Genomic DNA, 70374 nt, shown 5'->3' with positions numbered 1-70374 from the left:
CTTTTGTTTTCACATCCGCATGATGACCAAGTTACGGTCTGTTCATTGCTGGCAAGACTTCAAAGTGTTTGGTTTGGTTTTAGGTTCAAAGTCCTGTTATCTGCTAAGAAAATAGGATGGAAGAACAGAACCTCCCCATGACCCTGGAGAAATGTTTTGTCTCCGGCAAACAGCCTCGAAAGTGGTGGTCCATCTACAAAATCATGAATTTTGCAGCGTTGACTCAGTCAGTTACAATAGGTACATACACCAGCCTGTGCACACAGGAAGACATGTCTACAAAACAACCAGTGTCCCTGAAAGCTGAAGCACCCTCGCTCCCCACCCCCACAGAGATAGGCAGAGCTCATCAGACACAGAACCCAGAGAAGGTCAAATGTGGCTTGAGAGAGGGAGAGGAGGGTGACGTAGGAGGTAGGCAGGGCTAGCTCGGGCCATGGCAAGCAATGCATTTTTATTCTCAGTGTGCAAGGGGAACTGTGGACACATTCTGACTGCAAGCAGAATGGGGGTGAGGCCATGTGTATCTTTAAAAGCTTACTTTCCATCCTGTATGGAAAGTGGGTGGTAGGAGGCAGAAAGGAGATCAGAGAGGGGCAGGAGAACACAGCTGTGGTCCATACAGAAGGTGACGGCCACATCATCTAGAAGTCTGATGATGGGGATGGGGAGGAGAGGATAGGGCTCCAACGTGGCCTCACCAGGGCTGGCTTCTGGGGATGAACGAAAGAGCAATCAGGAGTGACTTTCAGTTTGAGGATTGAAGAACTTTGTAGACAGGGTTGTACTATGCACTCAAATTTCCTTTGGAGGAGCCATGCAGGGCCAGGGGGTACATAGCTCTGCGGTGGCACATTCACCTAATGTGCAAGGCTGTGGGTCTGGATCCCCATTACCACCATAAATAGGACAAGGTGGAGGCATTTAGAGGGAGTAGAATGAAGCAGGCTGGAAACTAGAAGTTTATTTTTAGCTAATTAAGTGTCCAAATTGCTTGTTTAGTACCCCGCCCCTAAAGTGAAGATGGCTAATAGGTAGTTGCATAAGAACCTGGTGCTCAGTGGGGGGGCAGGAAGCCATTGGTAAATAGATGCTATCTAAGAGCCTGGGGAATGTACAAGATGGCCTAGGGAGAAAATGCAGGGGAAGGGAATTGGGGGTGGGGGTTTAGTTTGCTTTATATTGCTGTGGGGAAACACTGACCAAAACCAGCTCAGGGAGGAAAGGGATCATTCCATTTTACACCTTATAGTCCATCGTGAAGAGAAGTCTGGGTGGGAGCTCAAGGCAGGAACCTGGAGGCAGGAACTGCAGCAAAGACCACGGAGGAGTGCTGCTTACTGGCTTGCTCCCTGTGGCTTGCTCTGCCAGTTTTCTCATGCAACTCAGGACCATCTGTCCAGGCTGGCACCACTCACATCAATCATTAATTAAGAAAATGTCTCACAGACTTGCTTAAAGGCTAATATTATGGAGATATTTTATCAAATACGATTCCCTCTTCCAAGACATGTCTACATTTGCATCACATTGACAAAATTAGCTAGCACATCGGGGCTTGCTGGGAATTTGCTCATGGTGGGAACAGTCAACAAGGAGCAGTCTGAGGAGAGGGGGAGTCTCGAGGGCAGACCCACTTCGACCAGGGTCCAGTGGAGAAGACAGAAGTGCGAAAGCAGTATCAGAGAGTGATGAGCCTGTAGGAATCTCAGAAGGCCCTGTGAAAGGCAATCAAGAGAGGCCTGTTCCCCAGGATCTTGCAGGTTGGGGGCTGGAAGGGCTGCTGCTAATACATTACAGGGAAGTGTGCTCAGCTCGCAGGAAAACCAGGGGGCTCTGGATCACACCCTTCTTCCACTCCCATGTCTGCCCCACCTGTCACAAGCTCCCTGAGGATTCTTTCCTCCTCCTTTGCCTTTGTGCCCACTGTGTTGCACAGAATCGGTGCGATCTGGATGAGGGCTTGGAGCAGATGCCTACAGACTTTGTAGACTGCCCCAAAGGAGACCAGCTGTATAATGAAACTTGCAAGACCAGAGGAAAGGGGACTCTGAGGAACCTGGACCAAGTAACTCCAGAGAACTCTGTTTGCTGGCCTTTGGCATGATGAAAGACTCGTGTTTGCTTCTCCCCCTAAAACTATGTAGAACCCCATCACCCCCAGGAAGAACATCCCAGTAAGCTCACCATATAGACAGAGAACAGGTAGAGAGGGATTTTCCAGAAGGTTCTAAGAAAGGAGGATGGCAGTGGTCCTCTCTCTTCACCCAAGCACCTACAGTGGATCCCTGGAGTGGCATGGGCTGGGAGAAGGGCATCAGAACCTGCTTCTAGAAGAGGCAAATCTCAAGCAGGTGTTCTGGGTGGGGATAGGTGGATGGGCTCTAAGTGGGACCAGAATGGGGAGGGGCAGGGCTTTTACACCCTCCATATCCAACCTTGGGGTTGAGTTCAGCCTGCTGTCCTCTGGGGAGTGGTGACCACTGGCACCATGAGGCAGAGAAGCAGAGGTGGCTGGTCAGGAAAGCAAAGTCGGAGCTGGAAGATGAGGTGCAGAGGGAAAGAGACTAGGAGCAGCTATTGATGCTACCGGAGTTGTTAGGGTCAAAGTCTGGTCTGCTTGTCCTTAACAGGTCAATGAAATAAAGCACTAGTGAAATGTAGAAAAGTGAGATGTATTCAGTATACCACATTTAATTAATTAATTAATTTTTGGTTTTTTTGAGACAGGGTTTCTCTGTATTGTTTTGATGCCTGTCCTGGATCTCGCTGTAGCCCAGGCTGGCCTCGAACTCACAGAGATCTGCCTGGCTCTGCCTCTCAAGTGCTGGGATTAAAGGCGTGTGCCACCATGCCAGGCTTATTTTATTTTCAATTGGGTGTGTATGTGTGTGTTTGTGCACATGAGTGTATGTGCTCACAGAAGCCAGAAGAGGGCATCGTAAACCCCGGGGCTGGAGTTACAGGCAGGAGTGAGTCTCCTGATATGGATGCTGACAATCAAACCCAGGTCTTCTGCAAGTGCCACAGCTGTTCTGAACTGCTGAGTCATCTCTTCAGCCTGAAATGTGGCCACATTAAGGAAAAGAACAAATAAAGAGGTCCAGTACCCCCACAAGTTCAGCTCTAAGGTCCTGACATGAGGCTTAGGTTTAAAGAGAGGGCAAGAGATGGGCATATAACTCAGCAGACCTGGTCAAAGCGTGGCCCCGTCCATCACTGAATTCAGCATTATTTCAGTTTTACTCTGCCTTTCAAGGATGGTCTGCCAAGTTCCCAGAACTATGTAAAATCTCTTCCTGAGGTTCGGGGCGTTTACCCACCAACCCCACAGTTCCCCAGAGTTTTCTTGAGTACGAGCAGCAGGAAATATTAGACAGAAGGATTTAGATTGCGGAGATAAACAGATAGAAAATAAAGGATAACCTCGAGAAAGCCTGGAACCTTTTCCAATGAGCCCTGACTGTCTCCGCCCCAGAGTATTTATAGAGACACCAAGGGGTGGAGCAAAAGACCTTCCCCCCAGCACAGCCAAGTGCAGACCATCTCAGACACCTGCACTCAGGCCCGTGGTCCTAATCATCCTCTCTATGAGGACCTGCTAGGTAAAGCCACAAGGAACCTGAAAACGGGCTCCCATACTGAGGGATGAACTTCAGCCTTTCCACTCTCCCAGCTTGAGATCCCAGTGGAAATTTCAGTTCCCTGGGGGGGACGGTGAGGTCCCTTGTGTCAAGAGTCTAAAGCTGAAGGAAGGCACAAGTGTCTCTAGAGACCTTTTCCTACCAACTCACTTACTCTGCTGTCTAGCCCATAGTTCCATATCTGGTTCCCCCTACTCCAGGTACCTTCCCCCAGCTGATTTAAACTTCTATGAAATAGTTTCACTTCCCCCCAGTGAATACTGCTAGTGCAATCATAATTTATTTGTTTCTAGACAAAACAAACAAAAACAAAAAACCCTATTCAGAAATGCTTAGCCGGGGCTCCTTTGCTTCCTCACAACGCCCGGAGACGCTCCTGCCTCCCACTTCTCTGCGGAGATCTCTGCTCTGGAGTCCTAGTCTCTGGAGGGCATTTCCTGAGTTCTGCAGATCAGTGGAAATACCTCTCCCTGCTCGATGACACTTGTCTGGACTCCTCTGTCTATCCTGGTGATGTCTAAACTATCAGGAAGCAAGAATGCCTCTTTCTCTGGGATGTTTAAGAATTTGCCAGTGAAGACACCAGAGCATGAAGTCGGAAACAAGAAGGGATCCATCGTCCAATTCCCGTGCCCTGGGAGCGAGAATGGGGAAGTGATAAACAAGGCTTTCTGACCTTCTGCAGAGAAAGAAACTGTCTTGGGGACTGTGGAGATCACTGAACTTCCTTAGGCAGCAGGTCTTCATCTGAAGGCTGGGAGGGGGAGGAGCTTACAGAAACTGGATCTTGAGGCTTAGGAGAACAGAACTCTGGCTCAGTGGCGCAGCACTTGCCTGGCACAAAGTCCTCATTTTGATCCCCAACTCCATGGGTGGGTGGGGTAGGTAGGGAGGGAGGGCATACAATATATTCTCAACAAATGCTAGTTATGTCTATGAATGATAGGAACTCTGGCTAGTTAGAAAGGGGGATTCTGGAATATAAACACTTCTGGCTGTGTTATTCAAAAGGCTTATCAGGATGTCTGATAACAGCCAGTCTATATGTCTCTGGAATTTCTTTCTTTCTTTCTTTCTTTCTTTCTTTCTTTCTTTCTTTTTTTTTTTTTTTTTTTTTTTTCTTCTTCCTTCCTTCCTTCCTTCCTTCCTTCCTTCCTTTCTTTCTTTTCTCTTCTCTCTTCTCTTCTTCTCTCTCTCTCTCTTTCTCTCTTTCTTTCTTTCTTTCTTTCTTTTCTTTGTCCCGAGACAGGACCTTACTGTATAGCTATGGCTGTCCTGGAACCCACTCAGTAGACCACGCTGACCTCAAACTAACAGAGATCCGCCTGCCTTTGTGCTGGGATTAAAGGTGTGCGCCACACTGCAGGCTTAGTCCCTAAGATCTTTGAAGAGATCTCTGGGGGAAAGAAAGAGTCCTCATCAGGAGTCGCAGAGAATTTCCCATCAAACTCAGTCTTCCCCTGCCCCGTTCCTCCCTGCACTTGGGAAACAGGATAAACAAAATTCATCTCCCATCTCCCACAACAGAGGGTAACTTAGGCAATCTCATTTTGGTATTTCCTTCCTTTCTATGTGGCTGCAAAGTCCAGTCTTTTCAGTTTTAGTAAGTAGGCAGAAGAGGTGAGGGAGGAGGCTCCTGGGCTCTAAGAGTGTAATTTTCTGCAGTTAGAGGCAAAAGACTGCTTATTGTCACCAGTGGACTGTCCCCGTCTGACCTGTCCATTGACTAGATTCTGGTCTCAGTTCTTTTTTTTTTTTCTTCTTTTTTTTTTTTTTTTTTCTTCTTCTTCTTTTTTTTTAAACTATTACCAGAAAGGTAAAGGGCTACAGTTACAGTTTTGAGTTCTTTAATTTTTTTTTTTAGATTTATTTTATTTTATTTTATGTGTATGAGTGTTTGGCCAGCAAGTACCTACATGCACCACATGTGTGCCTGGTGCTCTCGGAGGTCAGAAGAGGGTATTGGATCCCGTGGAACTGCAGTTTCTGATGGTTGTGAGCCACCATTGCTGGGAACTGAACACACAGGACCTCTGCAAGAATAGCATGTGCTCTTGGCTGCCGAGCCATCTCTCCAGCCTCAGTTTTGAATTCTTTATGTCAATGAATGCTCTGCATTCTATCATAGGAAGGGCACTCAAACATGAACCTCTATTATAATAATCTCTTACACCCTCTCTCCCACTAGGCTGTGGTCTGCACAGGGGCAAAGGCTGTGGTACATTTAGCTGTGTGATGTTAGTAAAGTGAGAGGTCGAGGTGGCTCCTCTCCCATCCACAACTGGTTGGGCTACGCATCAGATGCTGACACTGAACCCAGTGACTTGAGCCACAGACATATAAGCTTCCCGCCAGTGAAGCCAGAATTAGTTTTATCCATTGGCTGAAGAAAGTGAAGGGGATTTGTTGTTTTTTTCCACTTGCAATTCATTCTCAACAAAGCCAGAACACGGAGTAGCAGGTTAAGGTGTATACTCCCACAAGGAAAGGAAAGAGGAAGGCAGAGGGGCACACCCACTGTTCCCTCAAACTCATCAGTAACATCAGTGCCACTTCCTCCCTGAAAAAGGAAGGAGAAGGCAAGCCAGGAGGGTCATACTGAAGGTGGTTCCTTTATACATGGAAGGAAACATCCAGTGTGTAGAAGAACATTCTCTCTAACCATGTGCTCCAGACAAGGACCCTGAGTTCAGTATAGTTCACACAGGCTAGTAGATATCAACAATCCATCTCTCTGGCACTCCAGCATCCCAGTTTTCTTTCTGCTTCCTTTTATAGGGGAGGACTCCCCCACCCTCTAGGGAGGTGGGGAGGTCGGGGTTGATCATTTCTAGAATAGAGGAAAGTCACAGGGTCCTGCCTTCTTCATCCCTCTTGAGCTGTAGTGAGTATCATGGACTAGTATTTGGCAACCAGGGATGTTTTGCACTCTGAACTGTAAGGCAAGACTCTTAACAGCAGACTCTGACTTTGGTAATTGGTTTGAGCAATTGGCAAAAGGCAGCTCTGTCTGGCTTCTCTTCTGGCTGCAGCCCCGCCACCCCCACCATATCTAATGTCTGGGAGACTGGGAAAGTCACTAACCACTGCAGCAGCAGCAGAAGTGGTATCCCCAGGGGACTGGTTCTGGTGTGTGGCCCCTGAATCTGGTTCTCGTTGTCCCCAAAGATCCCACAAGTTAACCAGAATCCATTTTCCCCAAGTTTCTTTTCTGCTTTAATCAGCTGGAGTCAGAGTCTGCAGACTGTACACGGAACGGTTGTTGTTGACAACAGCCCAGGAAATGGGGGCACGGTGCACAAGCAGAGCAAGGCAGAGATGAGACTGTACACAGAATGGCTGTTGTCAACAACCAGGGAATGGGGGTGAGTCTGAGAACTGACTCTCAGGACCCGATGGGACCAAAGACAGTGGAAACCCAGCTTTCGGCTCTGTGCTGTAGCGGATTAAGAATATTTTGGTGATGTTTAGAAGTTCTAAACATCTCATTAGAACTTCTAGTCACTAAGAGTGAAGTGCCCATTGCCAGCAAGGCTCTGAGGCACAGGGGTCTCAGAGCAATATATATACAATGCTATATAGCAGCGTGAACGTCATGGAGACCTGAGGAACAGGAGGCAGCATGGATACTTCTAATCATCCTGTACAAACTCATATTCGAACTCATGAGTTCAAGTGTCCTCCTTCAGTGTCTGTGATTGAAGACTCGTCTATTGTATGCAGAGACAAGGACCAACGGAAGCGCTGGCGTGGCTGCAGTTCAAAGTTCAGAGCTGGGGAAGCTGGCTCTAAGACAGATCCGTCCTGTGGGATTTAGAGCCATGAAGAGTTTCAGATATAGCTATAGGAATTTCTATTTCACCAAAGCAGAACAGGCGGGGAAGACACACTCCAGTGACTTCCCTCTCTTTCGGTCTCGTACTTGGAAGCTAGAAGATACAACCTGCAGGCACCAGTCTGCTTGGGATGTGGAGTAGAGGGAGGGATCTGAGGCAGAGGAAGAGGAGGAGTGAGAGGAGAAGGGAGAGGAAGAGGAGGAGGGAGAGGAGGAGGAGGACGAAGAAGAGGAGGAGGAGGAAGGATCTGAGAAGATGAGGTGGAGGAAGGGACAGGGAGTGGAGAGGGAGAGAAGGGAGAGAAGAAAACATTTTCGGAGACCAGAGATAGAATTAGAGATACATCATTCAGTACTCAGAAAGCAGTTACTACAAAGTCAAACCCAGCAAGAAAGGCAACAGGGGATAAAAATAAATACAGTGATTTATTGGCAAAATGTAGACACTTAGGGAAACAGACTCTGAGAGTGCCAGAGCAAGGATGTGATCATGTAATTTTGGATTGGACTGAACTTATTAAAGATCAAACCCCTTATTTTGGTAAGTGATTTTGAGCAGCCAGAAGGTTCTGTTTGCTTGCTTGGTTGGCTGAATCTTGGCTGAAATAGTGACCTACAGAACAAAGCGATAGGATGCCACCAGTTCCTGGTTTAAAATGGAGGAGAGGGCGGAGAACTGAGCATGTTTCTATGTGTGATGTGTCTCCCACCCTCCCACCCTCTCCTGTATTTCCACAGTGGACCTGAGGCAGGATGGAGAAACGGGACATTTGGGGGATTTGAGGAAGGAGAGGAGCCCCTCACACTGGGATCCAGTGGAAACCTTTGCCAGCAGGAAAGCAAGAATAGAAGCAACATTTCCAGCTGCTCCAGGCCTTCCTCCCTGCCCTGCTGGAGTCTTCTAGGAATTCACCAGAAACTCACTTACAGGAAGTGGACACGGACTAAACCCTTTGTAGAAACTTAGTGACTCCTGGTTTTTACCTTTTCTGACATCCAAGACATCGCTGGAGCCACTTCACTTATCTCTGTCATCAAAAGGGACAGAGGGAGAAGAGAAAGAATAAGGTACTTTGGTAGCCTGTTGTGGTATTGTGTTCTCCAAAATATTGTGCACCCTAATAAACTTATCTGGGGTCAGAGACAGAACAGCCACTAGATACAAAGGCTAGAAAATGGTGGCACTCACACCTTTAATCCTAGCATTCCAGAGGCAGAAATCCATGTGTTCAAGGGTACAGCCAAGCATGGTAACTCATGCATTTAATCCCAGAAAGCGAGCCTTTAATCCCAGGGAGTGATGGCAGAAAGCATAAAGATATATAAGGCGTGAGGGCCAGAAACTAAAAGCATTTGGCTGGTTGAGCTTTCAGACTTTCGAGCAGCAGTTCAGCTGAGAACCATTGGGATGAGGACACAGAAGCTTCCAGTCTGAGGAAACAGAATCAGCTGAGGAACTGACGAGGTGAGGTAGCTGTGGCTTGTTCTGCTTCTCTGATCTTCCAGCATTCACCCCAATAACTGGCTTCAGGTTTGATTTTTATTAATAAGACCTTCTAACAATTCCTACTACAGCCTGTAGAAATAGAACTTTGATAGTTACAAAAAGTGGTGGATATGGCCAATGCTAAGACAATTAATTGCAGCCCTTCCTTGAGGATCCCTGGTTACTCTTGGGTATGTTTTATGCTCTGTAATTCTCTCTTGAGAAGCCCTCACCCACTCTGTGAGTGTCTTACTTTTCCCACTCTCTCTCGGGAAGCAATGCACACGTGGCTGTCTTTCTTTCTGGCGTGTCTTTTCTCCTTATCCCTCATACTTAAGCCTATATTAAAATGGCTCCTTTAAAACCACGGGTAGTGGTTGTCCGGGCTGGTGATTCATTTCTTGGTTTAGTAAGACAGGTGTGGTCAGCCTGGCTTCTCTCTTGCTGCCTGTGCTGGCGTTTAGCAGATGGCAACAGGTATTTGCCAACAGTCCTGGTAACTGTAGAGCTTGCCTCTCTTGTTCCCTTCTCTGGGGGATGATCATCCTCCACTGCCATCACCATGGTTTCCACACGTCCCCTTCAGAATTCAGATGTTGACAATGTGTTATTAGGTAGGGTTTTAAAGGTGATTAGAACCCTAAAGGCTCCGCCTTTGTGGATGGGATTAAGACTTTTATAAACGAAGGTTTTTGTGGTCCAGCCAGCTTGCCCTTCCACCTGCTGTCACGTGTCTGCTTTGGAGCAGAATGCAGAGGCAGGTACCATTTTGAAAGGAGAAAGCAGCCTTCACCAGTCTGCTGATGTCTTGTCCGGGGCTCCCCAGCCTTTGGACTGTATGAGAGAAATTGCTTTTGTTTTTTTAACACAGAAAACTATTTTAAATAACCATTCTAGATAATTACTAGATACTGCTTTCTTTCTTTTTTTTATTTGACAATGTAATTGTTCCAGTTTGCCTCTCTGTTTCTGTAATAAACACCATGACCAGGTCACAATCCCTCGTTGAGAGAAGTCAGGACAGGAACTCAAGCAGGAGCAGAGGCAGGAACCATGGAGGAAGGCTGCTTGCTGGCTTGCTCCCTGGCTCGTGTTTGGCTACCTTTTTTATACAACTCAGGACCATCTGCCTAGGGATGGTACCAACCACAGTGGGCCTTCCTAAGTCAATTAGCAACCAAGAAAATGCCTCACAGACATGCCCACAGGCCAATCCAATGGAAACAATCTCAATTGAGGTTCCTTCCCTCTTCTCAGGCTTTTCAAGTCAATAACCAAGATTAGTAATCACTGTAATCTTGAAGAATAGCGTTTCTACTGTTTTGTTAGCGTACAGAATAGTGAGTTTATTATATATGCACACGTGTATGTCACTGCATTCTGCTGACATCCTCTCATTGCTTTTCTTCCTTCCTCCCACATCCTGCTGGTCCCAAATTCCTGTTCTTTTTAAAGTCCCCGGTCTGTGGTATTCTGCTGTAGCAACACAGACACCCTTGAGACAGGGTCCATGATCTGGAGGCAGCTGTTTGATGTCTCCAGTAGTTTGACAGGTGTCCATGGTGAGGGTGTGTTACTACAGCACAAGGGGGAAGTGGGAGTCTTCTTTCTTTGTAATTGTTCCCTTTCTAACTTCTGAGGTTGTTGCCTCGATCATGACTTCTCAAAATGTGATGCTGGTTTCTAGATGAGCCTGGGCCTGTCTGGGTGGCGAGGCTGTAGACTTGGTGTCGATTTTCAAACACATTTAAGGGTGGGTGTTTTCCCTGGGGATACTACTTTAGCTTTAGCCAATAGATTTCGCTACGTAGTGTTTTTGTTATTATTCAATCGATTCTGATTTTTCAGTATGGTTCCCTCTTTGATGCATGGGTTTTTAAGTTATAATATTCTGCAGGTATGCGTCCTTACACACACACACACACACACACACACACACACACACACACACACACACACACACATGTTACAAGTACCTCTTAGTGTTTTACCATGGCCTGAGGCTGAAGATGCCAGGAAGGGGGTCTCTGTTTCTCTCCCCACCAAAAGAGTACCCTTTCTTGGAAACCATATTGAGGCTGTGACCCAAACTGCAAGGATCCTGACACCTGTAATGAAAACTGGATTGACCAGCTCTTCCTCCATCCACTAAAGTCCCATTAAGTCTCAGGGAAGTTCAGTGGGACCCCACTCCATCTTTAGGACCCTCCCACTGCCCTGGAGCTCAGCCTTCTTTCGCTCCCTTCAGCCTCCTATAATACTCTCAACCCACTCTCTGACCATTTCAGTCAGGGTCTTTGTATTTAGCTCAGGCGAACCTGGAACTCACTATGTAGTACAGGGTGGTCTCATGTTAGTGATCCTCCTGCCTCAGTCTCCTGGGCAAAGTCTGTTGTCAGCATCTCTACTGTCCTCCATCTTGCTTGGTGCTCAGGGAAGTTACCAGAATGGAGTTACATACGGGGTTCCTCCCTTTGGTTTGGGGGCCTATGGAGCATCTAAGGACAAGATCAGAGCCATGAAGCTGAGAGAGATTCAGATATTAGACACCTGTTCTTCCGTGTCTCCTCAGGTGGCATTGCTCTTCTGGAGGCAGCTAGCCCTTCAAAACTCCCCAGGGTTCTGTCACTCATGGGCCCTTCCTTTCTAGGAGAGGTGACAGCTTTTACCATTGCAAATCATGCCTGGGCTCCTGATCATCCACTGGTGCCCCTTAAGCCTGCCTCCTAACCCCTTGTGGCCAGTCTTTTTGCGTATTAATTTTTTTTTTTGAGACAGGGTTTCTCTGTGTAGCTTTGCACCTGTCCTGGAACTCACTCTGTAGCCCAGGCTGGCCTTGAACTCACAGAGATCTGCCTGGCTCTGCCTCCCAGGTGCTGGGACTTAGAGACATATTAATTTGAATGTGTGTCTGTTCTTCATAAGCTGTGCTGGCTAACACACAGCCATATTAGAAGAACTGTAAGAAACTGGACCCAATACTGAACCTCTTTGCTAAATAGCCTTCGGTTTATGAGTTTGGCTTTAGAAACTGTTGGGTTTCCCAGGCAGGCATCCCAGCATCCTGCACTTGGTGACCTTTGCCTTTTTTCTTTAATTTATCGTTTTTATCTCTGTCCCATCATTCTCTGGCCTCCGTTCTAATCCTGAGCAGAAATGCAGTTGTCTGAGTCTCGGCTCTAAGCCCAAGGCACTGAGAACGGTGCTCTTTGGTAGACCTGAGAGAGCTACACCATTTGAAGCTGAGCGGATTCTCTCCTCTCTGAGTTTGTTAGTTTTTCAAATCATGAGCAGATGTTGACTTAGGCTGAATGCCTTCCTTCATGGTTTGAAGTAACCACAGAGCCCCTCTCTCTCTCTCTTTCTGTTCTCCCGTGGCTCCCAGCCCTGTTCTGGCAGTGCATGTCAAGGTCAAGGCTGGGGGACTCTCCTTCCTTGCCCTGTCTCAGAGAGCAGAGGTGGAGCCCCTCCCCACTCGCTGTCCTCTCAGGTGAAACTGATGCCTTTTGGGATTTTTCCACATGAAGCCTACAAGATGTCCTTGACAGCTTCATGTTGATGTATCGTTTTGCTTATAAAACACCCCCTTTTGTGTTTTGTTGTGGAATATTATTTTAAGATGTGTTACACTCATTTATGCTGTGGAACATTTGTTTAATGAGCAAAGATGTGTTGCATTCTTTTATGCTGCATTTGTTTGGCTCTGTGAAGCTGTGTTCCTGTGCCTGTCTAAAACATCTGATTGGTCTAATAGAGAGCTGAACAGCCAATAGCAAGGCAGGAGAAAGGATAGGTGGGGCTGACAGCCAGAGAGGATAAATAGGAGAAAAAGATCAAGGAGAAAGAGAACAAGGAGAGGAGGACACCAGGGGCCAGCCACACAGCCAGCCACCGAGTCAGAGTGAAAGTAAGATATACAGAAGTAAGAAAAGGAAAAAGCATGAAGGCAAAAGGTAGATGGGATAATTTGTTAAGGAAAGCTGGCTAGAAATAAGCCAAGTTAATGGCGGGCATTTGTAAGTAATAATAAGTCTCTGTGTGTAATTATTTGGGAGCTGGGTGGCAGGCCCCCCCCCCCAAGCCAAAGAGTTAACAGACTAACAACAGTGTTTATCCAAGAACTCCAGGGCGTCAGTAAAAAAGAAGTCATAATGAAAGTGATGAGGAGAAGAGCTGGTGCTGCTCTGAAACTACATTTGCAGAAATCCTACAAAGCAGGGCTTAGCCCTCCACTACCGGACGGAGGCAAGAACAGTCTCAGAAGTGAGATGCCTTGCTCAGGACAACAGTGCGAAAGCCTGCCGGGACCCAAATCTTGCACTTACAAACTACTTGTAGGGGATGTGGTGTCTCTCAGTTAGTAGAGTGCTTGTCTAGCATGCACCACTGAAGCCTGGATTCTAACCCCAGCACTGCATAAACTGGGTATAGTGGTGCACACCTGTAATCCCAGCAATGGGGAGGTGGAAGTAAGAAGTTCAGAAGTTCAAAGGACTCAATGGCCTGGACTACATGAGACCATATATAAAAAAGAAAACAAGAAGAAGAAAAGAAACTCCACCTGTTTTCTCCTAACAGAGAAGTGAGACCAGGTCCCAGCTCATCACCCCAGGACTTCCTTTCCCTGACCCTGCAGCCTCTGTACTGTGTCTCCGAGTCTGGTTCCTCACTTCTCCCAGCGTCCCAGTGTCCACAGCAGAAGGTCCTGTGGCCCTTTGTCTATGCTCTCAGACCTTACAGGTTCTCCAAAGTGGATGAATATCCTGCCCATGCTGTGAGTATTGGCAACATTCACTTGTGACGGGGCAGGACTCTGAGTTCCTCTCCGCTTTGATTCTGCTGGTGTTGAGATGGGCTGGCACCCGCTACTGCCTGGCCTGCTCCTTTCCCTGCCTCTGGTAACAGGGTGGACCACTTCTAAGTGCCTGCTGACTGAAGGCTCCCAACTGCCCCTGGTCTCTCGCTACTTCTCACTCTGCTCAGTCACCCAGCTGCCCTTCCTTGCTGCATGCTTCTCAGTGACCAACCTGACACAGACCTTGGCAGCTGTGCCTCGGACCGTGGAAGGACTCTGCCTCATCGGTTCTGTGTCTTCTCTGCCTCCGGATGCTTTCTCTCTTTTTCCTGGACTCAAGATTCTGGCACTGAATCTGCATCTCACCGAACTCCTGCCAGGAGCTCTCCGAGGCTTAGGACAGTTGCAGAAACTATCTTTTCTAGACCAGCCTTTTGGGAAGAAATCCCTCTTTCTGCCTCCTGATGCCTTCGGGGACCTGATTTCCCTCCAGAGCCTCCATATCTCGGGGCCCTGCCTGGACAAGAAGGCAGGTGTCCAACTGCCTCGCAGTCTGCAAAGGCTGGCTGTTACGTTCAGTTGCCTCCAGGATGTGGGGGAGCTAGCTGGCATGTTTCCAGACCTGGTGCAAGGCCCTTCTTCCAGGGATCCGTGGACCCTGCATATGTTGGATCTGAAATTCAACCAGGGGCTGAAGATGGCTAGTCCTGGGTCCCTCCAGGGTCTCCAGCTGGAGACTCTGAACCTGGATCAAACACACCTTGAGGCAGCGAGAGTGAAGGACCTGGGACTTCAGAAACTCGATGTCTTGTATGCACAGTCGACTGTCGTGGCGGAGCTGCCTGCTGAGGCTGTTGCCCACTTTAAGCTGCAGGAGCTGAACGTGGGAAGAAACAAGATAGGATATATATCTCAGGAGGCCCTGGCTTCCTGCAACAGTCTGAAGAGCTTGGGTCTCCAAAGCACTGGCCTGACTAAGCTGCCCCCAGGGTTCCTGGCTGCCATGCCTAGGCTTGAGACACTGAACCTGGCTGGAAACCAACTGCAGAGCGTGACGCTGTGCATGAACGAGACCGGGGATGTGTCAGGATTGAGGACTCTGAATCTGGCAGGCAACGGGCTGCGCATCCTGCCTCCAGCCACCTTCTCCTGCTTACCACACTTGCGAGAACTGCTTGCTTCAGGACAACCAGCTGCTTTCCCTGGAGGGACAGCTGTTCCGGGATCTCCAGCAGCTAGAGACGTTGAACTTGGATAAAAATCCCCTGCTTAACCTGAGTAAGAACTGGTTAGTTGCTCTGCCTGCCTTGACCACCCTTAGCCTGCTAGACACCCAAATATCTCTGAGCCCAGACCCTGGCTTCTGGGGAGCACAGAGTCTGCATACCTTGAGACTGAAGCTTCCCTCTCTCCCTGCTCCGTCAGCATTGTCCCTGCCTATGTATCTGACCAGCTTAGAGCTTCATGCATCGTCAGGCATGAAGCCCTGGAGGCTTTCCCCAAACGTCTTTCCTTTCTTGGAGACCTTGACTATAAAAGGCAGGGGGATGAAGCTGGAGGTGCAGAATGCCTCGGAGGTCTTCCCCACTCTTCAGCATCTCTCCCTGCTCCAGAATAGCTTGGAGGCCTTCTGCTCCCAGGACACCTCCAACATCTTTCTCTGGCAGCTCCCCAAACTTCAGTCCTTGAAGATCTGGGGTGCTGGAAGCAACTCCAGACCCTGCCTTATCACTGGGCTGCCCAGCCTCCAGGAGCTGAAGCTGGAGTCCCTTCAATCCGTAGCCCAGCCCCGTTCAGTACAGCTGGAGGAACTGGTGGGCGAGCTTCCCCAGCTCCGGGCACTGCAGCTGTCCGGCACAGGGCTCAAGACGCTGTCGGCTGCAGCTTTCCAGCGCCTGGGCAGTCTCCGGGTCTTAGTGCTATACACCGAGAAAGACTTGGTTCTGCATGACAGTCTGAGGGAGTACAGCCCTCAGATGCCCCAGTATATATACATCCTGCAGTCAAACTTGGCCTGCCAGTGTGCCAACGCATGGATGGAGCCATGGGTTAAGCAGTCCACTAAAACATACATCCAGATACTAGATCGCCAGTTATGTCTAACAGAAGAGGGGGGCCATGCCAAGCACCCCCTTTTCTCCTTTCTGTGGGACCACTGCCCCCAGACTTTGGAGCTAAAACTCTTCTTAGCTAGCTCTTCTTTGGTGTTTCTGCTGATGGCCTTGCCACTCCTCCAAGAAGTCAGGAACTTATGGATCCCTTCCTGCAGGCCTTGTTCAGGGTTTGGCTCCAGGGTCGGCGGGGTCAGGGGGGTGAAGGAAAGCGGTTCCTTTTTGACGTCTTCGTGTCTCACTGCAGGCAAGACCAGGGCTGGGTAATAGAGGAACTTCTGCCTGCTCTGGAGGGCTTCCTTCCAGCGGGCCTGGGCCTCCGCCTCTGTCTCCCTGATCGAGACTTTGAGCCTGGTAAGGATGTAGTTGATAATGTGGTGGACAGCATGGTGACCAGCCGCGTCATTCTCTGTGTGCTGAGCGGCCAGGCCCTGTGTAGCCCTCGCGGCCGCCTGGAGCTCCGCCTGGCCACCTCTCTCTTCCTGGCTGCCCCCTTCCCTCCCGTGGTGTTGCTGGCCTTCCTGGAACCCATTTCCCGACACCAGCTCCCCGGCTACCACAGACTGGCCCGGCTGCTTCGGCGAGGAGACTACTGCCTGTGGCCCGAGGAAGAAGAGAGAAAGGATGGCTTCTGGGCTTGGCTGAGGAGCAGGCTCGGGTCGCCGGGGTTGGAGTAAGGTGGCACATGTGAACTTCAGGGCGGGGGTAGGGAAGCAAGCCAGCCTGGCAGGGAGTCAGTGAGGAGGGGGGCACAGTGGGGCCGAGAGCCTGGAGTCGGCTTTTGCCGGTGCGGGAATCCACAAGCTGGAAACGCGGGTTTGGGGCGGGGGCTGGAGGGTGAAGGAGGAGGAAAGCTGAGAGATGGCAGGGGCCCATGGGGGATGTGACATTCCCAAGATCTCCAAATCCCCAGTAAACTGGCTAAATCTGAGAAATGATGGCTTGGTTGATTTTTTTTTTTTTTTTTTTTTTTTATTTAGCGGAAATGCAAGAGGCAGAGGGTCAAAGGGGAAATAAAGGTGGGGCATGCTGGGAAGAAGATAAGGCCTTTAAGCTTATCTTTAAGCTTTAGAACTTGGGACCAGGTCAAGTTCAACTGGATTGTCAAGAGTCCAACCGGTCCTTTTATGTCCAGGGTCATAGAAGATGTTGCACTTCTGTTGCAGTGATGAACACCTGAATCAAAATCGAAATCAACTAAAGGGAGGAAAGTTTGTTTTTTTGTTTTGTTTTGTTTTGTTTTGGCTTACAAATTCAGGTCATGCTCTGTTGAGGGAAGTCAAGGCAGGCCTGCTTGTTATTTCACACAGCCTTACCTCCAACCAGGGAACTCACTTCACAGCCAAGAAGTACACAAGAAGCATGGAGGGTGTTGCTTGCTGGCTGGCTAATGTTCAGCTAGCTTTCTTATAGGGTTCAGGACCACTGCCTAGGTTGAGTACTGCCCATAGAGGACTTGGTTCTCCAATTGACAATCAGGACAGTCCCCCCACAGTCATGCCCCAGGCCAGTCTGTGCTAGGCAGTTTCTCAATTGAGACTTTCTTCTCAGATGACTTTAGGCTGTGTCAAGTTGACAGTTAAAGCTAATTAGGATAGAAGGGTTGACAGCTGAGGGCCACAAAGCTGGGATGCCGTCCAGAAGCAGACAGATCATTTCTCCTTCAGTGAAAACATGAAGATATTATGCTCATGTAGATCATCCTCAGGAGCCTCAGAACAGCACTATCACCCTGGATGCTCTAGCATACAGAGCCAGCCACATGTAGCTCCCAGAGCATCATGAAGCCTTGCCTCTGGGCCTTTGCACATACTGCTTCTTTACTGACAACACCTTTCCCCGGGGACTTGCTAAACATCCTTTAAAATTCAGCTCAACCATTACTTTCTCCAGAGGCCTGTGCTGAGCTCCCAGCCTGGGGCAGGGTTTCGGAAGAAAATATTATATTAATATTCCTCCCTCACTTTGACCAACACCCCACCCCAGCCCAGCCTAGCCTTGAATCTGACTGAGGATGAACTCCCAATCTTGTTGCCTCCAAATCTCCAGTGCCAGGATTATGGGTGTGTGTATTATCTGACCCAGCTATATTTCTCTTTTCTTTTTAAAAACCTTACCTTTTCTGAAGCTAGATTGCCGGCTTTTTAACTATGTGGCTTTGGTATGTCACTTACTCTTTGCATCCTAGTTTCCTGTTCTGTAAAATGGGATAGCATCATACACACACAGCTCAGTATTTTGTGATGATTAAATGCATTAATATGACTAAAGGAACAAGAAAAACACCAATTCATTACACATGTGTTCAATAGAAGTTTCATATTGCAGGACTGGATTAATAATCCATACTCAGTGATTAATACTCCACACTATTCTTGAAAAGGACCTGAGTTTACAGTCTAACACCCATTTTCGGGCAGGTGCTCACAGCAACTTCTAACTCCAGCTCCAGGGGATCTGACATTCTCTGCTGGCCTTTGAGAGTACTGCCACTCATGTATACATACCACCACCCAAACACATACATATAATTAAAAAAAATAGCCAGGCGGTGGTGGTGCATGCCTTTAATTCCAGTACTCGGGAAGCAGAGGCAAGTGGATCTCTTTGAGTAGTTTGAGGGCAGCCTGGTCTACAAAACTAAAACAAACAAACAAAAAGAATATTTTAAAAACAAAAAATTAAAATAAAATGTTTTATATTACTGTATAAAACAAGTGTATCATTTATAACAGATACACATATGTTGGAAGCATGTGCTTCAGAAGAGTGATTTGCTCCCAGGAATTCTTGATCCAGAAGGTTTGGAGATCAGGTCCTGTAGCAAAGATGAAGAGTGCCGTCTTCATTCTTGGATCCTACTTCTAACCCAGCTGAAAAGATTCAGATAGGCAAATGCAGATTGCTGCCAAACCGGACAGAGCCCAAGGCTAGTTCTGGCTGGATTTGGCCTCTTAGGGATTTTTTTTTTTTTAAAGTATTCCCACTTCTGTAATAGAATGACAGGTTTTAATTAGACAAAGGCTTCGAGACACCATACAATTCCAGGCTGGATTTAGGGTGAGGGGTGCCCTCTTGTGGTCTATTGGTGTTTCTCTCTTTTTGTACACCTCTGTTTCTGCTCTTCAGGACAGGCTTTGCTGATGGGAAGGAAGGTCTCACCTGGCCCTGCAAAGCTGTCTTTCCACCTTCGGACACCAACACTCTCTGATGTCTCATCCCACTCTGCCCTCCTAACTGTGTCAGAGTTTACTCGAAGTCCTCGCCTCCTTCTCCTCAGTGTCTTCCTCAGGAAAGGTCAGGCAGAGAGCAAAAAAATGTCTGGAATTTTAGAGCTTCAAATTCCAGCCTCAGTACTTATTGTCTGTGTGATATTAAGCAGGCTAATTTATATCTCTAGGCCCCCACCGCTTTTGTAACTTGGAGCAACAATACCAACCTCATAGAACTTCGGGGACAATTGAATAGGGTATTCAACAGTAGCCGAGAGTAGGCAATAGTAACCTATTAATACCAATGCATTATACGCACTAAGTAAATCATGTGATCTGTTAAGAAGTAAGTCAGAGCCAGGCGGTGGTGGTGCACGTCTTTAATCCCAGCACTCAGGAGGCAGAGCCAGGCAGATCTTTGTGAGTTCGAGACCAGCCTGGTCTACAGAGTGAGATCCAGGAAAGGTGCAAAGCTACACAGAGAAACCCTGTCTTGAAAAACTAAAAAAAAAAAAAAAAAAAAAAAGTCAGAATATAGTTTCTAGCTAAGGAATTTGAAATGGGTTATTACAACTAAGATCTAAGATGTAGAATTTCCTTAAATGTAACTCTAGCTAATATACTGAGCCCTTTCCAAATGCTAGCTACTGTCAATTTGCTCAAGTTTTATAGCTCAATAAAAATAACAGCCAGTAGTCATTCAACTTTTTGAGTGTCAGGAATATGACAAGCTTTTCACATTCTTTGTCTACTTTTTTTCCCTCAACAGTCCTCAAAGGAAGATTTCACTATTATCATTCCCACCCTCCAGACAATGAAACTGAAATGTAAGACTTGTAGGGGAGACAGTTCACTTGATAAGGTGCTGGCCACACGATCAATAAGGGTTTGAGGTCAGGTCCCCAGCATCCATATCCAGGAGTGTCAGTGCCGTAAGTAATACTTAGTACTGGGGAATAGATGGGGAGGCAAAGACAGACAGATTCTCAGAGCTCATGGGTTAGCTAACCCAGCTGAATCTCTGAGCTCTAGGTTCAGTGAGAGACCCCACCTCTAATTGACAGGGTGGAGAATGCTCTGTGAAGGACACTCACATTGACCTCAGGCCTCCACAAGCATGTGCACCTTCATGCACAATGCACCTACCCACACAAACACACATATACGTACATGAGAGGCGTTAGCACTGTGCCCAAGGTTTTGAGAGGTAGGTTCTGCTCTGTCACCTGAATTTTACAGCTGAAAAATAAAATCAAGGACAAATGTGATGCAGTGCTGTTTTCAAGGGTACACAGCTAGGAAGTAGCCGGGTTGGGATTTGGGTCTATGCCTGACTACAAAACCCACATTTCCACCTTCCTATTAGATTGCTCATACCTCCGAGTATTTACACTGGTTGTCCTAGTTAGGGTTACTATTGCTATGAAAAAACACCGTGCCCAAAGCAGCTTGGAGAGGAAAGGGTTCATTTGGCTTACACTTCCACATTAGAGCCTGCCATTGAAGGAAGCCAGGACAGGAATTCAAACAGGGTAGGAACCTGGAGGCAGGAGCTGATGCAGAAGCTATGGAGAAAAACTGCTTACTGGTTTGTTCAGCCTGCTTTCTTATAGAACCCAGAACCACCAGCCCAGGGGTGAACCCACCCACAATAGGTTGAGCCCTCCGCCATCAACCATTAATTAAGGAAATGTCCCACAGGCTTTCCACAGCCCATCTTATGGAGGCATTTTCTCAATTGAGGCTCCCCTCCTCTCTGATGACTAGCTTGTGTCAAGTTAGTGTAAGACTAGCCAGGGCAGTGATACAGAGCAACCACAAATTATACTAAGATTATTCAGCAACAAGGATTAACATGTTTCCAACACCCAGGAGGATTCAAGCTCTGTACACAATTTACATAATAATGGCCAATATCTGTTATCCATTATGGATCCTGGCTCTGAGTTAACAGTTCTAGGTTTATTGTTTTACTAGCGCCTCCCTCACATAAACCTGTGACATGGGTGCTATTACTGTTCTTACAAGTGAAGAGGTGAGGCACAGAACTCTTCCAAACCACTCAACTAAGTTGTGACCTGGGAACCATAGTTTCAACTATCCAACTCTTTTCTGCCCAACAGAATGGTCACTGAAGTTGTTAGGTTTCAAACCCGGGACCAATGGGTGAGGTGCCTACTTAATATATCAAAGCGAACTTGACCGCCAGGTTCTCCCTGCATCCTTCAGTCCCTACGGGCACCTCAGCCATTTGTCCCAGGTTTGAAACCCAACAGTAGTCACCCTCTTTCCTTTTTTACTATTATTTTTCTCCACTTTCTCCTGCTCAAATGAGCGATCCTCGATTCCTCAGTAAGCCCCACCTCTTCTAACTTAGGCTCCGCCCACTAGGCGGTGCCGTCACCGTAGAACCAATGGAAAGAGTCAGGGTCGTCCCGGGCTACGCCCCCAGGCGTTGACCCTGCTAGATTTGTTCCGGTGCCAGAGCCTATGAGAAGATGACGCACTCATCGGCTGACGTCATCTGAGAGGCGGCCGACAGGGGGAGTTGTCCACCGGTGCTCCGGCGATGCTTTCTGGGAGTTGTAGTCTCGGAGACCCGGTTCCTGGGCTAGCGGCATCAGGACTCCTCGTCCCAGCGTCCCCCGCACGAGCCTGGGAGCACTTCCGCCCTGTTGTGAAGTGGGTGTCTCCGTGGGTGAGTCCGGGTGGCGAATGGGGTGCAGCTGAGACTCAGGCGCTGGGCTGGAGGCTTAGGAGGTGGTGGTACTCTGGGGGGCCTGGGAAGGTGAGAGGGGAGAGTGGCGTGCGTGCGTGCGTGTATGTGTATGTGTGTGTGTATGTGTGTGCGCGTGTAGAGGGCGGGCAGAGGATGCAGCGTCTGGAGATGGGCAGGGTCACCGAGGGGTCGGGACGAAGAGTGAGTTGGAGGGGCCGGCAGTGAGGCGGGTCTTACAAAGGTCTGCAGGTGAGGTGGAAGGGATGGGTTTTTGCCGTGTAAGGAAGTCACCTTAGGGTCTGGAGAGCACAGGGAGAGAGGATCCCAAGGGCCCTGGCAAAGAAGTGAAGAGGCCCTGATCTGGAAGTCTGACCTTAAACTCGTTCTTCATTCTCCACACCCAAGTGCCTGCCATCTGTAATGGGACTCGCTTTTGTCTTTAGCCCCAAACCTGTACTTCTTTCCTCATTCCTGAGTCCAGCGAAAGGCATCTTCATCTACTGACCCACCCACCCTCTACTGACCCACCCACCCACCCGCCGGCCTACTTGTTTTACCAGCAGATTCCTCCTGCATTCTTTCCCATCCATGCCGTTTCGCGTCTTGCGCTTTCTTTAGTATCTCTTAAAATTACCTCTGTCTTCCGAGGGTCTCTGCAGAAGTGTCCGCATTTTCGTTTCTCCAGCTCCGACAAACATTGCAGCCAGTGCTGTTGAGCACTCAAGTCTGATTGTACCTTCGGTCCTCCCGCTTAGAATCCACCACTGGTGAAATCTGGTATTATAGTGTCTTCATAACTCCCTTTGCAGTCCATTTCTCACACACACCACACTCTGAGGCTGCCAAAAGTTTTTTCCCCATTTCCTGGGTGGGCCATTTGGGTCTCCACTATTCTATGTCCTATCTCTGCTGTCCCCATCCCCCATTCTCTGAAGAGAACTCCTCAAGAACCTACTCAACAGGTAATTCTTGTTGAATTCCTTTAAGCAAACTGTCACCTCCAACTTCCCAGCTCCCAAATCATACTGTATTTACCACTTTTTATTAATATAAATGTGACTTTTTTTTTTTTTTTTTTTTTTTTTGGTCTCTCCCAGTAGACAACACCATCAGGACAGGAAGTGTTGGGCTCATCTCCATTTCCCTCTGTCCAGCTCAGAACAGTAAACACCTAGTGTAGATCAAGCAAATGAGTAAATGCTTGGCGAATGTGGGCTAGCGATCGTCAGGGTGAGCTTTGTTATCCCAGGCTATGGACTTCCAGGCCTGTGAGCTTCAGTCTTCCTGCCATCCGGCTGTAAGCTGAGGCAGAAGCAGTGGCTGATGGGGGTTTAAGGCCAGGCTTGGCTAACACATAGGGATACATGTAGCTAACACATAGGGATTCATGTAGCCATTGCTAATTCATCACAACTGTCTCTTCACGCAGAACGGGTTTCTCAGCAGACTACTCTAGGTAGTTATCTCCAGTTGCTGTGCTAAGTGAGGTCTCTCTGCTGTTTCCAGTTTGAGTCCTTACGTGTGACTCCCACCTGCTTTAAGCCATAGCTTGAAACTCAGCCAAGTGGAACCAACAAGCTTTGGGAACTCGCAGTTCCTTACTGTTTGGAGGTCCCCAACCAATCTGGTCTTCTTTTCAGGTCCCAGGGAGAATCTTCTCCCCCGCTCCTATGGTTGCAGGAGCCAGTGGAGGAGAGAACTTGTGTCCACACTCAGAGTCAGTGCCCCAGGAGCCAAGTCCTGGCTCAGCTTTCCCATGGCTAAGTAGTCCCAATTAAAAACAATTAAAAAAAATTAAATCTGAGAATTTCTTACTATGAATTCTGGTGGCCCTGATTTTGATTAAGCACCTCTCCCTCTTTTGGGAAGCCTGTGCCCCTTCTGAGTCCTTCTGGATTTTGGAAGATACCTTTGTGGTGGTTTATTTAGCTAAGAGGAGACGCAATGGCAGCCCCTGCGGGGTGAAGAAACTATCGTGCTTTCTTTAATCCTCATGGTGTCTGAAACAGTTCTAGTGTTGCCAGCATTTGAAACTCTAGAGGTCTAGTTTCTCTTGGAAAAGGCAGAAGAACTGGGGACATCCTGAGCCTACATCCCCTCAGGGCGTCATGGTTGGTCACAGTCCCTACCCATTCCATGTATTTACTCAGCTGTTCCAGTTCACTTCCTCTGCCTGCTTATTCCGGCCTTGTGTACAAGTTGGCCTGGGGCGAGAGCTCAGATGGGAAGCCACAGGAGGCTGTCTGACCTGTCCAGTGTCACACAGCATGGAAGGAGCAGAAGCAGATCTAGAGTCCATCTTCTTACTGTTCCCCAGATGTCTTTTCTGTCTCCCATAGCATAATTCTAGCCGGTATGAGGCTATGGGATGTGATTGAGGAAAATGATGGGAGAAGACTGACCTGGGCCTAGGTCCTAACTGCCATTTGGTAGTGTACTCCCCCCCCCCCCCCCCCAGCTCGGTTTTCCTCTATGCATCACAGCGTGGGCAGCCTTAGGTAAGGAGCCAATTCTTTCAGTCAGCACACTGTCAAAAGCGCACTAACACAGCCAGGTTTCCTAGTGTGAGCAGGAGGCAGAAGAGTCGACTTTGGTCTGGTATAAAGCTGTCGGAAAGACACCCCACTTCCATTCAGTGACAGGAAAGGCTCAGGAAACTAAAAGCAGGCAGAGAGTGGCAGAGACAGAGGGGTCAGCGCCATGTGCCCACTCTGGAACAGACACGGATGGAATCGACTCTGAAACTTAAATAGTGTCCCTTCTCTCTCTCTCTGGTCTCTGTGTGGCGCGGGAGTTACAGGTCAGTGACGTTCAGCTCAGCACTAATGGCCCTCTACGAGCTTGCCTGGAGGATTCCTTGCAGATATGGATGGAGAGTGCTTAGCATGTACTTAGTGCTGATAAAAGATAAAAGGCACCTCATAGCCTCAGGCCTAGAGTCTGACCCTGCCCAGCTCTTGGCTGACTGTGTTGACCTCCTTTCCCCCACAGGAGTCCGTAGTCCATATGGAGAAGATTGGTATATGATCCCCCAGGGGTTTCTGACATCTATTTGAAATGAACCTTAGAGGATTTAGGATCTTTCTCCCCACCAAAAAAATATTCTAGGCTCTGGCTTTGGGACTGGTGGCTGGCTGCTCATTGCCTGATGGATGTCGCCTTTTTGCAGGAGCATAGGAGTCTGCTTGCTGACTTACTGTTATTGTTGGGTCTGTAGCTCCCAGGACACATAATGGGTACTCTCTGAATGCCTGATGGGTTAGTCCTTGTGTGTGATAGTGACAGATAGTGTTTGGATTAGTGTATCAGCAAAAGGTGTTTATACAAAAAGTTACAAAATGTCAATTCTTTTTTTGTTTTGTTTTGTTGAGACAGGTTTCTCTGTAGCTTTGCTCCTTTCCTGGAACTCGCTCTGTAGACCAGGCTGGCCTTGAACTCACAGAGATCCACCTGGTTCTGCCTCCTAAGCGCTGGGATTAAAGGTGTGTGCCACCACCGCCCGGACTGAAATGTCAATTCTTTAACTCATGGACATTCTAGACTTTTGATATAACAGATTCATATATTTAATATAAGATATCAAAGTTCCTTAATGGCTCTGCTGTTTATCACATATGAGGTACTGTTCTGGCCTTTGTGATACAGTGTGGTGGCATTGGCTAGTGTAGGAACAGGTGACGACGACAAAGCATGGGTGAACATTTCTGTCAGAGGTGTGTGTCAGCTGTCTTGGGAACAGGATCAGGGATGCGGGTAGGGCATGACAAGGGCACACCAAGGAACTCTTCCTGAAGGAAGTGACAGGTGGTTTGGTAGCAGAGGGACGAGCCAGGAGTAGCCCAGTGGCCATGCATTTTTCTCCAAGCATCTTCCTAAGTTCATGGATGTCTTTATGACCAGCCTCTATTTTTTTTTTTGTGTGTGTGTGTTGTTGTTACCTTTGTCTTGTTTCCATACGGCCCAGTCAGATGACCCAGAATACCAGATGCCATCGTCCAGAACCTCTGGGTTCTGCTGTGCCATTCCAGCTTAGATGCAGACAATGGCCTCCTTGGGTTGGGCATGTTTTCATGTTATCAGACTTGCCATGAAGAGCTTGTTTTCTAAGGGAAGCCAGTGTGGGTGCCATCAGGGAGGCTGTCCTCACCTTAGATGCCAACATGCATATGTCCACACAGTGTCTTATAGAAGATGGTGTCATGGAAAGGTGGAAGTCGGAGAGAAAAGAACCCTTTTGACATGGGCAGGAAACCAATTGTTCCTTGTCTAGTGGATCCTGACCTCACGAGTTCACCATCCACAACTTCCTGTTTCTTGCGCTTCCTCCGTGTGCTGAGCACTGTGCTAGAGCCATGGGAAGCTGGGGTCTGGCCGGTATGGTATTTACAGTAGGGTGATCATGGTTGCGAGGGAGCGCCCAAGATGCCGTGGAAGCTGGTGACTGAGGACAAGTCCTGTTGAGGGAACGGGAAGGCCCCATGGGAAACGTGCAGGTTCAGGAGAGAAGTAGGTAGGCGAGGAAGGACTGACTGGTGGTGGCTCTGTGGAGGGCTCAGGGAGCAGTGGGGAGGACCGGCAGGCCAGGCAGTCAGGTGTTCCGCAGAGTGGACTGGACTTTAGGGTGAGGGCTGGGGAGGGAGATGGCCTGGTCATGCATTGGAGGGCAAGTGCAGGATGGGATGAGGTGTTCTGTGGTGGTATTGGTGGTACCGAGGATGTAGTGGCACTGAGGATGTTAAGTGCCGGGTCTTCGTGGTGAACCAGGTGCGGCATCTGGAAGAAAGGGTGATGGAAAGTGATGCCTTGCACTGAATGGAGAGCTCCGGAAGACAGAGGGGCTTGCCATAAAAGATGACAAACTCGGCATTTTATTATTTATTTATTTGGTTTTGGTTTTTGACTCGGAGTTTTGCTATTGCAGCTCAGTTTGGTTTTGAACTTAGGATCTTCCTGCCTCGGCCTCCTGATTGCTAGGATTATAGGTATCATACCTAATGATGGATTCAGTTCTGACCCATTGAACATGAGGCACTTAGGGGATAGTCAAGTGGAAATGTTGGAGTCATGAGGCCCGCAGACCGCCTTGCTGGAGTTTTGAGAAACTTAAGTTTGGAGATGGTAAATAATGTCGGATGTGTGCGACGACCCGAGAGTGAGGGGGATTTTCCAAGATGACCATCCACAGAGGAACACCGAGTCTCAGGAAGTCTCAGAAGGCAGGTCTCGTGGAGGAGGTGGCTCTCAGAACCAGCTTGAGGGAAGGCTAGCTTTCAGACATGGTGTAGAAGGGAGGAAGGCCACACCAGGACTGGGCTCAGAGGCCCAGAGTTCTCGCCTTCACATTTAGGCGTGTCCTGAAGGGTGTAACATGGTGCTGTCTGTCTGTAAAGTGAGCTAGGTGCTGGCTTCGACACCTGATCAGGGTCTCACTTCCCGCCCTTTGCAGTGGAGTATCTGAGTCTTTCTGTGCCTTTCACAGGCTGTAGGAGGTTTGATAGAAGTGAGGAAAGTGATGCTCCTGGGTCCTCTTGCTCACTCAGCCCTTTGTCTTTCTGCCTTCACAGTCTTGGGGAGCAGTCCTTCCCCAGGAGTCCCTGGAAGGACACATTGCCAATGCAGGAAGTCCCTGGATGAGGACAGCCCCGCCAAAGTGAAGCCTGCAGGCCGGATGATGGCTGTGGCCTCACCTCCACCAGAGCCTGAAGACCTCCTGATTGTGAAACTAGAAGAGGACTCATGGGGACCAATCTCCAAACCCCAGAAGGAGGTCCATGGCCGTGTCCCTGGCCCCGAGGTTTCCCGCCGGTGTTTCAGGCAGTTCCAATACCAGGACGCGGCTGGGCCCCATGAGGCTTTCAGTCAGCTCTGGGCTCTCTGCTGTCGCTGGCTGAGGCCTGAGATCCGCCTCAAAGAGCAGATCCTGGAACTGCTGGTTCTGGAACAGTTCCTGTCCATCTTACCCAGGGAGGTGCAGACCTGGGTGCAGGCACGACACCCCGAGAGCGGGGAGGAGGCTGTGGCCCTGGTGGAGGATTGGCACCGGGAGGCCTGGGCTGCCCGACGGCAGGTGAGGCGCATGGTCTGCTCTCCAAGCTGGTTAGGCAAGGTAGGGCGGCTGAGACTGAGTTCATAACCGCCCCCAAACTGCAATAGTGGTACTCATTGAGCGACTGCTGTATACTGAGCCCGGCTGTGTAGCAGGTCGTATTCTATCATTTAATCCTGCCACAGTTTAATAAGGTGACTGATACCGTTAGGCTGATTTTACTAGTGAGGATATGGAGGCAAAGAAAAAAATAGATAATGGGTTCAAAATCACTAGCTACTGGGTTGTAGAGCCAAGATCTGCACTTAGAAAAGTCTAACTAGAGTGTGTATGCCTAACTACCATCGAAACTGTCTCCCAGTACCATACAGTGTGCCTAGTCTGTATTATGTTTTATGTTTAACACAGTCATTATACATACTTGGGTCTCTTTGGATGCTTACATTAGCACATAGACAGAAATCGTATTCCTCCCCCATTTGTAGATTAGGCTCTAAAGATCAGATGGTCCCCAGAGGTCACTTGAGCAGTGAACCAGAGCCTAAACTCCGATCCCGGGCTCCAAGGTCAGCTCTTTCCACTGCAGGACTGATGTTTCATATGCAAACATGGAATTAAAACGTCTCCAAGTGTGAGGCTCAGGTGAGGCGTTCACTGACATTCTGTGAGCACCCACTGCGCATCAAGCCCTGTTCTGAGCCCCTTCCGTATATCCTCATCCAGTCAGCCCCACACTCTGAGAAGCTTGGTTCCCCTTTTGCTGTTTTTTAAGTGAGTTAACAGTGCGGTAAGTAGCATATCCAGTTTGTATAGTGAAGTGGTCGAGCTGGAAAGGGAGGTGGTATTACGGATTCAGCATTCACAGTTTCAACAGTTGGTAAGCCACTCTGAGGGCCTGTGATATACCATGTCATTTTCCTATGACACAGAATGTGGGTCCTGCTTGCAGCTGCCCTGTATAGTGAACTCCGTAGCTGGCTTCAGACTGAGGCAGCCTTCCAGAACCTTTGCCTCACAATCTTGCAGCTCTTCACTTGTTACAATCAGAAAGCCCCGTGGGTGGCCTCAGACTTGACCACATTTGGTTGTGAGGACTTTGTGTTTGAGAAGGCGTATGTTGTAAATGGCAGGCTTTCTGTCCATTCAGATTGTAAAGCTCCAAACATGTGAGAGTGGGACAAGGGAGGCTGAGCTTGGTGGCTTTGCTCTGGGGTTCCTTTACTGACTGGCGGAAAGCCACCATTTCAAGCCAGAGAACAGAGCATGAGCACATGCCTTTTGAAAGTACGCTCCGCCCCTGTGACATTTCTTCCAAGATGTTAGCTGTTTGCCGTAAGCTGCAGAGAGGAAACAATGGAAGGCTTACGACTTTGAAAGAGCTGGAAGATACACACATGAGACCTAGAGATGAGGACTGCCTTAAATCAAGATCTTTGATCCTTCATCTGTAAAGTGAGAAGTGAGACTAGACACCACTGTGAGCTGACCAAAGGTTGATCTGCTTCTAAAATAGAGAAAGCAGTAGCATCTTCCCTGGGTCCCTCTCCCTATGACTTCCTTTTATTCCCCAGCTTCTCTGCCTGCCCCTGGGTGCTCACAAACTTCACGGCAATGGGTGCACAGGGAAGAGTTTTCTTCAGCGCATGTGCCGCAGCTTGTGGTCTTCACGCTGCGAGCTCTCACTCGTTACCCTCTCTGGAGGCCACATCTGACTCTCCGTAGGAGGATGAAATTTCTGTTCCTCAGGGTGAGCCACCACCTCAGAACGGTCGGTGCCTTCATTCAGGGCTAAGTGGCCCTAAGATGATCCCCTGAAAGGGGTCTTTGAGTGCCACTGTCTTTTCATCTGGCGTCACTCATGTGGGACTCAACTCTTCCACGGGTATTCTAATAAGGCATACCATTGTTTTTAAGACAGTTTTCAGTTCAGAACTGAGTGGCGAGTACAGTGTCCTCAGAGACGCCCTGAATCCCTGGTCGTCGTCATCCCCCAGCAGAGTAGAACATTTATTACCCTAGCGAGCCTGCTGACATCATCACCCAGATCATGGACTTCACACTGAGTCTCGCTGTTGGTGGTATGCATTGTATGGGTTTGGGCAGGCACATAATGACATTATAGTGTCATATAATAGTGTCACTGCCTCAACAATCCTGTGTGTTCTGCTTACTAACTCCTCCTTCCAACCCCTGGCAGCCACTGATCTTTCTATCATCACCTGGTGTGGCTTCTCCCTGAATGCCACAGAGGTGGAGTTACATGATCTGTGGCCTTTTGCATTGGCTTCTTTTACTCAGTAATGCATGCTTAGTGCACCCTCCATGTCTTTTCATGGCTCGCTGTTGCTTTTCTTTTTAGCATGGAGTTCTGTTCTTTTGTCTGGTTGTACCAATTCCTCCAGTCAAGACTGAAGGATATCTTGGTTGTGTCTACATTTTGGAAGTTAGGCATGAAGGCACTGTAAATGTCACATGTGGGTTTTTATGTGCACGTAAGTTTTCATGCCATTGGGTAAAACTGAAGTACATTGTTGGATCTTACGGCAAAGGAATGTTTATAGTCTTATAAGAAATTGCCAAACTCTTTCGGAAAGTGGCCGTACTATTCTGCATTTTGCGAGCAGTGAGCATGAGTCTCTGTCGTTGCCTGTCTTTGGTTTCGTGTTTGGATGCCAGGCATTCTGATAGTTGTGAAATGATAACACATTTTAAGTTGTCATTTCTTATACATGTGGATGGGTCCACATATGAGTGAGTTTGTATGCACATGTTTGTAGAGGCCAGGGGTTGATGTCAGGAATCTTCCTCAATAGTTTCTCCACATTAGTTTTGAGACAGGGTCCCTTACTGAGCCTGTAATTCACTGATTGGCCAGAGTGGCTGGCCATTGAGCTCCAGGGATCCTCCTGCCTCCACCTCCCTGGTGCTGGGATGACAGGTGTGCACTGTTTTTAATGCAGGTGCTGGGATCTGAACCCAGGTCCTTATACTGCTGGGACAAGCACTTGACTGACTGAACCTTCTTCCCGTCCCCCAGTTTGCAGTTTCAATCTTAAGAGTATAAACACCTTTCATGGGCTTGCTTGGCATCTGTAAGGCTTTGGTGAGGAATCTCTGTTATTCTGGGTCTTTCTCCTCTCCACATAAACTTAGAATCAATGCTAGACAAAGATCCAGCAAAAAAAGAATTATAGTCCACTCTCCTTAATGAATATAGACATAAAAATTCTCAATAAAATACTTACAAACCAAATTCAAGAACACATCAAAAATATCATCTACCACAATCAAGTCAGCTTCATCCCAGAGATACAGGGATGGTTCAACAGTAATTAATAAATGTTATCTTATGCATAAATTGATCCAAGTACAGAAACCACATGATCGTCTCATTGCATGAAGAAAAGACCTTTGACAAACTCCAACATCCCTTCATAATAAGAATTGTAGAGAATCTGGGAATACAGGGGACATATCTCAACATAATAAAGGGTATGATAAAAGCCCACAGCCAACATCAAACTAAATGGAATATTTCCACTAAAATTAGGAACAAGACAAGAATGTTCCCTCTTTCCTTTCCTGTTCAATATAGTGCTTGTATTCTTAGCTAGAGCAATAAGAAAGGAGAGAGATAAAAGGGAGAAGCAGAGAGGAAAGGAAAATGTAAAAATCCTTATTCATAGCTGATAAACACATTCAAAAAAGTATCAGGATATAAAATTAACACAAAAACATCAGTAGCTTCCTATATGCCAACAACAAACACTGAGAAAGAAATCAGGGACACGTGATTATTCTCAATTACCCGCCTCCCCCCCCCCCAAAAAAATATCCACCAAAACCTTGGAATAAATCTAACCAAGAAACTCAAAGACTCATAAGTGAAAACTTTAAGACACTGAAGAAATACCAGAAGATGGAAGCATCTTCCATGCTCATGGACTGTGGATTAATATTGTGAAAATGGTCATTGTACTGAAAACAGTCTACAGATTGAATATAATCCCCATCAAAATCCCAACACAGTTCTTCATAGAAATTGAAAAAAAATCTTAAGGTCCATATGATCCAGGGTAGCCCAAACCATCCAGAACAATACAAACCCTGCTGAAGGCTCGCCATCTCTGATTTCAAGTTATACTTCAGAGCAACAGTAATAAAACCAGCATGGTTCTGGCATTGAAACAAACACATTTGATAAATGAGATGGAAACGAAGACCTAGATAAAAGCCCACACTCCTACAGCCACCTGATTTTGACAAAGTAGCAAAAAAGTATACTCAGAGAAAAAACAATTGTCTTAGTCACTCTTCTGTTGCTGTGAAGGGATACCATGACCAAGGCAACTTAAAAGGAAGCTGCAGTTTCAGAGGGCTAGTCCATGATCATGGTGGGAAGTGTGGTGGTGGGCAGGCATGGTGGAGAGCAGTAGCTAAAAGCTTACATCCCGATTAGCAAGATAGAGGAGAGAGAGGGGGAGAGAGAGACAGTGACAGAGACTGGGCCTGGTGTGGGCTTGAAACCTTAAAGCCCACCCCTGGTGATACACCTTCTCCCAGGCCACACCTCCTAATCCATCCTCAACCGTCTGCCAACTGGGAAGCAAACATGCAGACATTTGAGCCTGTGGGGGATTCTCATTCGGAACACCACAGCAGCATCTTTAACAAACGATGCTGCTCAAACTAGATAGCTTGCATGTAGAAGAATGAACCAGATCCCCATCTCTCTGCACAAAACTCAACTCCAAAAGCACCGAAGACCTCAATATGTGACCTGATAGCTTGAATGGGATAGAGGAGAAAGCAGGGGCCGCCTTCAGTTTACCGACTCGAGACAGGGTTTTCTTAACAGGTGTTAAGATTAACATTTGACAAGTGGGGCCCTCATGACACTAAACAGCTTTGTACAGCAACAGGGCATCGTTTGAGTAAAGAGACTACAGAATGGGGGGGAAACTTTTCCATCCATACATCTGACAGAGAGCTAGTATCTAGAATAGACAAACCAAACAGCCAACCTCAAAAAATAAACAAAAACAAGATAAAAACACAAAACCCAAGCAACAAACAAACCAGAAAAAAAAAATAAAATTTGGAGCATGGAACTATACAGAGAATTCTCAGAAGCAGAAATACAAATGGCTGAGAAATATTTGTTTAAATGTTCAGAATCTTTCTGTAGCTATCAGATAAATGAAAAGTACTTTGAGATTTCATCTTAGCCCAGGCAGAATAGCTAAGATTAAAACAACAGGAAACAGCTGACAGCAAATGGTGGCGTGGATATGGGGGAAGGGGAACACTTACTATTAGTGGAAGTGCAAACTGGTGTGGCCACTGTGCAGATCAGCGTGGAGGTTTCCCCAATGCTAGAAATAGATGTACCATGTGATCCAGCTCCACCGCTCCTCAGTATGTTCCCGAAGGATGATATTCGGCTACAGAGATACTTTCTCACCCATGTTCATTCTGCGTTTTCACAATAACCAGGTAATGGAAACAGCCTAGATATACTTCTGACAATAGTGGATAATGAAAATGTGCATATATACAGTGGGATGTTATTTAGCTGTGAAGGAAAATGAATTATGGAATTCACAGGTAATGGATGGAGCTGGAAATAATTTTGAGTGTTGTAACCCAGACCCAGAAAGACAAATGACACGTGTTCCCTCCTGTATGTGGATGCTTTAGGTGCATGTTTAAGTTGGAGTGCCCATAGAACTCAGGAAACTAGTAAGGGCCATGGACTGTTAGTAACCTTCTGGTACTGTGTCCCGGCCAGCAGGATCTTCAGCAGAGACCCTAGAAGGGGGAATGGCGAATGAAGGGACAAGAGACACAAAGAATTGACAGCAAGATCAGTATTCTGATCAAGCTGCAAAATTTTATTTTTCTCAGGTGGGTTTTATAGTAAGCAGACCAGGAAACTTTCTTTGGGAAAAGATCAGGGGACTGTTGAGTTGCCAAGCAACCCAACCAAGCAACCTAACCACAAAACATTGTTACTAGTGGTCACTGTAGCAGAAAGACAAGGAAATGTTAAGTTATTTTCTAATAACTCAGGACTTGTCCAGGCATGTCAAAAGTTTCTGGTTCGGGGCTCAATACTGGACAACAGAAACTTAACTCAGGCAGGCACTATGGCATGGCTCTTGAAATTGTCCTCGGCAGGACTGTGACAGAACACCACGACCAAAGCAACTTGGGGAGGAGAGGGTTTGATTGCCTTACACTTCAGCTCACAGCCCATCATCGAGGGAAGTCAGAGCAGGAGCTCAAGCAGGAACCGAGCAGAACCCACGGAGGAGAGCTGCTTACCTGCTTGTCTTCTCTGCCTTGCTCAGCCTGCTCTCGACAGCCCAGGCCGACCTGCCTAGTGATGGCACAGCCCAGAGTGGCTAGGCCCTTCCACACCAGTCAGCAAGGAAGTGCCCTGTCTGCATGGACTCATCTAGTCAGGGCACTCCCCCATCTGGACTCCCTCAGCTCTGGGCTGTGTCAGGTTGACAAGATGGAGATAACTAGGGCATGGAGGATCTCAAGGGAAGAGCTAGGATATAGGTGGTTTGGAGAGGCCAAGGGAATAATGGAAAGAGAAGGGTTAAAAGACTGGAGTACTCAGCTCTCAACTGGGACATCTATACCATACACCCTCCCACAGCTCGGGGGTCACCACAGAACAGGAGACAGGACATTTGTGAGCAGTACAGGGAGTAGCCGTCTGCAGGGAAGGAGTCTTTGCTGGACGTGACACAGCTGTTTCACATGGGAACTTGGTGCTGGGAGCTGGACCTGGTCCTCTGGAAGAGCAGCGGGTGCTCTCCCGCTGAGCCATCGCTCCTGCCCCGGGTGTAGGGCTTTCCTGCCCAGCACTGGACCCTGCAGAGGTTTTTGCTCTGGTGAAGTTCCTCTTACTTCTCCAGCTCTGAGGACAGGCATGTGTGGTGTGGCCTCACTTCCCTGCTGGATCTAAGAGCTTTGATGTTTTCATTTGTTGGGCTTGTTTCTTGCTGAGATGGAGTGGTGACGTCTGAGCTCCTTACTCACTGGACTGAAAACACGAGATCTACCCTCAGGGGTGTCCCCTTACTCACTGGACTGAAAACACGAGATCTACCCTCAGGGGTGTCCACATATCTTCATTGTCACTTAAATCTGCCTGTTTTCTGTGTTGACCATGTTGCTCGCACTCTAAATGATCTTATAATAAAAAACCTGGAGTCAGATATTGGGGTAAATGCTGAAGATCAGAGAGACAAAGGAACAAGCCACAGCCACTTCTCAGCTCACCAACTCCATGAATCCTCTGACTGAATGAATGTCTCTGAGTCCTCAGCCGAAAGGGCTCTAGTTTCTGTTTCCTCACACTTTATATAACTTTCTCCGCCCAGCCATATCACTTCATTCCTAGTACTAGGATTAATGGCCTGTGTGCTTCCCAAATACTGGTAGCAAAGGCATGAGATCTCAAGTACTGGAATTAAAGGCAAGTGTGACTCCCAAGTACTAGGGTTAAAGGTGTGTGCCACCACTGCCTGGCTCTGTTAGTCTCTCCTAGACTGAATCAATCTCATGTAGTCCAAGGTGGCTTTGAACTCAGAGATCTGGCTGGATCTCTGCCTCCCGAATGCTAGGATTAAAGGCGTGTGCCACCACTGCCTAGCATCTATGTTTAATCTAGTGGCTTGTTCTGTTCTCTGATCTTCAGGCAAATTTTATTAGGGTACGCAATATATCACCACATGACAGTGCCGATCCAGGGGTTAGAATCTTTGCTGTGGTAATGATGATGGTTGGAGGAGCTGGGTGGAGAGAAAGGATTGCCATTGAGTCTAGACATGCAGTTTTTCTGTAGATTGTAACTATAAAGAGGCAGTCAGGCTTATGAAAGGCTTATAAGTTATTTAATGTCCCCAAATGTAATTTTATGTAATTTGTTCCTGTGAATCAAGAACACTTTGAATAGTGATCACCTGCTTGAAATACTCGTTCAGCCTCCCAGAATCCAACGAGACAGAACTCATTTGGTAGGATAAATGCTGATTCTTTACTAAAGTCAGTCTGATGGCTTTCTCATTGTGTTTGAAACCCTCTTTGGATCTTAAGAGTCTGTTAACCCCTGGAACACATTCATACACAAAATAACATCCCTGTCTCACTGAAGGGACCTTATTGAGCTGATGATTGGAGTTTTCTGACTTCGTATGTAGGGACTGGAGCTGTGTGCTGAAGAGTCCGGGTCCTTCGAAGCAGTTCAAGAGTTTCAGAGCTTCCAGCTGCAGCCAGTGGTTCACTGCCCTGAGACACAGCCCCAGAAACAGCTGAATACACACCCCGACCTTTCCAAGATGCCACCTCAGCCCCTGAAAGAGAGTGGTAAGTACCACGGATATGGGGACACAAGAGAATGAGGGACCGGCCTGGGATATGGGAGAAAGGATGTACAGAATTCAAGGTACACCCCAGGACAAATGTCTGATGGATGCTGTTACTTAGCAGTCAAGTTAAAAGGCTCTGTGAAGGAGGACGCCTGGAGACACCTCACTAGCTGGAGTTATACAGAAGGTGCAGGTGTGGCATGGGGTGTGCGTTGCTCACAGGACGGGGACAGGCACCTCACACGTGGCACACCACTGAAGATGGCTTAGGGAGTCCTAGCATCCGAAGGGCAAGTCAGGAGGAATGGCACCAGGCATGGGACACCCTTGCCTTGACCCCAGTGTGCCCGTTTGGCAGGAAGTGGTTTAGAGAACTGAAGCGTGTGTCTCACGGGGTTACTCTCTTCTTCAGCTGTCCTCACACCCCAAGCCCCAACTGTTCCAAAGATGGGGAGCACTGGAGATTGGGAGGCGGCAGCCCAGTCCCAGGTAAACTGCTGTTTTCTTTTCCATGCCCCTCCCCCCAGGAGCTCCCCCAGCGGAGGGGTAGAGGGCATGGGGTGTTCGCCTTTGTCCCCTGGGCCTGCTGGCACTCACTGCCTGCGACGGTGGCCCCGCACATGGCATCGCTCAAGTGTCCTGATCTTTCTTAGGCCTGGTCAGGTTCCCAGCTCCTTTTCAAGTGTCAGTGATTTTTAAGGCCCTCTCTGTGTGTGTCCCAGGAAGCCCTGAGTCCCAGTAGACAAGCCAAGGAGGAGCTCTGCCAGGACCCTGCCGGAGATGACTGTGGGAACGGTGCGTGCCTGGGTAAGGAGAGTGTGCTCCCCGCCAGGGCCCAGCCAGCCCATTCCTGGTCCACTCATTCCCAGGAGGGGTTTTCCTCTTCCTCGGAGCCAGAGCTCTGCATTCTCTGCACTGTCCGGGGAGGAAGAGGACTGGTTCCTGTAACCACCCTCGCACAGTCTGCTGGGTTGGGATCTGGGCTGCATGCTGCTTCCTGGAGCTGGCCCTGCTGGGGCTCGTGGCCAGGTGCAGTCACCTTGGGCCTGGAACTGGACTGAGACCTCTGTCTCAAAACTCTGCCCCTTCAGCACCCATGGAGAGCTGCCTTTTGGGGGCAGATTCCTACGAGCTGAGCTCTTGAGATCAATGTATGAAGCTATGAGAACAATGAGTCGCAGAGGCTTCAAAATGCTCCAAGCTCATGTGACCGGCCGGCACACCTTTTCCTGAAGGTCGCCCATGTGGAAAGCCGACACTTGCGGGCCCTTCCTCTGAGGGTCATAATGGGGTGAAACAGACTAGAAGCTTGTGGGCTGCTCACCCCCCTAAAGAGCGTAAAGTGTGTAACTTCAAAAGACATCGAAAGATAGTTTTGGGTTGGTAATACAAGTTAGGATAGAAAGTAAATTAGGCACAACATTTTAGACTTGCCAAAATAGGATAAATAATGAAGTATTTTCTCTGAATTTGTCAAATGTTAATGGACTAGACATTGTTAATGTAATACTTTTTTTTTTTTCAAGACAGGGTTTCTCTGTGCTTTGGAGCCTGTCCTGGATCTCTCTCTGTAGCCCAGGTTGGCCTCGAACTCACAGAGATCTGCCTGGCTCTGCCTCACGAGTGCTGGGATTAAAGGCGTGTGCCACCACTGCCCGGCCATTAATGTAATTCTTGACTGTATATATTGTATATACTTACTGTATATAGTTTTTCTTATATTAGTTGAAACCTTCATTTATTATTTTAGACAAAAAAGAGGAAATGTGGTGATAAATATTGTGTACCCTAATAAAATTTTCCTGATCAGAGAACAGAACAAGCCACTAGATTAAACATAGATGCCAGGCAGTGGTGGCACACACCTTTAATCCTAGCACTCAGGAGGCAGAGATCCGTCTGGATCTCTATGAGTTCAAAGCCACCCTGGACTACATGAGATTGACTCAGTCTAGGAGAGAAACAGAGTCAGGCAGTGATGCACACACCTTTAATCTCAGCACTTGAGATCTCATGCCTTTGCTTGGGAAGCACACACACTTTAATCCCAGCACTAGAGAGGCTGAGACAGGAAGTAATGGCTGGGCGGAGAAAGGTATATAAGACACGAGGAGACAGGAACTGGAGTCCTTTTCAGTTGGGGAGCTTTTGGCTGAGAACTCACAGGTGTTCAGTCAGAAGATTCGTGGAATTGGAGAGGTGAGATGTGGCAGTGGCTTGTTCCTTTGTCTCTCTGATCTTCAAGCAAATTTTATTAGGGTTCATGTATATCACCACATCACTGGACAGTAGGATCCCAATAATGCTTACAAGAACCGACTTCAAGAAATGCTGAATTAGGGTACTCTGAAAGGACTTTTCCTCCAAACTCTTTATCTGGCTCTCCCCAAACATTTACTGTAACCGAAGGCTTTGTGCTTTGTTAGGACCAGGTGCTTTTGGGGAGGCCATCCTTGAGACCAGCTACAGTCTGAAAAATCGGGACATTCATCTCCTCATGTTGTTAGGAGCCCAGAGGACAAAGTGTTCCAAGCACAGCACAGATTAGCCCTAAGGACTCTACCATCATCCCTCCCCCCCTTCTCTTCCCCCTTCTCCCCCTCCCATCAATATTTGCTTCACGTTTAGTGTTGTTTTGTCTTATAAATAACAGTGGCAAAGGAGGTCAGAAGTTTCCCAGCAAGAGAGAAACACACAGACACACACACCCACATACACACACACCCCTAACCCCCACACCTGCTCCTTCCCTCCAACAGTGGAGTTGAGTCTGACTGGGTTGCTTGAGGTCCTGTTTGTCATTTGTGGATCCATATAGCCACCCTGTTGTATGGTGTATTTCATAACAACGGCACAGCAAACGAGGAACCTGCAGGTCCCTTTCATTTTTGCTGAGGTGCTAGTAGGCACCTCTCTCCAGGTCGATGAGCATGGGATTTCTCATTGGCCTTTCAGGAGAAGGGTGACAGTTTCAGGGACAGTTTAGAGAAACACAGTCCCACAGGTCGTTTCTGCTCTGTCACGTCTGTTCTTCCTTTTGTGTAGGAGTTCCGGTTTCTAAGCCAGGTGTCACGTCCCAGCACGAGCGAGGACCAGGGATTTCGGGTCTGAGCCTTATACATTCTGGGAATGGGAACATGGCAGATTCTAGCCTGGACAGTGAGCCAAACCAACCAGCCCAGACACCAGCCCAGGAGGACTCTGGGGCCCAGGAAGAACAATGCCAATGTGATGGGGAGGATGTGAAGGTGTCGGGTGTTCACTGGAGCTATGAGGAGACCAAGGCCTTCCTGGCAATTCTCAGTGAGTCCCCATTCTCTGAAAAGCTCCGGACCTGCCACCAGAACCGCCAGGTATACGGGGCCATCGCAGAGCGGCTGCGGGCACGAGGCTTCTTGCGGACGCTGGAGCAGTGTCGCTACAGGGTCAAAAACCTTCTACGGAACTACCGGAAAGCCAAGAACAGCCACCCACCGGGAACCTGCCCCTTCTACGAGGAGCTGGAGGCTCTGGTGAGGGCCCGGACAGCCATCAGAAGAACTACAAATGGGCCAGGGGAGGCTGTGGCGCTCCCCAGACTGGGCGACAGTGATATTGAGATGGATGACCAAGAGGAAGTGAGCTGGGAGCCCAAGGAGGCACCGGAAGACTTCAGGGGCTCTGGCCTGGCCACCGAGGAGTCTCTTCGGGGTCCCAGGATTGCAGGGGGCCCAGCTCTGCTCCAGAACCGCATTGGTAAGAACGTGGCCTTTAACTGGATGACTATCAGCCTACTGCTTCCGAGGTTAGAGCTCAGACTCTAAGTCGTCAGGGACACCAGAGTGAGGTGCCCAGTCCCTGGACCATCCTTAGGCCCACACTCTCTTCTCTAGTGGCCACATCTCCTGGTTATAGGAGAAATAATTCTAAAGCCTTGCTAGACCTGGAGAGACCCCAGTTGCTTCCCACGGTGTCACTGGTGACTCTCCTAGGTGGCACCTGAGCCATCGTTTCATTCCCGTAGGTGTGTCTCTTAGTGTGTGTGACAACAGCCGATAATTCACAGATAGCAAGTTCAGTTAAGAAAGAGTAAGTGAATCAGTAAAAGGTAGAGGAGACGCTCACAGTGTAGACTTGCGAGTCACTGTGTGGCAAGCACCTAATCTTGCAGAGGGAGAGCCACTGACATCCGTGAACTGAAGCATCTGGAGCCCCAAGGTAGGAGCAGAGCCTGGGCCCCTGCCCCATGTTCATAGGGCCCCCAGCTCCCATGCTGCCTCCTTGGGTTACGTCGCTTCCCTGCCCTGGAGTGGAGCCTGGACTCCGCCCCTTCACTCTTTGACCAGAGAGAAAAGGGTGTCCTCAGCTATAGTCTGTCACCTGGTTATTCAAGGTCCATTTATGTCCCTGGTCCCTGGGGATTCAGAGTCCATGCGTTGTTGAAAGGAGAATTCACAAAGGCGATGGGATGCATTTTGAATGAATACAGGGAGACTCTCATGAATCTCAGTGACTCATCAGCTGAAGCCAGGGGGTGGCTCACTTGATGCGATTGCTGAAACATGGCCACTTATTTCTCCCTTGAAAGGGTGAGAGAGGATGCCTTGGCTGACCTTCCCAGCATATCCCTGAGAAGCAAGTTTGTGTTCCCAGATCTTGGACAGTTTCTGAGACCTGTGTTCTAGCTATTTAGAAGTCAGGTGACTGTAGATGTAACCAATCAAATAAGAAACACAGAGCCAATGTAAAAGAGAAAGCCGAGAGGTCAGAGCTCAGAGATAAAATCTTACCTCCTGCAGTGCTCCTAACTTCCCTGAGAGAGAGCTACTTCCTGTTTGTCTGTGTTTAAATAGTCTGTTCTGCCTTCTAATTGGTTGTAAACCCAACCACATGACTGCCTCATCACTGCCTGTAAGTACTGCCCTCCAGGTCTTAAAGGCGTATGTCTCCAATACTGGCTGTATCCCTGAACACACAGAAATCTACCTAGCTCTTCTAACCACCATGCTCTTGCTATGGCTCTAATAGCTCTGACCCCAGGGCAACTTTATTTATTAACATAAAATAAAAATCACATTTCAGTACAAATAAAATATCACCATAGGTGACCCTAGTCCTAATGACCAGGTAAAGCTCTGTAAGTCTCATACTTCTGAACTCTTCACTCTGACAGCAGGTGTGCACTGGAGCTTTGAGGAGACCAAGGCCTTCCTGGCAATTCTCAGTGAGTCCCCATTCTCTGAAAAGCTCCGCACCTGCCACCAGAACCGCCAGGTATACGGGGCCATCGCAGAGCGGCTGTGTGCACTGGGTTTCCTGCGGACGCTGGAGCAGTGTCGCTACAGATTCAAAAACCTTCTTCGAAGCTACCGGAAAGCCAAGAGCAGCCATTCACCAGGAACCTGTCCCTTCTATGAGGAACTGGACTCGCTGATGAGGGCTCGGACCGTGATCAGGGCCATGGAGATGGTAGGAGAAGCCAGAGGTCTTCCAGCGTCTGGGCAGAGCGGTGCTGAAGCTGATGACCAAGAGGTCTGGGGTGAGGTGGAAGATGAAGATGCCATTAAACTTCTGACTCCAGATCCCCAAACTCCAGATACAGGTGAGCCGGAGTCACCGGTGTCGGCAGAATCTGCGGCCTGTACAAAGAGGGGCTCTGAAAGAGCTAGAGTTGGTACAGTCCACCCAAGACCAAGTTCTCAGCACAGAGGAGATTTATTTGCCCCAGAGGGACAAAAGGCAGGAAATAAGAGACAGAGACAGGAGATAGAAATGAGGGCGAAGGGGAGGGGAACAAGGCGGGGCAGGGGGTTGGTGTGGGGAGATATTTGGCTCTGGATAGAGAGGAGACAGAAGTGGCCCATAGGCAATGGGCAGTTTATTTATTTATTTATTTATTTTGGTTTTTCGAGACAGGGTTTCTCTGTGTAGCTTTGCGCCGCCTTTCCTGGAACTCGCTTTGGAGACCAGGCTGGCCTCGAACTCACAGAGATCCGCCTGCCTCTGCCTCCCGAGTGCTGGGATTAAAGGCGTGCGTCACCACCGCCCGGCTTAAAGATTGATTTATTTGTTATGTATACAGTGTTTGTCTGCATGTCTGCCTGCAGGCCAGAAGAGGGCACCAGATCTCATTACAGATGGTTGTGAGCCACCATGTGGTTGCTGGGAATTGAACTCGGGACCTCTGGAAGAGCAGCCAGTGCTCTTAACCACTGAGCCATCTCTCCAGTGGCAATGGGCAGTTTATAAAGGGAAGAAGGGAAAACCCCATGTTAGGATGAGTTGGTTTATTTTAATTGGGCATGTTAATTAGGTGAGCTGAAAGGAGGCTTCTGATTGCTGGATTTAATACTTTGATAGCTGGACCTTGATGGTCATCCTCAGGAGGAAGTGGCCAACAAGGGAATAGACCTTGGTGGCTAGCTTTAGGAATGTAATAGAAGAACGAAGGACATCAAGTAGGAGAAGATTTTGTGCATTGCATAGATCCTATAATCTCTTACTTAGTGCTGTCCTGCACCGCGGTGGCCAGTCTGGCTTTTACCAGGACACACCTGGGTAATTAGGGAACTGGTTCAGCCTGATATGACACATGATCTCGTCAGTGTACTGGAGGATGATATGAGCTGTTTATTATTGAATACAGACTTCAGAGGAATGGCCGGGGAGGTGGGCCTGGCTGCTGGGAGGGGATTACCGTACTCCAGACTGATCCTCAGCTTTTCAGGGTTAGAAGCACACACAAACTTGGTAACTTCCCTGATACTCACATTTGTAAGTTGTGGGGCCTAAGTTACAAATCTGTGCTAGCCAAATTTACAAAATACATGATACAGGTTCATTATTGCTAACCAGTGATTGGACAGAAACCTCCCATTTCTGTCTATTCTTTCAGGTTTTGAGCTGAAGCGTGAGGATGAAGACCAGATATCAGAGCAGGATGTTTTTGGGGATTTGCCTGAAGCATTATCAAACTATACCACAGATGCTGTTTGTCGGTCTCATGACTGGGGGGAGGAGAATGAGATCGAAGAGGAAGGGGCGTGGAGGAGTGTCCTCCCGTGGGAAGAGTGCTCCTCTGAGGAGGACTTAGAAAAACTCATTGACCATCAAGGCCTGTACCTCACAAAGAAACCCTACAAATGTGACACATATGTGAGAAGCTTCAGTAGGAACTTCCACTTCGAGGCCCACCAACAAACCCACACAGGGGAGAAGCCCTACGAATGTCTTGACTGTGGAAAAAGCTTCAGTGACCGCTCCAACCTCAGTACCCACCAGAGAACCCACACAGGGGAGAAGCCCTATACATGTGGGACCTGTTGGAAAAGCTTCAAGCAGAGCTCAAACCTACTGAAACACCAGAGGGTCCACTCAGGGGGAACTCCCGACCAGTGCAATGAGCCTGGGGAGAACTTTGGCCACAGTCCATCTTTGAGTGCTCGCTGGAGAAGTTCTACGTGGGAGCTGTCTACACAACCTCCGAATGTGAGCGTGAGCACGGACTCCCCCGCACCCCGTCGCTCCAGCTCAGGGGAGAAGCTGTATCCGTGTCTTGAGTGTGGAAGGTGTTTCTCTAAGAGCTCTGCCCTCATCAGTCACCAAAGAATCCACACAGGTGAGAAGCCATACGCATGTGCCCAGTGTGGGAAGAGCTTCAGCAAGGGCTCCACCCTGGCCAACCACCAGCGGACGCACACCGGCGAGAAGCCGTACAAGTGTGCAGACTGCGGGAAGGGCTTCAGCGAGCGCTCCAAGCTCACCACCCACCAGAGAATCCACACGGGAGAGAAGCCCTACAGATGCCTGGAGTGCGGCAAGTTCTTCCGGGACCGCTCCAACCTCATCACCCACCAGAGAATCCACACGGGCGAGAAGCCCTACAAGTGCAGGGAGTGCGGCAAGTGCTTCAACCAGAGCTCCAGTCTCATCATCCACCAGAGAATCCACACCGGGGAGAAGCCGTACAAGTGCACGGAGTGCGGCAAAGACTTCAACAACAGCTCCCACTTCAGCGCCCACCGCAAAACCCACGCGGGAAGGAAAGCCTTGTAGGCAACGCCTCCTCCCAACAGAAGAGCAATAATGTGTATTTACATGTCATTATCGTTTCTAAAACATGCTAGAAAGAAACCTTCCAACGGCTAAGCTTGGTGTATACTTAGAGATAGTATCTTGGTAAATTCGGGTAATTGGGATGTGAATTACACCAACAAGGATTAAGATTTGGAGGTACTTCTCAAGCGTAATTTGTCCGTCCCCCCCCCAAACACACACACGTAAATACCCCTAGAGAATCGTTAGGTTAGCTGTCCTTACACCTGCTGTCTCGAGAGCTTAGTGTGTGAGGCAGATGGCAGATGCAGGATTAGAGTTGAATCTGGCCCTACGTCTCGCTCTGCTTTTTACAGCTTCTTACTGCTCTACCCAGGGAGGGTGGTTCTTGTTCTTGGTGGTTTGCAGTTGGGATCAATCCTCACCGCGAAACTTGAAACTTCACAGTGAGAGGAGGTGTCACCCGAGAAGCAGTGCCTAGGGTACTCCACGGCAATGTGGCAGCAAGTGGGGCAGCAATGACGTCATTGCAGAATCATTAACAACAGCAGAAATAGCTGGGCTCTGGACATTTGCTCCTGAGCAGCCTGTGTGCCAAGCCACCTACGTATCATCTCATTTAGCCCTCAAAGGGGTCCTATTTCCCAGAGGACTGGGAAAGTTGGGTGACCTGCATTGGTCTGAAAATGGGAGAGGCAGAATTCATCAAGACTCAGGTGTCCCCAGAGTCTGAGAGACTGTGTGCTTTCCTGAGCCCTCTTACATGGAAATTGGTAACTATTACTAAGATTGCAAAGTATAATCACTAATGAACACCCCTTTAATGAATACAGAGGCCGAGAGTCCCTGCAGTTGAAGGATTTGGGAGGTTCAGAATCGGTGAAGCGCTCTGTGTAAAGGCTGAGTTGTTACCAAAGTGATGGTGGGAGTCCCTGTCTTTAGATCACGTGGGTGAGAGAGGGAGGTAAGCCGAGACTTGTGTCTTGAGTGGGAGAGTGCTTTGGCGAAGAAATGGGTCCGAGAGTTCTTTTTTCAGGTCAGTCTTGCTTCTCATTACCCGTGGCCCATCACAGGTTAATAAGCCTTACTGAGCCGGCCTTCCTCCAGTGCTCAGTCACTCCTGCCCTTTGGTCTCTGGCTCATTTTCTTCATTCCCAACCCCAATGCCAAGACTGAGGTGGAAAGTGTTGACGCATTGTCCTTTACAGAGAGGGCTTGGAAATGGTTCCATATTCCAGGTTCATGACACCATTTCAGCTTGAGCCCTCTTGTCCCAAGCTGCTGAGCGTGGTCACTCAGACCAGCCACTCACCCAGACAGGCCAAGTCAGAGAGGCTCATGCACAATGGTTTTCTTGTTTGTAGCACTTTGGCCTCCACAATTTTTCCTTAGAAGGGTTTGAAAGTGTTGACCAAGGACTTTGTCTTTTGTGGATTTTTAAAGGAAGATGATTTTCATATCCCAGTTATTTTGTGGCCGTGGGAAGTGTTGATCGGATAATAGCTGTGAAGGACTTTGAAGAGAGGAGCTTTTTATTTGCATGTGAAAGTGGATGGAAGGTCTTGCCATTCCCCCAAGGAGGTCACTCCCTAGTCTTTTTCTTTGTTCCAGAACCCCCACCCTAGGAACCAGTCCACCTGAGGCTACCTTCTGTCAGCTTTCAGCTTACCTTTCCTGGCTTATCTCTGAGGAGCAGAGGTCATGGGGTGAGCCTTGGCTAAAAACCAGCAAATGTCAATGACTGCAATAAAAAAAAAGATATGTAGATAGTCTGGGTTTGGTAGGAAGGGTCCCGAAGGAGAGAACATTCTAGAGAAAATTACCAAGGAATGCAATAGCATGGGTTCTGGGTGGAGGTAGAGGCCCAGAAAGTTTGTAGCAGAGAGTGAGAGATTGGGGACCGTGGGGTGGTGGCATCCAGGCCATGCTAGGTGCAGCCACCCCTCAGGCGTTTTCCTTTCACAAGTTGGAAGCTTAGCTGGGTGGGCCCTTCACGGTGCTAATTTCTCTGTCATTTCCAGCCCCTCTTTCAGTACATGCCTTAGCTATCACATTAAATTGCCTTGTGCTTTTTTCTCTCCAAACTGCACATTTTGTGTTTTTTTTTTTTTCTGTCTTGCTCTTTTCCGTTGTAGATCTGCATAAGAGTTACCGGCATTAACTATGCCTGGCACAATGCTAAGCTATCTTGAAACACTCCTAAAGAAATCAGCTCGTTACTTTTAATTTTAGCCTCGGGCAAGTTCTGAGAGCATGGGCAGAAGGAACCTAGATTCTTATCCAAAATATCCTACAAATGATCTCATAGCCCAGTTGCTAATAGAGACCTTGTTTTCTTCTGAACCCTCTTGAGCTGGTCCCCCACAGTCCGCATTATTTCCGGCACTACTATTGTCCAGCTCTTACTATAATGGCCCACCAAGCTTTGCTTATAGCATTCAACCTCAAACACAGAGCAGAGAGAACAAACTGGAATTGAGTGAGGCTATAAAGCCATCAAAGCCCACCCCCAGTGACATACTTCCTCCAGCAAGCCTCTGTCTCCTGAAAGTTCCATAACCTCCCCAACAGCCCCTCCATCTGAGGGCCGAGTAGTCAAACACCTGAGCCTATGGGAACATTTGTCATTCACACCACCACAGTCACATATACGTGGAGTGTAGATGGCAGATTCAGGGTGACACGTGTTCATATGTGCAATGTCAAAACCCAACAACAGACGGGAGCTTGCATGTGTTTCTGTCAGGACGCTGGTTGGGTTGTATGGCAGTGTGCCAGTTCAATGAAGTAAAGGGTTGGAACTGCTCCAGTGGCCCTGTGGAGGGGAAGAGACGCCTTCCTAGGGTTTCAGAGGCAAACTGGAGGACAGCGGCAGAAAGTGAGGTGTCTTTGGTGACCGGATGGAGCATGTGTGCATCAGTTGCATGCATGCATTAATCCAAATTGGGACATGGGGAAGAGATGTAGAAAGACACAGGGGAGCAGAAAATGTAAGCTTAGTTTGTGACATTTTAAACTTGGGATCCCTAATGGACCTTTGAGTAACAGTTTATTTGTGTGTTTGAGCCTGAAGTTGGGGGAGAGGTTAGGCCGAGAGGGTTGTGTTTGGGGGCACAGTAGGCAAGCTCACCAGGAAGGGGTTATGCTCCATGTCAAAGAAGCATCGTGCTTAAGACAGAACTCAAGAAGCACCAAAACGTGAAGGAAAGCACCCCTCGAAGGCAGTGCGGGCCACCCCCACCTCACCCTTGTCATCTTCTGGACACTGCCCTCCCTTGCTGCTGGCCCCTGGCTTTTTAGCGTAGTCCTGAGCTTGCTGGAAGCCTCACTTAGAGGACGGAGCTCCCCGTGGAAGTGACATGGCTGCCCAGTCTTCATCCGGGTGCCATTGTTCCTTTGCTGTTGGGGCTGTGCTAGCGTCTCATTTTCAGTACTGGCTTCCGCTGCCTTTGTTTCTCTTATCTTCCTTTGTCCCTCTTCAAAAGTCTTCTCGGTTCAGCCACAAAAGCAAGGGTAGCAGGGGCCAGGAGAACCCTGGGCCCAAGTGGCCCTACCCTCTGTCTTTGGGAAGCCACTCAGGTCATGTCTGTTCTGGACCTGACCCATCACCTCTCCGGTATCCCCAGGCATCCCCTGGATGACTTTTCTGCCTGAGTAAACTGGTGTCTGGGTTGTACCGTCCTCTTCTCGGGCGGCGGGTTCACTCTGCACGGCGGTGGGTGGCTCCTCAGCCCTGACTGGAAAACCACGGCGGCGCTTGTTGCACCAGGAGGGGACTTTTGTAGTTGGCTGCTGAAGGTAGGGCTGTGGGTTCTAAACCACCCCCACCCCCTTCCACGGACCAAGCACAGACCCGAAGGGAAATGTGTGTGTGGCTGCTTTGAAGCCTGAAGCAGTCTCCCTGAGGTCTAGTCCAGCACCGAACTCACAGTCATGACTGCCTTTTCTGACCCCTTTCCAAAGCAAAGGGAAGCAGATGAGGGTCCCGCCCCAGTGGGGCTATCTCTGTTAGAGGCTGCAGAGAGGGAGCTGGTATGCACTGTCTCTGAGGTCAGGGAGCAAGTGTAAACACAATTTACCTTTATTGGGATTGGGGTGTGTGTGTGTGTGTGTGTGTGTGTGTGTGTGTGTGAGTGAGAGACAGACGCATCCACACATCCACAAGAGTCTGTTCTCTCCCTCCACTATATGGATTTCAAGGATCAAACTTGGGTCATCCGGCTTGGTGGCAAGTGCCTCTGCCTGCGGAGTCATTTCCCTGGCCCAGGAGCCAGAGTTTTTGAAGCAGTGGCTGCAGTGGTGGTTGGAGTGGAAATGGGTATGTCAGGTGTCCTCGGCGCTCCAGGGTGCTGTCAAAGTCTGCTGTCCCAGACGACTCCCGGTTTCCCTTTCGCTTCTACTGTGTGGGTGCTGATGATTTGGCGGTCTCCTTCCCAGGCCTCTTGGGAGTCGGCTGTCTGCCATCCAGCCCTGCTCCTGTGACTCCTGGGCCCGCAAAGCCCTGTCCACCTGCACCATCTTCAAGCTCTTCGACTATCACATACATGCACACGCAGCAGCCCACACACAGCCCCGCAGAGCTTCACACACCCAGCCTGGCTTTAGACTCAGTCCCTCGGACATGAATGACTTCTCCCCGAGTGTTTCAGACTGGGTTGGGTTCCCAGCTGCTGGGAGAGGCAGTTCCCAAAGTTAAAATGAATTACACAAAATGTCTTTTCTACCTCGGTTTGATCTCTTCCGTGCTTTGGATGCCTCTTACCTCCAGTTTGGAGCAAACACCATTCTTACGCCCTGCCTCAGTCTGCTCCAAGGGGTCCATGCAGCCTACAGGGTAGGGTAGGGCAGGATTTGAAGGAGAGCTGGACCTGCAACTGGGAAGGAGTGGCGATTTGGCTTTGCCCTCTGCTGGCTCTCTTGCCACTCCCAACATCTGCAGGACCACCAGTGTGTCCTTCGCACTAACACACACACACACACACACACACACACACACACACACACACCGTCACTAATTCTCAGCCAGTGTAGAGTTTCTGCTTGGCCTTTGTCTCCCACCAAGTCCCTGTTCTTGTCCCGTGTGGAAGAGGAGGCAGAGGGTGTTAGACTGCCCGGTTCTCAGTGAGCGGCCACGTTTCCCCTCTCAGTGCTAACAGTGTCTGTTTTAACAGTCACTTAGTTAAGACAGGAGCCTCAGGTCAGTGGGGAGCAGAATCCTTTTCACTCATTTATTTTCCAAAGGCGCTGAACATGTGGCCTGGGGATTCACGTGACCATTGGCTGTCTCCTTAGGACGTCATTAGCAATTCTCGTCATGTAGATTCTCTCATGTTTGCTGCCCTGCAATGCTTACTCCACATTTTTTTTTTTTTTTTTTTTACGTTTGTGTTGCGGGAAGCTACCCCATCATCATGCCACCTAGAAGGTGAGGGCCGAAGGAGGGGAGGTTTGAAAAACAAAGCACCAAGCTCTAGAGCAGCATCAGGCCCTCACCTGAGCCCCAGTGGAAGAGGGAATGCGGCTCCCACTGACAGCCATTGCCACAAAAATCTCAAGAGTTCCCAGGGCTCAGGAAGCCCTACTGTAGTGGCGTTTGGTGACTCAGGAAAGAAGGGGGCTTCTCTTCCCATACAGAACCTGGGTTTGGCCTCAGAGCCTTGGGGAACTAACAGACCATAGGAAGTTTTTGCAGTCTCAAGAGGCAGGTGAGACCTGCGGGTGGTGCCTCAATGGCGCCCCCTGGAGGAAGTGGTGAGAAGTTTTCTACAAACCCATGGGACCCCAGCAGGAGAGGGCGTCTCTGTGGATGACAGCTGACCACATTTGAGAAGCCCCGTTCCCACGAAGTAGATTAGATAGTCAGGAGTCCCGCCAAACCTGTCTGCATTCTGGGGACACAGAGCAGGTGCAATCTGCAGGAATTTCCGATAGACTAGTTTCTTTAGAAAAGTAGACATCTGTGATTTTTGGTTCTGTTGTGGTTACTGAAGTTAGAATTGTTTGAATCTTAGCCTGCAAGAGACTCTGGGACTGAAGACCTTAACTCTAAAACAAACAGGCCCTTCAGTTTGTGTTAAGTTACCTGGCTTTATTTTATTTTATTATTCTGGCTTTGTTTTGCTTTCTCATATTTGACTATTCTCTTTCTTTTCTATGCTAGGAAAGCTAATTTTAGGGGGAGGTGGCCTGGTGAGTAAATTAAACAGTGACCAAAGTGTGTGTGTGTGGAAGCTAGATTTGGATTCTAATAGGTTTTTCTGCCCCCCCCCAACTTTCTTTGCTGATGCAATAAGCCAGATAAGCCAAATTGAAGAAGCGTAACAACAGGTTTCTTGAGAGAAACTCTTGGGTGGATTCTCCGGACCCAAAGATCAAGGCTAGAGAAGTTGCACCCCTCCCCCTCCAACTAAAGCAGGGAGATTTTATAGGTTGTAGGCCAGGGGCGATGATGTGTCCACCACAAGCTGGGTTTGTGCCCAAGTATGGTCAAAAGCTGAGTGCCTAAGCCGGCAACTTCAGGGGAGGAAGCTGTGTAGCTCCCACGAATGTGGATCTGAGCAGGCAGGGTTTGGAAGCAGGGGTGGGGCTTTCCAGATCGTGCAGGGGCAAGCTGGAGTCTCCAACCTAACAGATTCATCTAGCGTCTTCTTTGACACACAAAAATGGTAAAGATAGAAGGGGACAGTGAGGGCACAGTGCCGCCTTCAGGGAGACGGAGCCCAGATCTTCAGGCCCTTTTTGGGGTGGGGAGGGGGGCAACTCCATCTCCTATTCTCTGCGGGTTTTCAGACATGCTTCCTAGCTTACTCTTCATGGTTCCCACAGCTTGCTTTTTTTTTTTTTTTTTTTTTTTAATATGACCCAGGTCCACCTGCCTAGGGATGGTAGTGCCCCACAGACATGCTCACGGGACAATCTGATGGAGGCAGTTCTTCAGTTGAGGCTTCCTCTTAGGTGACTCAGCTTGTGTCAAGATGACAAAATCAGCACAGTTACCCACAGGAGACCCCAACCAGTTCTGGCCTGTTGGCCTTCCCTGATAGGAGGAGCTTTGTGGAGGGTCATTAGACCGTCACCTGAAACTGGCCATGTGCTCCTCCTATACACCCCTTCTCCACTGAAGGGGGGGCTTTTGGGAGGCTGTCATCCATGCTGCTATTGGTGGGATTCTGGGCGATTAAACTGTTCTCAATGGTAAGAACTAGACCTGGCAGCTGGAGAGATGACTCTGGTTAAGGGTCATACTACTGTTCCGGATGACCTGATAACCACACCAGGCGGCTCCCAACTGTCGATAACTCCAGCTCCAGGGGATCTGAGGCCTCTGGATGCTCTAGGCCCCTGTACTCGGTGCACATACCCACACACAGACACAAGATTAAAAAAGAATACTAGATCTTCAAAAAGATAAGAACCAGGGATCTCAAGAAGATGGCCACACAAGCCAAAGTATTTTGCTTGGCAGGGCCAAAACTTGGACTTTTTAAGGAAGGGTGTGTAGCCTTGCCGGATCAATTGAACACACCCAGCCAGGTCCTGCTGGGGTTTATGCCTATCTCAAAGGGTTTCCCGGACTCCCTCTGAGTGGGTGGAGCTCATCTTCACATCTCACACCGTTGGCTGATCTAGAGCCCAGAGGGAGAAATGGAACTTGAGTGTGACTTCAAGGACTGGCTGTGGAGGAATTGGAATTTCTGCCAAGTGGCTTCTTCATATTTTCTGAAAATGGAATTTTGTCTTATTTAGCCCTTTGATAGAAGAGACAGCGCATTCTTTTACATTTTTCACAATTTCCCCTCTCTTTACTGCCTTAAGAAAACCTGAACTAGTGGTCCGACTCTCGTTGGGAGTAGTCATCAGTAACACACTCCTGACAGGATACAGAGGTGTTGCCGGTGACAGCTGTTTTCATTAGCCTGTGGATCAGCCCTCGCATGCACGAGTCCTCTTCCCTGGCCCAGTGCTGGTGTGCTTCTGCAGGGCCTGCTCCACACTCCCCTCCTGTTGTCGCCTAGATGTTCGGAAAGACGTACCTGCAGATGAGTTCTGTGAGAGAAAAGTGCCCGGTGCCCGGTGTAGCCACCTCCCAGCCCATCCTCAGGTGGCTGATTTTATTGATCTCCTAATGTCCTGGACTGCTGTTTCTGCCTGGAGCTAGCTTCCTCAGATGCCCATTGTCCACCACAAACCTGGCCTTTTTGATGTCTCCGTCCCCAGTAACCACCCTCACTTCATTTTGCCTGGTATGATTTTCCTGTTGCTGTGATAAAATACCCTAACATACAAGTTAGGGGAAGCAGGGTTTGTATTAGCGTGCTTCTCTGTTGCTGTGATAAAACACAGGCCAAACCAACAGGGGAGGAGAGTGTTTATGTGGCTTATACTTCCACTTCCCAGTCCGTCACTGAGGGAAGTCAGGGCAGGAGCTGAGGCAGAGGCCACCATGGAGGAATGCTGCTCCCTCGCTGCCTCCCACTGACTCAGTTGCCTTTCTCCTCCAGCCCAGGCCCCCCTGTCCAGGAGCAGCACCCATCTATCCGCAGTAGCCTGGGCCTTTCTACGTTAATTAGCAGCCAAGAAAATGACCCCACAGACGTGCCCACAAGTCATTCCAATGGAGGCAGTTCCTCAGTTGAGGTCCCCTCTTCCCAGGCATGTCAAGTTGACAGCTGAAGCTAACCCCGAGGGTTTCTTTTGGCTCACAGTTTGAAGGTACAGCCATCTCATGTCAGGGATGTCACAGAAATGGGAGCCTGTGGCATATGCAGTCAGGCGGCAGAGAGGTGGCTTGCGCTCACCTCATTTTCTTTTCATACAATTGTTGCTAACTGGAGGGCCAGCCTCCAGTCAGCACCAGGTAGAAAAAAATCCACAAGTGTGGCGAGGGTTAAGGAAAAATTCTTACCTATCTGAGGGCTAGACTTTTCTATCTGAGGGGAAAAATAAGGAAACACACATGCTTTTGTGTGGTAACTTCCTATTTTACTTCATCCTAAAAACCCTCTCTGACAACCTCTCTGTCTCCACATAGCTAAATTCTATTCATACAGCTATCTCTCTCTCTTTACATACCTCCACTTCTCCTGCACAGCTGTATTTCTATATACAGTTACATCTCTTTTATATAGCTCCATATCTCTTGTCTCTGCACATTTCTTCTCTCTACCCTGCTACATTTCATCATTCATAACTTGCATTTCTCATCTACAGTTCTCATATTCATTTATTCTCTCATTTTCTCATCCATTCATTCATTTTCTTCTCTATATATTTCTGCCCTACATACATATCTGTTTTCTATACAGCTTCATCTTCCTTGTCTCCATATAGTTACAAATATCCGCATATTCTCCACACATTTTCTCCATATATTCTCCACACATACCTCTCTTCTGCTCACAGCTACATCTCCCTTTCAGCATACATACACGGACACCTCAACAGCCAAACTCTGGACAATTATGTGTTACATTTTCAGGGTCCGACCCATTCTCATAACGTGATAAATCACACGGTTTTTCTCAGGCAAGGTAGGTCACACTGACTGGCCAGCGAGTTACACTTGGCCATACATGTATCTCTTTCCCAGACAGAACATGACATTGAAATTCAGGATTTAACAATAACAGTTAGTTGGTTGAACCCTGAGTCCTGTAACATAAACTGAGTCTGGGAGTATGTGAAAAAAGTCCATTACTGCAGAGGATTATGTCTACCAAAGTTGCTTCAAGTCTGACCTTGATTTAGCAATAAACATCTGGGAATTTGTCTTTGTGTATTCTCTGCAGGAGAAGCTGGTCTGTTTTGAATTTGTTCTAAAGTCTAAAATTAGCTGTCTTTGTGACTGAGAATATTGTTACTTTCCTGTGTCACTTATGAAAATTTTCTACTATTATTTCTATTCATCAGAATTATATAGATTAAGCAGAAATCATCTTCCTGACCATCCATATCTATATGTGTGCCCAAAGGATGGCATATTTTCATGAGATAACCACACAATCAGTGGGGAGAATATCCACAGCTGTTACTAGGGAAGAAATGTAGTGGCACATGAGAGAAATTACAGATGGAAGCAACTGGCCATTTACAGTCAGTGACCCCACGGTCTTTACCAAGCGGGGCCCACCATCAGGGAATCATTCACCCAGTGGGCCGACCTGCAGAACACTAGCTGTCACCTGCTGTATACTCCGTTGTCACCTGCTGTATACTCCTATGGCCTTTGCGAAGCCATTGCTACCAGCAGCTCTCGGCATACAATCTAGGATCCCTTCCTAGAGGATGGTGCTACCCACGGTGGGTGAATCTTCCCACCTCTCAACCTAATCAAGACAGTCCCCCACAAGCATGACCAGAGGATCATCACCCAAGTAATACTAGATCTCAGCCAGTTGACAGTTGAGGTTAGTTGAGGTTGACCATCATAGCCGGTCTTTTGGAAGCAGATTTCTGAAAGATCCTGCCTCTCTTGGGAGCCTTTTCACAGGGAGGCTGCTCAGTTGCTCAGAGCCCAGCTGCCTCTTGGTGGGGACACAGGTGTTGCCATTCTCCCTCCACTTCTCCACATTGTGACTTCTTTTCTTCTCTGTTCATGTGACTAGTCATCCAGAGCGCTTACCTGCAAAGGACGACCGATGTGCAAGACGGTAAGTCCCAGTGAGGTGGCGTTACCACTCCACTTTCCAGAGGGCCCTGAGAGGCCCAGGCTAGTAACTTGCTTTAGGTAACAGCCAGCTGCTATGCAGGGAAGCCTAAAACACAAGTCAGATGCAAGATTTTGGCTCCAGGGCTATACTCTTAACCAGCATTCTGCCTCAGTGTCCCTTGGAAGACCTTATCTCCCGGTATCCTTCCCCTGTGTGCGTCAGCCCCCACCCGATGAGCATTCTCCTGCAGCCCACTAGGATCTCCCCTGGCTGGCGGTCCTCCCCTGCATCTGAAACTTGCTGCCACCTTGGATGACTCGGACACTCACAGCGGGTCACGTGGGACTGTCATCTTCGACATCGCAGCTGCTCACTCACAGCCTGGGTCTCGAACCCTCTGCCTTCAACATCTACAGTTAGTGTGATCTGGACTCTTGCCTCTCTCCAGCTCCAGATTTCTCAGCTGGTTATTTGGCATCTCCCCTGGGTCTCAGCATGTCCGTGTGGATTTAAGCCTGCTCTCTAATCCTCCATTCTTCTTTGTTTTATCCAATAAAGAATATCATCCAGCCAGACATCCCAGCCAGACATCTGGCAGTCTCGTTTGAGTCTCCTCTCCTATTGTCTCTACACCCAGTCTCTGTGTGCTGTGAGATCAATTTCCCCAAGGTATCTCCACTCCATCCATCTCTGTTCTCACCACTGATGCCTTCATCCTAGCTGTGTTTACCTATCCTCACCCAAACCCATTGCCTCCTTACCCATACCCATGGCCTCTCCACCCATACCCATGGCCTCCCCACCCATACCCATGCCTCCCCACCCATACCCAGTCCTCCCACCCCCCCCCCCCCCCCCCCCCCCCCCCCCCCCCCCCCCCATTGCCTTCCCACCCACCCATTGCCTCCTCACCCATACCCAGTTGCCTCCTCACCCATTCCCATGGCCTCTCCACCCATACCCATGGCCCCTCCACCCATACCCATGGACTCTCCACCCATACCCATGGCCTCTTACCCATACCCATTGCCTCCCCACCCATACCCAGTTGCCTCCCACCCAAACCCAGCTGCTTCCCCACCTGTACCCAGTTGTAGAATTGATACATTCTGGGTTCTCTTCAACTCATGCTCCAAAAGCTGCCTTCTACATTCTCTGACCTTGTAAAGCAAGGCACCGCCACTCACTTCCTGTCTCGGATGTATATTTTGCCCTTGCCTTCTGTCATACACTCTTCTCCCTACTTCATCGTGCTTTGTCTATGTTGGTCTCTTTCAGTTCCTCCAACTGTCGGGGCTCTTGCCAGGCTTTCCACATGTCATTCCTGCTACTGGAATGTTCTTTCTTGGATAAAGCAGCTGGCTGTTACTTAAAGCAAGTCATTAACCTGGGCGTCTCAGGACCCTAGGTAAGCAAGTCATCTGGCTAGCTCCCACTGGTCTTCCAGGTCTCAGTTTAAGTTACAGAAAGTCAGGCCCTAACTCCCACCCCAGCTTGGGTCATCCCGCCACCCGTTGCTCTCCTTGTAATGCTCATTATAGTTTGTCAGCATATGTGTGTTTCTTAGTGCCTGTACTGGACCAGGCTGGCCTTTCTGAGAACACAGTGGATTTGTTTAGGGGACCTGCTCCTCTCTCAGAGCTGGTGCCACACAGGACACAGCAGAGAGACAAAGTTGGAGGTCCTAGCTAGGCCGATCTCAATCCAAGGTGGCGTCTGGCTTTCCTAAGCCAGTACGCTGTCTCCTCAGATTCGTCTGAGTTGAATTTTCTCTTCTTTGCTGTAGAAAGAAGCATGCATCGGCCCCCTCTCTCCTCTCCCTCACTCCATCTCTAGCCTAGGCATCGTAATTCTGATCTTGCTACCAGCAGAACAAAACCTCACATTCTTCTGTGTTGTCGTGGGTGCCTGGCACAGTCTATCATACAAGGATCCCCAAGCCGCAAGCTCCCTGTTGCCCACATTCATGCTGCTGACTGAGGCTGGAGAGAAAAAAAAAGCACAATCAGAAAGATTGTCACCAAAATACATTCACAGTCAATTAGGTCCTAAACAATGCCCAGCAATCACCCTACTAGGTTGTTTGTGGCAATAATACGATGGCAAACTTTTATCATGGAAATGTTCAATAAGAGAGGTTTGGATACAAATTACAGCACCGGTAGGCATGGAAAATAAGCAACCACTTAAAATGTGGAAATAAGATGTATTAACGTGACTGAATGTAAAAACAACCATATAAAGTAAATACTTAATGAAATAAATAATCCGTAATAAATAGTTAGCCGAGAAGTGTAATTTAAATGAGCACGTGGCACTATTGCATGCTGGATTTATAACACAAAGCTAATGTGATAATCTCAGAGTTAAAGATATTTATTCTTTTGAGATTTTTTTTAAAAAAAATGTAATGGCCAAAATTAATCTTCTCTAAAGTGAGGTTATTTATTTCTTTATAAAATGAATGCAAGGGCTGGAAATTTCTCAGGCTTCTAAATTTCACAGCCTCTCTTTACGTTCTTACAGTACACTCCAGCAGAAGTGCATGGACTGGGTATTGTGTGAGAAGAATTGATTTGGGATATTAGTTACAAATTTTTTATCTTGTTAGGTTCACTTGTTATGCTTGTGTGTAATCTTGGGGATTGGTTTATTGTTTCATATTTGTGGGGAATTTTCTTTCCTCCCACCCCTAGAATGATTTATATGGGGAATGGACCCTATATTCTGTGGAGAAATTCATCTTTAAGTAGTTTAACTCTGATGTGTACATGTAAAAGCCCTCTAATCACGAGGAGAAGGCAAGTTAAACCACAGTGAGGTTTCTACTCTCACATCTGTCAGGACAACTCCTACAGAGAAGACAGGAGCAACTGATTACCATGTGGAGAAAAGGGAGACCTCCACACAGTTGCCGGGACAGGAAAGGAGTGCGGCCATTATGGAAATCAGTATGGAGGTTCCTCTGAACATTAAAAATACAACTACCATATGACCTGGGTACCCCACTACAGGCTGTTATTTCCAAAGGAAAGAAAATTGAAGTGTCACAGAAACATCTGCATTAGCATGTTTATTATAACATTCCTCAAAATAGCCAGTAGACAATTACCTGTGTCCATTCATAGGTGAAGGGCTAAAGACAATGTGGTACATATACAAAATGGAATATTACTCAGCCTTCAAAAAAAGGACGATCTTGTCATTCCTGATAAGTGAAATCAGGCAGAGACAACTTGTATGTGGAATTTTAAAAAGTTGGGTAGGGGGGTTCATGGAGTGATGATCACCAGAGGCCAGAGAATGGGGTGCGTAGGGAGGTGCGGATCAAAGGGTGCAACATTTCAGTTAGATGGAGGAGGCGGTTCAGAGGATCTCAGTTAAAACACATTCTTCATGTGCTTGAGCATGGCTGAGGAGGCTTTGTGTTCTCCCCACAACTAAGTGTATAAGGTAATGCACACGTCTGGCTCAGCACAGCCATTCTGCAATGAGTATATGTTCCTCTGAGTTTATTGTGTACTCTGGAAGTAAATGCAAGTCTATCCACTCACCAAAAATAAATAAAAAAGGAATTGCTGGAAAAATAGAATTCTAGGGCTGACATCCAAATTAAATACCCTCAAGCATGTTTTAAAAAGTAGTGAAAGCAGCCACCACCATCTGTGAATTCGAGGTCAGCCTGGACTGCAGAGTGAGTTCCAGGAAAACACAGAGAAACCTTGTTTTGAAAAACCAAATAAACAAACAAGCAAGCAAGCAAACAGTATTGCAGACTTGATCTCTCCACCCAACTCATTTTAGGTCCAAACTGTTCATTTGGGAGGGTGATGATGACCTTGAATTACAGTCTTTGCCTTTGTTTCCTCGATTCCTGTCACAAGTTGTACCCAGCACTGGCCCGAGGGATCAGCCATTTTCCCGAGGACAGAGTTCCTTTAAGTGGATGGTCTCAAGAAACCAAGTCGGGGCCTGGGGAGATGGCTGAGAGGTAAAGGTACTTGCTTCCAAGTTCCATCCCCAGGACTCATGGTGGAAGGAGAGAGCTGAGTCCAGCAAGTTGTCCTCTGACCTCCACAAGTGCACCGTGAAAACAAACAAACAAACAAACAAACAAACAAACAAGCACCAAGAGATGGAAGGCAGCTGTGCCCATTGCTACTGAGACATATCACTTCTGGAACCTTCCCATGGATAGAAGTAGGATATATATATTTAAATAGGATATATATCTATTATCAAGTAAATTTAAATATTTATAACTCAAATTTAAAATCACATGCTTTAAGAAAATGTAATATATTTATTAATGATTTGAAAATTTCATGCAATGTATTTTGATCATATTCACCCTTTGATCTCCTTTCCCCTATGTCCTTCCAGATCCATTCCCCAACCTCCTCAAGCCCCCAACATTGTGTCCTCTGTTTTAAAAAAATTATAACACACCGAGTCCAATTTGTGCTACCCATATATTCCTCTGTGTGTGTGTGTGTGTGTGTGTGTGTGTGTCCGTGTCCATTTGGGCCTGTTGACCTACCAAGGGCCACACCCTTAAACACTTTCCTCTCCCCAGAAACCATCAACACATCTCAGTTAGGGAAGTTTGCTCTCTGTTGCTATGATAAATACCATGGGTAAAGAAAAAGAATTTGTTTCAGCTTATACTTCCAGGTAACAGTCCACCACGAGAGGAAGTCAGGGCAAGTACTCAAGGCAGGAAACTAGAGACAGGAACTGAAGGAAGCAGAGACCATGAAGGAAGGTTGCTTACAGTCTTGCTCCTTCTGGCTTACACTCAAGAACCCAGGACCACCTGCCCAAGGGTATCATTGCCCACAGTGGGCTGGCTACCCTGCATCAATCAACAGTAAAGACAATGCGCAGAGACATGGCCACAGGGCCAATTTGACCTGGGCAATCCATCAATCGAGACTGTTTTTCCAGGTGACTCTTGCTTGTGTTCAGGTGACAATAAACACTAACCAGGACAGATGGAGGCTCGTGAACCTCTCCCCTCCTCTATACTAGGATGTCAACTGGATTAGCCTTGCGCAGGCAAGCACACCTGCCGTTGAGTTCATGAATGCACAAGACACGGCTCCACTCTAGTCCTCTCCAACCTCTGGCTCTTACCATCTTTCTGCCCCCTCTTCTGCAACGGTCCCTGAGCCTTGGAGGGTGTGTGTGAGACAGATGTTCCATTGGTGGCTAAGCACTCCACTCGGCCAGTTGTGAGTTTCTTCATTAACCATCCACTGTACAAACTCCTCTGATGAGGTCTGAGGACTGCACTAGTATCCCGGTAGGGGCATATGGATTTAGATGGCAGTTGGACACTAGGTCCATTTAGCAGACTAATAGCTGTAGGTTTACCTCTGTGGCCTGGCTGGATTCACTTTACCAGGTTATGTGTTTCCTTCTGAGGAGCGGTGCTGGCTGTCACTCTGGATCTCAGCCAGGATTTATCTTAATGAGGTTTACAAATGGCAACTCTAGAATTCTATTCTTCATTTACTGGCTAGAAATTTCTATAAAGAAAAAAAAAACTCTCTTAACATTAGCTGCTATCTCCTCCTCTTCCTCCTCCTTTTCCCTTCTTCCTCTTTCTCCTCTTCCCCCCTCTTTATTTGGATCTTAAACATAGCCCACACCATCCACAGTGTGGATTCCCATGTTTCTTCGCATCCTTGTCAGAGAAGGACAATTCTATTGCTTCTTTGTGTATGCCTCATGTTCACAGAGGGAAGCCATGCCTCTTAAAGGATGAGTGACAGGTAAAATCTTGTTCATAGGCACTGCACCCACGAGGCCTGGTTCCGACAGAGATTTCCACACTGGTACTGAGATCTGGTAGCCATGTGCAGGTGGCTCCGCACTGACCGCCTTTGTTGCTCCCACAGCACGTCTCTACCTCATAACTGCTTCCGGGGCTCCACTATTCGGCTCTTCACATGTGTTCCTTACAGGAGCAGGGTTCCTGCGGCTTCCCAGCATCCATCTCTACAAACCGCCTCTCCCTTTCCAGTGGCCTTATTTTTAAATGAGACTCAGAGTGTTTTCCTTTTCTCTTTGCGGTGCTGGCGATGCAGCCCAGGACTTTGCACACCCTGGGCAAGCACTCTAAAAAACAAGCCAGACTCCCAGCCTGAATGCTTCCTTTTTGTTTAAAACCCTGCAGTTTCCCTGGGATGACTCAGAGCTGAGCATGCTGGAGGAATTTTTTCTCAGAAACTTTGGTGAATCTCTTAACATGTAGGTCAGTTGTTTCTTCTAGTTCTAGCATTTTGTAGCACAAATCTTAAAAGGTCTTATTAATAAAATCAAACCTGAGCCAGTTATTGGGGTCAGTGCTGGAAGGTCAGAGAAGCAGAACAAGCCACAGCCAACTCCTCAGCTGATCCTGTTTCCTCAGACTGGAAGCTTCTGTGTCCTCATCCAGAATGAATCTCAGCTGAACTGCTGCTCAAAAGCCTAAAAGCTTAACCAGCTCTAGTTCCTGGTTTTCACGCTTTATATACCTTTCTGCTTTCTGCCATCACTTCCTGGGATTAAAGGCATGAGTCATCATGCCTGGCTGTTTCCAGTCTGACTTTAAAGTCACAGAGATCTGGATGGATCTCTGCCTCCCAAGTGATAGGATTAAAGGCGTGTGTGCCACCATTTTCTGGCCTCTATATCTAGTGGCTGCTCTGTTCTCTGACCCCAGATATTTTGGGGAACACAATATCGCCACAGAATTTTTAATATAGCTTTAAATATTAATTCTGCTTGATTTATTTAGGTTTCTCCTTTCAGGATCACATGCGTTAGCTTGCTCGGTTTTCTCTCACTTTCTTCCTAGTTTTACTTTTTTCTGTTTCTTTCTGTGTTTGTGGATGTTCTGATTCCTCCTGTGTGACCTTTTGTCCTGTATCTATCATCCCTCGTTAGTGTGCTTTTCATTTTTGAGGTATGTCTGTCCCTTTAAAGTCTATGTCTATTTCTAATCTGAATTTTTGAATTTCCGACTTGTGCTGCATTAAAAGAATTATTTCATATGTGCATGTGTTTTGTCTGCTTGTGTGTCTGTGTACCATGGGCATACAGTGTCAGCAGCCAGAAGAGACACTGGATCCCCTAGGACTGGCGTTACATATGGTGCGAGCAGCCATGTGGGGTGGGTGCTGGAAACTGAACTGGGGTTCCGTGCAAAAGCAAGTCAGTGTTCTTCACCGCTGAGCCAGCTCTCTAAGCCCCGGTACTGTATTTGAATATCTGTACTTAATTTTCGTTAATTAATGTTAAGATGCTTCCAAAACACATTCTCCCTTCTATGTTTCTAGAGGGGTATTTTAATTAGTTACTGTGTTGCACTACCATTTTCTGCATTATTATTGATTGCGCGTGTGTGTTCAAGTGTGCGCGTGTCCATGCCATGCACAGGTGTAGAGGTCAGAGGACAGCTTTCTGGAGTCAGTTCTCTCTCTCCACCCTCTTGAGGAGGCGTCTTCTCTGTGGTCGCTATTGTCCCGTGCACTCCAGATCAGCTGGCCTCTGAGATGCCAGGCCAGTCTCCCCTTCCTTCTCCCATCTTGCTGTAGGAGTGCTGGGATCACAGAAGCATACTGAGTCTGGCTTTTCCACACGGACCCCAGGGGTCAGACTCAGGCTGCCAGGTTTGAGCAAGAAGTGCCTTTACTCATGGCACATCTCACTAACCCCTTATGTCTTACTCTTTTGGAAACTAGGAAGATATGTGGATGCCCTATTCTGTCCACGATAAAAGAAGTGTACAGATCTAGCCCAGCCATAAGGGGCGACTCTAGTGGAGGGAGGGACACAGTGGCTCTGATTGCTTATGATTTCTTAGTTCAAGGGCACTGGATTGGTTATTTTTCTTTTTTGTTGTGACTGAGTACCCTACAGGAGCAACTTCATGGGGGAAGGGTTTCTTTTGGCTTACAGTTCGAAGGGATATGGCTCATGGTGGGGGGGGAAAGCGTGGTGGCAGGAGCTGAGAGGGCTGGAGTGTGTAGTCAGAAAACAGAGGTGGGCTCCTCATCACCCCAAGACCGACCCCCACTGACTTCCTCCTCCCAGCAAGGCACCTCTTCTGTCTCGGAAGGCTCATAACCTTCTGAAATGGCACCAACAGCCATGGACCAAGTGTTTGAATATGTGAGCCAATGGGGTAACGTTTTGTATTCAGACCACAACAGGTACCCTCTTCCCTTGGTGCAGAGGTGGGGGTGGTGTGCCTTGCCCCTCTTTCTGTGCCCTGAGACTTATGGAAATCTTATCCTGTCCTGGTGTTTGGGGGCAGTGAGAAATCACTTGCTGTTTTTCTGAAAGTAAATTTCTGTTCTGAGACATCTCCTTGGCAATGGGGCCTTGTTTTACCCAGTCCAGGTCCTGACAGTGAACCCTGCCAAGCTGAGGGAGGTTTAACTGCAGGGATGAACCTACCCAGCTGGCCCCCAGTGGCCAGAAGGTAAATACCGGATGTTATGTCCCAGACAAAATGCCTTCACCAAAACTGGGAGAGTTGATTTCAAGTTGGGGAAGCTGGAACTAAAGTACAGTGCAGACGTGAAGCATGATGGGAAGCAGGAAGCTGGAGGCAACCTGGGTGCACTTGTCACATAAAATGCACATCCCTGGCTGTCCTGGAACTCACTCTGTAGACCAGGCTGGCCTCGAACTCACAGAGACCCACCTGCCTCTGCCTCCCGAGTGCTGGGATTAAAGGTGTGCACCACCACTGCCAGGCTTAAATGACAGTTTCTTAATTCCTGACAGGCTCCCAGTTCCTTTAGAGACCGTCCTACCAGGAAGACCCCTGCCACTGGCCTTTCTCTGCTATAGACATTCTGCATTCCCACCCATGTCCTGGAATCCTTGGATCCTGACCTCCATGGTCTCAGCCAAGCTCCATCTCCTCATCACCAAGAAACACCTGTCCCCAGCCATGAAAGAAGTCATAAAAGTGTAAGAAAACCAATGCAAAAATTTATATTTTATTTGAATTCAAAAAATTTAAAATTGCTTTCAAATTCCGGAAAGTACCATAATGCAGAACCCCAGGGGGAAGCCTCATATACAGAGACAGATAAATTAAATGCATATACTGCAGACAAGCCGAGACGGGGTGTAGATTACATATTTACAGCAAGTGATGCTTTCTGAAAACCATATTTATACATTTTATTACATTTACAAAAAAAGGCTTCCGCTACCATTTACCTACAATAATGAAAAAAAAAATGTACACCTTTTTTTTCTGTCTTTTTTGGTACTGTACAAACTTTGTATAATAAAAATATATCTCTGTACAAAAGATTTTTTTGTTTTTGTTTTACTTTTTTTTTTTTCCTCGTGGGATGGAGGTGGTAGGTAGAGGGGTATGGATGGTGGGTGAAGGACTTAATTTGCCTGGTCCCCTTCCAAGCCTCTGGGGTTGAAGAGAAAGTGCCCAAGGCCAAAGAGGATGACACACAGCAGGTGCTCGGGTGTCTCTAGGGACCTTCCAAGGACACACAGGGGAGGGAGAGGGGCTGGGCTGGGGGAGCGCACTGGGTCAGCTGTGAGGAAGTAGGGGGAAGGAGCCGAGAAACCCCTGTATTCCTTACCAGGGGCAGAAAAGAATGAGCATGAGCAAATTTGTCTGGACTGGTCCTCTCCCACCTGGTGCAGGGATGCTGAGTCCCAGAGTGTGTGGGCAGGAGTGGACCTACCCTCGAAGTCTTCAATGCCTCTGCTGGAAACGCACACCCCTTACTTCAGCCCATGGTCATTCAGCTCTTCTAACTGTTCCAACCCTGGAGGGGGCGTGAGAGCCGCGGGGCTCTGCCGCTCCACCCCCACACATTCTGTGTTATTTCAATATGCCCTATAAACATCTGAGGCCGGCATCCCGGTGAAAGCAGGGGTGTACTCTCATAGGGACCTTCCCGAGGACAGAGAAAGGGACTCTCAATGTCATCATGTTGATTTCTAAACTCATGAGCTTCCCAACCACACTCATAAGGAGTTCATTAATGACCTAAACACAGTGACATTGTCTAAATCAGTGGTTCTCAGTCTTCCTAGTGCTGCGACCCTTTAATACAGTTCTTCACTTGGTGGTGGCCCCCAACCATAAAATTATTTTCGTTGCTACTTCATAACTGTACTTTTGCTACTGTTATGAATCGTAATGTAAATATCTGATATGCAGGATGGTCTTCGGCGGCCCTTGTGACAGGGTCACTTGACCCCCACGTTGAGAACCGCTGGTCTAAATGAATCCAAGCCACCTGCAAGGAGCTGGAGAGAGGGTGACTTTCACTCAGTTTTGACTAAGGAGCTGCCAGGTCCTCTGCTATGGTTGTGGGCTGTTGGAAGCCGAAAGTCGAGCACCAGTTCAGGAGGCTGGGGTACTGGGTCCTTGACCTGGTGCTGCCCAGGCACAGACAGCGGAGCCTAGGTTAGACACGGGCATCCTCCTGTGGAGATTCCCCTGCCTTCCTGTCTTTGGTGCCCATTGTAGCCCTGGGGTTTTTGGCAGCAGGCGCAGTAGACTTCGTGGTCAGAGAGATTCGTGTTTGCCTCCGCTGTACCCAAATGCTGTGGCTCATGCCTCCATCTTCCCTGACCTCTGAATGGGAGTCACAAGTCCTGCTTTGGTGGTGTTTTAGGAACTAGAAATACCACGGAAAGAGTCAGGCACACAGAATAAATCATTAAGCAGCGGCGGCGGCCGCCACCTTGTGGGAGCCAGAGCTGCCTTGCTCTGGTCCAGAGTCTTCTCTCTTCTCTTAGTCAGCTGACAGCCGGATGTGACCCTGGGCTACTTGGTCAGATTCCTGTTCTATGCCCCAACCCTGATACTGCTTTACCCTTCTTTTCCATAGGTGCCCAGGACCCAAATGACGTTTTGATTCACAGGTTTTAGAACTCTTGATGCCGTGATGGCTGAAAAAAGTTGGATTACCAAACTAGGTCTGAAGATCCGCCTCCCCTCCCCCACACCTTTCTCCCAAGTTATCATTGTTGTCATTGTGCAAATGGAACCAGCCCTGCAGACGGGTGGCTTCTGCGTACTACCTACCATGAGATGTGTCCTACTTAGTCATTCTCGTGTCCCCACACATGGCAGAGGGACATGCTGGTTTGAGAGGTAATGGTGCCTCCCTCAGCATTTCTTCTGTGTTTGTGGGGGAACAGTGTCCAGGGCATCTTTCACACACACACACACACACACACACACACACACACACACACACACACACACACACTTCCCTTTTTTAAGCCTCTGTGTTCTCTTCCGTGGGACACAGTGAAGGAGAGGCTGTGTGTGCGCGCGCTCAGGCGCACACCCACAATTCACTCTGCTGTTTTAATCCATGAACTGCCTTCCTCCATCCGCAGCCTCTCTTCCTTTACTGCCCCGAGCCAGGGCATAGTGGGGTCCTCTCCAGGGTGGCGAGCACAGATGGCGGCAGGGCGAGCCAGGGCCTGAGTCCCAGCAGTGGCAGACGTAGGCGGAGGGACAGACGAAGATGGGCACTGGGCACTGGGCACTGTGCTCAGGGGAGCTCCTTCCTGCCCCCTGGGGAGCTGGGAACCAACAGACCACAGCAGGTTGGAGGAGGAGAGGAAGGGGTGGGGTGAGGTGGGAATAGAAGTGGGCGGGACAAAGAGGCAAAGCCAAGCAAGAAGAAAGGAAAGGCATCAGTTGGGTCCATCTTCTGCCTTCGGTTTTTAGTCTTCTCAAACTGGGGATGGGAACATGTAGGGAGTGTGCAATGGCAGAGCATTTATCCCCCCCCCCCCCCCGTGTGTGTGTGTGTGTGTGTGTGTGTGTGTGTGTGTATGTGCATGCACACGTGCTGTGCCTGCATGTTTACATTTGCATAGGCACACATTGTGAGGTGTTCATGCATGCATGTATGTGTGTGGAGGCCAGATGCTGACTTTGGTATCTTCACATGTCAGCTAGTCTGGCAGCCAGCTTGCCCCAGACATTCCGTCTCTGCCTCCTAAACAATGGGATCACAGGCAGTTGCCACATCCACCTGGCTTTCCTGTGAGCGCTGAGAATCTGAACCCCAGCCTTCAGCTTGTGTGGTGAGAGCTTTCATCTGAGCTATCTCCCCAGCCCCCAACCCCTTGTGGGTAAACTTTCCAGCTGGGGGTTAAATTCTGACCCACTCTTCTTAGGTGTGTGGTCTTGTTCAAGTTCATTAATGTTCGTGTGCTTAGCTTCAATTTTGCCATTGGCAATGAGTGTCCCAATGCAAGTGGCCAGCTCTTTGTGCCTGTGATGTGGGGGTGTCCATATATGCAGGAGCCGTGCATACACAGACCCCTGTGCCCCCTGCGGCCGGTCTGTCTCCCACCCTCCAGCCCCCAGTCTCACCGGCTGCTGGCGGCGGGGCTCTCGGTGGCGGTGGCAGTGGCAGCCAGGCCTGGGGGCTATACCGCAGTACACACTGTGCTGACTGTGAACTCCGCCTCGTTGTTCATGATGTCTGTGGGCTGGATGTTGCGGTCATACATGGGGTTCTCAAATGTGGCCCGAACATTTGTGTTCTCGTGACCAGCATAGCCGTTGAATGGAACTTTGGGTCTTCTCCTGGGAATAAGAGACAGTGACCTTGAACTAAAGGGCCAGACGCAGGGTCCAAAGCAAGAGAGGAGAGGGTTTCTTCCCCCTTTTTAGAAAGTTACATTCTTCTGGGTCAGGAGCTGCTGGCTGGGGTGGCGTGGGCTGGGTACTCAGCTGCCTTCCTCAGCTTCTGCCTTCAGGGTACTAGGGCTGGGTACACAGCTGCTCTCCCTGGCCTCTGCCTTCAGGGTACTAGGGCTGGGTCTGCCTTCAGGGTACTAGGGCTGGGTATGCAGCTGCTCTCCCTGGCCTCTGCCTTCAGGGTACTAGGGCTGGGTCTGCCTTCAGGGTACTAGGGCTGGGTCTGCCTTCAGGGTACTAGGGCTGGGTCCACAGCTGCGCTCCCCAGCTCTGCCTTCACAGTACCTGTGCTTGTAGAGATAGAGCACGAAGCCCGCGATGATGAGGGCAATGAAAGGCACCAGGATGGCAGCTGCCACTGAGCTGCTGTTGGAAGCAAAGTGGCGGCCGATGGACTCGGGATCTGACTCCAACAGCCTGAGGTCTGCAAAGTGCCAACGCATAACACTCAGGTCACAGACTCACCTGGAGGTGATGCTCCCTGCCGGCCACTCTATGCCGCCACAGCAGAGCATCAGGGACTGTCTGTCACATGCTCTAGTTCAGCTGGCAGACGCCCGTGCCCAGACCTCAGCTGCCTGCCTTACACTCTCAGCTCCCTGGAGGCCACTGGGAATTTGCCTGTACCAGTACGGATACCGGTACCAGTCACATTGTGTCCCAAGGACTGTGTGGTGGGGGGTGGGGTGGGGAAGGGGGGGAGGATGCAGGCAGGGTGGGGGTGGGGGACTGACTTCCCATCTTTCCCCAGGGTCCCCACGGAAAACAGCAAGCAGATGAACCTGAAACCCTATCTATGAACACGACCTTCAAAGGATGCAGCTCTTGGGAATTTTCTACACTTTCATCAAAGCCTGTTACCAGATGAAAACTTTCTTCAGATGAAGCCATCACACACACACACACACACACACACACACACACACACACACACACTCACTATGAGGCTGGATTGCCATGGCTGGAGTGAGGTGGGGGTATGAAGCTTCACTCCATTGACTCCTCCTGGAGGGCCACCTAACTGAGGGGCTAGGGATCAATGAGGAACAGGGAGTTGGCTGTGGAACGGTTTGCTGGGGTCTTCCCAGTGCTTGACTGAGGCTTCTGGGACCGTCTCAGAAGGTGTAAGAGCTGCTGCATGTTGGAGCCCTTGAAGGCAAAGCCGAGATGATGGTGTGGAGGTGTGGAGAGGGAGGCGTACCAGGAGTAGCCCAGAGGTGGCTTTCAAGGACACACGATGGCCTCCTGGCTCTTTCTTTACTGTCCCCAAGAAGGTAGGACCCTATCCCACATGATCCAGAGTCTCTGGGTCAGGTCAGGCCTCATTCCTATGTCTGGAATGAGGATGTTTCCTTGAACACTTTCAAGCACGCAACGTCCCAGTCTGAGACAGGACAAACAGGAGAAGGTGCCTTTGTGTTTGGGATTCTTGTCTGTGACATAAGGATAATCCCAGCCTCCTGGGAAAACGCTGAGGAAGAAATGACATTCTCGGGAAGGACAGCCTGATAGCTCATGTAGGGGTGTTCAGGGATTTCCTGGTCCTTTGGGTAGGGGTGACGCCTGTGGTATCCGGTGGCCAGTCTAGCAGCCCAGGGCTGAGTGTCAGGTCTAGGGTCTGTTTTTGGAGCGATACCACAGCTTTTCTGAGTCTAAGAAACCCTTTCTCAGGTGGAGAAATTCACCAGCTTCCTTCTCTCCCCAGAACACAGCTCCTCCCCTGCCCCCGAGCTCACACTCCCAGGACACATGGTAGTTACCAAGTCTTTGAAAGCCGAACTGCCCAAAGCCTTGGCCCTTGACGGAGCCTTGGTAGACGAAGGTGCCTCCTGAAGACTCTGAGGAGACCTGTGATATAGCAGAGATGGGGAGGGAGGGGGGAATGAAGGGAGAGGGGGAGAGAGGGAGAGAGAGCAGGAGGGAGGGGGGAGGGAGGGAGGGAGAGGAGAGAGAGAGGGAGGGGGACAGAGAGAGGGATGGAGGGGGGGGGGGAGGAGGGAGGGGAAGAGAGGTAGGGGGAGAGAGAGAGAGAGAGAGAGAGAGAGAGAGAGAGAGAGAGAGAGAGAGAGAGAGAGAGACATGCTAGAACAATCTGGAGCTTCTGCCAGAGCAGAGCAGAGCTGACATATTTGTCTCGGTTGGCAGTGCGGGGACATCTACTAGATGTGAGACAGAAAAAAAAAAAAGGGGTTTTTTCTTCTCTTTCTTTTTCTGGATTTTGAGGCAGGATCTCAAGTAGCCTAGGCAGGTCTCAAACTTCTGTATAGCCAAGGATGGCCATGAACTCTTGTTCTTCCTGCCTCTGTCTCCCAGGCCCTGGGGTGGGAGGCCTGAGCCACTGTCCTTGTCCTTTGGCTTCTACTGTTCCCACCACCCCGTGCTTCAGTCCTCGTTTGTAGAATGGCACACATGCCACACTCTGAGGCCTTCAGTGACACAGTGACGTCCTCAGCGCCATCTTTAGTAGGCCTTGGGCACATGTGAGTGTGGTGACATATTGTGTACCCTAATAAACTTGCCTGAGGATCAGAGGACAGAGCCAGCCACTAGATTAGACATAGAGGCCAGGCAGTGGTGGCACACACCTTTAATCCTATCACTTGGGAGGCAGAGATCAGTCTGGATCTCTGTAAGTTCAAGGCCACACTGGGCTACATGAGATTGATTTAGTATAGGAGAGAAACAGAGTCAGGCAGTGGTGGCACACACCCTTAATCCCAGCACTTGAGATCTCATGCCTTTGC

The 70374-nt window shown here is 48.7% G+C and overlaps 3 protein-coding genes across 7 annotated transcripts in view; 2 read left to right on the top strand and 1 right to left on the bottom strand.

Annotated features, from left to right (window-relative positions):
• The first annotated feature begins 13465 nt into the window (after positions 1-13465).
• On the top strand, positions 13466-16731 carry LOC114682047 (toll-like receptor 12). Its single transcript, XM_028855834.2, is given in 3 exon segments — positions 13466-14934; positions 14936-16019; positions 16022-16731. Coding segments are annotated over 3 exon segments (2730 nt in total). The 5' UTR covers positions 13466-13815; the 3' UTR covers positions 16549-16731.
• Positions 16732-21618: 4887 nt separating this feature from the next.
• On the top strand, positions 21619-46358 carry Zscan20 (zinc finger and SCAN domain containing 20). Of its 5 annotated transcripts, none has more exons than XM_037202945.1 (8): positions 21619-21781; positions 27367-27869; positions 36068-36233; positions 36648-36724; positions 36958-37030; positions 39281-39970; positions 41388-41816; positions 43110-46358. In XM_037202945.1, the coding sequence occupies exons 2-8, from the start codon at positions 27471-27473 to the stop codon at positions 44267-44269; spliced, it is 2994 nt and encodes a 997-aa protein (XP_037058840.1). In that variant the 5' UTR covers positions 21619-21781; positions 27367-27470; the 3' UTR covers positions 44270-46358. The 5 variants fall into 5 exon arrangements, with proteins under 5 accessions (XP_037058840.1, XP_028711666.1, XP_037058841.1 ...); XM_028855833.2 differs by having other exon boundaries at positions 36958-37042; positions 41391-41816; XM_037202946.1 differs by having other exon boundaries at positions 21620-21781; positions 36958-37042; positions 39281-39490; positions 41391-41816.
• Positions 46359-65047: 18689 nt separating this feature from the next.
• Positions 65048-70374, bottom strand: part of Csmd2 (CUB and Sushi multiple domains 2) — a 568711-nt gene continuing 563384 nt past the window's right edge. The window contains 4 exon segments of the mRNA XM_037203342.1: positions 65048-66498; positions 67301-67516; positions 67916-68054; positions 69391-69478. Coding sequence (XP_037059237.1) covers positions 67357-67516; positions 67916-68054; positions 69391-69478 — 387 coding nt within the window. The 3' untranslated portion in view covers positions 65048-66498; positions 67301-67356.

This window comes from Peromyscus leucopus, chromosome 2 (assembly GCF_004664715.2).
Source record: "Peromyscus leucopus breed LL Stock chromosome 2, UCI_PerLeu_2.1, whole genome shotgun sequence".
Lineage (NCBI taxonomy): Eukaryota > Metazoa > Chordata > Mammalia > Rodentia > Cricetidae > Peromyscus > Peromyscus leucopus.
Note: the sequence above shows the minus strand (reverse complement) of the source record. Positions and strands in the feature narration are given on the sequence as shown.

What these genes read in the sequence shown, in the direction of transcription:
- Zscan20 (XM_028855831.2), top strand. Translation starts at nt 27,471, where the DNA reads ATGATGGCTGTGGCCTCACCTCCACCAGAGCCTGAAGACCTCCTGATT. An exon ending in AGGCGGCAGCCCAGTCCCAG is followed by an intron (nt 36,725 to 36,957) that starts GTAAACTGCTGT and finishes TGTGTGTCCCAG; the next exon opens with GAAGCCCTGAGTCCCAGTAG. An exon ending in TCTGCTCCAGAACCGCATTG is followed by an intron (nt 39,971 to 41,387) that starts GTAAGAACGTGG and finishes TCACTCTGACAG; the next exon opens with CAGGTGTGCACTGGAGCTTT.